This window comes from Sinohyriopsis cumingii, chromosome 8 (assembly GCF_028554795.1).
Source record: "Sinohyriopsis cumingii isolate HCF-2022 chromosome 8, ASM2855479v2, whole genome shotgun sequence".
NCBI classification, from domain to species: Eukaryota; Metazoa; Mollusca; class Bivalvia; order Unionida; family Unionidae; genus Sinohyriopsis; species Sinohyriopsis cumingii.
In genome coordinates this window covers 66,169,336-66,241,424 of record NC_142968.1, presented here as the reverse complement: position 1 = coordinate 66,241,424, position 72,089 = coordinate 66,169,336, and the positions used below count along the sequence as shown (strand labels likewise).

At 35.9% G+C, this 72,089-nt stretch overlaps 2 pseudogenes; both read right to left on the bottom strand.

The window, feature by feature from the left end:
* Nucleotides 1-16,147: 16,147 nt before the first annotated feature.
* Nucleotides 16,148-16,977, bottom strand: LOC149793721 (uncharacterized; annotated as a pseudogene).
* Nucleotides 16,978-29,863: 12,886 nt separating this feature from the next.
* On the bottom strand, nucleotides 29,864-31,991 carry LOC149793720 (microfibril-associated glycoprotein 4 pseudogene; annotated as a pseudogene).
* Between the last annotated feature and the right edge of the window lie 40,098 nt (nucleotides 31,992-72,089).

Below are 72,089 nucleotides of genomic sequence, written 5' to 3'. Positions count from 1 at the left end.
ATGAGCCGCGGCATTTTGTTTATCTACATGTGCATGAAACACATATTATTGATTCTGCACCAAATGAATCAGGTGCAACTTTTATTATTGTGTACTCCTGAGTCAAGCCTGTAAAAATACTAAAATCGCATCAGTAGAAATTTGTCTATATTTTTTTTAAATTACATAAAGGATAAGCTCTCAAAAAATATTTTTACTAAAATTTTAATTTTCATTATTTACCAATTATGGACCACCAAACCCGTAAATACTCTATTATTTGTTCACCCATTTCTAGACTGGTTCACAGTTCTTCCGTATAATTAGTACCGTGTGTCCTGAACGTGCAACACTATTATGGACCACCAAACCACTATTATGGACCGTGCAACACTATTATGAACCACCAAACCCGTAAAGACTCTATTATTTGTTCACCCATTTCTAGACTGGTTCACAGTTCTTCCGTATAATTAGTACTATGTGTCCTGAACGTGCAACACTAGACGTGACCATAAACACGACCTTCTTGTAATATATCATATCTTTACAAACTGACTATATACCCGAATATCGTGTATATAGCCACTTTGTACAAATAGGGTACACGACAGTCCGGTCGGAATTCGCCCCAAAATCGATATATACAAATGTGTCACAACATTTTCAACGATTTACTTAGTTATTATTCTATGTGATTGCACAATCTTGGTAAATAAATTGATTTTTTTTTATCTCGTAACAACTGTTTACGGCGTCTCTACTTCGTATTTTCGGTAATTACTAGAAGTTACGTTATCAAGTTGTAGAGATCTTTCACATATCCATAGCATGCATATTTTCAAACATAGGTATACATAAGTGTTAGACACCTTGATAAATGGTCATTCTAATTTGAAAAAAAAATTAAACATCGAAAGTTGTGTCGCAGAATAGGAACTGAGTGGGTTTTTGGACTAAATGAATAAGACCAACACAATGTGAGAAAGATGGAAATTTATGAAATGAATTAATAAAAAAATATATGATGTAAACATACAATGATTCTCTCACGCTCTCAACATACGATTGACACAGTTCACTCTACACAACATTCACAAATTGAAAATAAACCAAAATATTAAATCAATATGAAGTACAGATCTAAGAAAACCTCATGGACTGCAGATACGCTTCAGACAGTATTTTACACTACAAGAAAGATTCACATAATCTCGAATATGAACTCAACACAACGAAGATTCTAAATAATCTTAAGAACACAACTAAGATTCAAAATAATAATAGATAATACTTTAACCTCTAATAGTGATTTGTAATTCAAAGTTAAAATCTGCGTTGTAATAAATGCATTATTACGTGATAAGACATTACAAACTGAATAAGCTTCGCATATCAAATAAAAAATGTAAATTTAACACTTACCCCTATGGCTGGAGAACAATGGAGAGCGTACACTCCTTAACGTGATCCAAAACGACCAGTGTCGGTTTTAGAAATTGATCTTACTTAAATCCATAGGAGAATAAGCAAAAGTTAGGGTAAAATACCCTTGCATATCATGTTAGTAATGTTTCTTCGTCACAAGTAATTTCTGGCGAGGTACACGTTAATACAGTCGCTTACCTGGAAAAACATGTATTCACCCTAGATAACGTTGTATGCATGTACAACCAGAAATAGTTCTAAGGCAAAACCAAGTTTTTTCTTTGCCTAATTCTATGACAAGTTGCTGAATACTTCCATATATTTCCAATATGTTTAGACCATTAATTGTCAATGCTTTGTCAATGCTTTTTTTCACATTCTGATTTACCAGCTGTCAACACACTTAATATGTAGCAGCAAAGTGATGATCGGCTTTTACCCTTAACAAATAAACCTTATGTTTGCATCAAATTTGAAGTAAAATAGCTTTAGCCGTAGAACGTTATGAAAAATGTATAGTTTACTATTAGTCCATTCCGCATTTAAATTTGCATAACGAGTCGCTTCCATTTCGCACAATTTCCTTCCGTTTCGACACCAAACCCCCGTCAAAACAAAAATAATGGTTGCTTAAGATTGCCGGATGAAAACGTTTAAATGTCAAGCGTAAGATAAAACAATTTATTGACTAGCTGGTGCATAACACACATAGTGTGTGCAGTTTAATATTTTTGAAATGTCAACATGTTAGCATATCGCTATATATGAATCTGATTGATCCAAATATGCCCATGAAAGTCCGGCGCAGTATTTTCCTCAATGACTGGCTGCGATCGTGTAAAATTCGTTACCCGCCTATATTTTATTTTACTGTTATTATGAACATTCTGGCGAGCATTTTTAAAATCGATTTTCCAAGTGGCATTGGGTAAAAACATATCAAAAGCAAGACATTTATTTTTTTAAATGAAAAGTGTTAGTATCTTTCTCCACACCGCTCCGGTGGCCTAATGGTTAGAGCGTAGGACTCGGATACGGGAGGTCGTGGGTTCGATCCCAGGCCGAATCAAACCAAAGACTAATAAAAATGGTACTAACAGCTGCCTCACTTGGCGTTCATCATTAAAAGGCTAGTGTTAGGACTGGTCGGCCAGGTATCAGGATAATGTGACTGGGTGGGACATCATGCTACCTGTCTGCGGCATGATGTTCCAGTGATCGACATCACTATAAACTGCCACACTGCAGACATGGTAGCGATATGACTGAAAAATTGTTAAAGCTACCTTAAAAATTAAAAAGGTCACACACCAACACCACACCTCCATTTGTCTTTCTTTTTTTCTATGTTCCATCCTTCTTGACAAAGTTCGAAACCCACGGCATGACAATCGTAAAAAAAGCTTTTCCTAACATCTTATCGATATCTTATCGATATTTATATATAATTCGTACAGTATTATCCCAAAAACATGTCAGTGCACGTGCAGCTATAATGATGCGCGTGAGTACGGTCCTGGACCTGTGTGTCCATGTTATTATCCCAACTTGACAAAGTTCGAAACCCACGGCATGACAATCGTAAAAAAAGCTTTTCCTAACATCTCATCGATATTTATGTGGATGGACGGTAATTCAGAGAAGAGTAAACGGGGACGTGGATTTCTATCGCGATAGGACTCGGATACGGGAGGTCGTGGGTTCGATCCCCGGTATATGATCAAAGTAATACGTTTGTGATTTTGAAGTCTTTTTAATAGCGCCTACAAGTTCAGTTGCATCAATTGCAACTGCCTCAGTTAAAAAGTGAGTGCTTTAATTGTTACATCATTCAACTCATTTATGTATTCGTTAAGTTTAATTTCAGTATGATCATATAGAATCATGTTCAAGAAATGACATTTACGATACTAGGGTAGATTTAATTCATCAAGGGTCAAACAATTATCACAAGACTTGCATTTTCGGTCGACCATAGTCTAAAAATACTTGACTTTGTTCCCATCACTTGACACAATTAACTGGAGCAAAAGGGTCACTTTGAAATTTCTAAGATGGACAATTCAGGTCAAAGTTCATTTTATTACTTTAGAAAGGGTTTTGCTTTATAGATCGAGCGATAATAGCTAGGCGGATTCACAAAGATAAGGTCGTTTTTGAATATACACATTTTCTATTCCATATGTATATGCTTTGGCAATCTGATTAAAATTAGATCTCCACAGTTCGGACAGCGACCGATAAAAGTTCGTGATTTGATAGCCTTTCGAATTCCCGGTCCACTTATATTTAGTAGCCTATCAGATAAAGCATTACGAATTCGTGTTAGGGATAGTTATCGTTAGTAACAATATGTTCCGAATGGTGTGACTCACTTTCGAAACTTTGAAAATTGTTATTTCATTAGCGAATTACAAGGTCCTTGGGATCATTACGACTTCCACGTTGGAGTGTGAAGATCTGATTTTAGTCAGATTGAATCTTCAAAAAATGTTTTGTCAACCGGAAATTTGTCTGAGCTTAGGAAAGAAGTCAAAGATCTCAGATGAATTGGCACTCATTTAGAACATTTCTCCTTACCGAAGAAATACTGTATAAATGGTTATAATACATTTTAATATTGTAGGAGCAAGAACGCATGCTTTACGTGAATAATTGATAATTGGAAACAACCACGTTTTACACCCGTACCAAGGAGAACAGTCTCCTTGGCTAAGGATATCAACGCCCATGTGTTGCACTGCGAAGCATCATGGTGTCAGTCACTTCTCAAGACGTCAGTTACCTGCACTTGTTTTCGATTTTGCCTATTTCTTATCACACTTATTATGTTTGGTCAGCATTCAGATAAATGACTTCCTTGAATAGGTATTCTGCCATTTGATAATTACTCCAAGGAAGCTTTGGGAAAGCATATAACGTGGAGCAAACTTCAGCAGACTTAAACGCTTTGTTTTCAATCTAGGGGAAATTTCTGCAATATTTAGCTTTAGTTTTGTACATGCAGCAGTTTAGCCAGTGTTACATTCATTGGGAATGTCCACTGATTTGTTTCGGGGCTTTCTTCAGTAACATTTTAATAAATGTAACAGCAGCAGAGAGGGCGAACGGACTACTGTCTGGAAGGGTCCAAAATTGAAATAAATCCTTGTAAAAAACACGATTCAATAACGTAAATAACGCTAAAATTGAGCCTTCTAACCACGCGGATGATTCTCTAATTGAATTAATTCATTCTATTATTTTGCTTTTTTCCGAACTGAAAATATAAAATACGCAAATATATCACGAAATTGAACCAACTTGTGGTCGCACCCTTTCTGCTGCTATAAATGTGTGAGTAACTAAATCAATATCTCAACCAAATATTTTATCAAGACTTATACGATATCGTGTTCGATGATCATGAAAATTTATGGTTATCCATGTAGGGTTGACTGTGCTAGCGAAAAGAAGTTTTTAAAATTTCAATTATATCCATGTCGCCGCTACACTAAGTCTAGTGAATATTTCGCATCGTATGCATATAAACTTCATTAAATACAACTAAACTATTACAGTTGTCTCTGATCACTTTTGGTATTTGTGTGTATCGTTGAGTAACATAAATCACATCCGTGTTTTTGTGTCTGCCTCGAGAAATTATCCTAGCTGGATTTGATTGTTTGTCCAGGATCACATTATCGATACAACTAAAATTTTAATACATCCATCAAGGTCGTCTACGGATGGTGCTTCATCAATATCGGTGATCCAATTAATAATACCATCGCCATCTTGGTCCAATAATTTTGCATATTCATTAAAATTTTTAAACACTTCATAGCATTTCTGATCATCAACTGACGGAGCTACTAAAGACAATTTATCCCATTTGAGCCATCTCATTATCTAATTAAGTAATACTTGTGTCTTACCACTTCCGGATGGACTTATTATTATCATTCTGATAGAATTTGGTAGCGTTGGATGATGTTTGACTGGTTCTTGCTTTCGTGTCGCTGAGAAATAAATGACATCCATGTTATATAAATATAATAAATAATATGGAGCTATATTGTGATCGATGTAGAGCATTTACACGTACGAGAACGCTAGCAACAAAAATAACAAAAATAAAAAGCATGCACTCGCAGGAACATGTGTGCGATGTGGTACCAAAAAAATATGTATTTATTTATACCATTAATAAAATCGGTGGCGATATCGCTACTTCATTAGGAAAATTACCAGGAACTCCATGGGCAAAATACACTGGAGAGAAACACCTTCCTGGATATAATTATTGCGGTCCTAGTACCCGACGTGATATCCGACTTGACGAACAAGGTCAACCAAGACCTGGTGAATATCCAATAAACGCTATTGATAAAGCATGTCAGTGTTCATGATGTAGCTTATAAAAGTAATGATTTACAACAACGACATTTTGCAGATGTCAAGTTGATTCATGCATTAAGTTCCATAAAACATAAATCTTTAAAAGAATCATTATCTAATTGGTTCATAAGATCTGCGATAAAAGGTCAAGTATTATTCGGAGCTGGTAATTAATCAACCGATTATTATAAAATAATGAAATCGATTTATTATAGCCAAAGAGGATATTGGAAAGGTAGAGCAGAGATTAGTAAACTCGCCGATGCAGCAAATGTCACCCGTTCTGTTGCTGCAGTGTGGTTAGCACGACAGCCAATATAGCAAATTTAACTACCACCACCTAAACGAATTCAGTACGTACATTTTGATGTCAGCACTCCTAATGAAGTTCATCAAGATATTTTGTTTTTACCACACGATACTATCAAAATTGGTAGACGTCAATCAACGTACAAATACGCATTAACTCTCATTGATGTTACAAGTAGGTGTAAAGAAGCAGAACCACTATCAACTAAAACAGCTGCTGACGATGTATCTGCTTTTGAACGAATTTATCAACGAGGACCACAGTTACTACAGGCTGATCATAGTAAAGAATTTCTTGTTGCAGTATCGTCGCTGATGAAAAAACATAATGTCAAAATCGGACGAGGACTTCCTGCAATTCATCGTAATCAGGCAATTGTTGAACGATTTTATCGAACACATACTGAGCGGTTATTTGGATATCAATATGCGAAGGAAATAATTCAAGATACGAGATAACGCGATTCAAGATTCAAGATACGAGATAACGCGAATGGATTGCAAGATTACCAAGTGTAATAGCTGCATTAAATAATGAAATTAATCGAACAACTGCGTTGAATACTATATTACAAGTACAAAAATGCACATACCAATACAGCGACACGAATTTTCAAACCAACCAGTATTAGGTAATGTTACTGTAAGGTATTTATACGAACCCGGTGAACTTGAAGGTGGTAAAAAAAGAGCTACTGATCCTGTTTGGGGTATACGGCAGGTACAATTTCTAACGTGGTAAGATCCACGGGTAGACCTGCAATATACAGATTAGATTAAACTGCTCCTAAACGTAGATTTGTACATGAACAATTACAAGTATGTTCTGAAGATACACAATTACCACCGTATTCACTTTACCACCTCGACGTCGATTACATTCAAGACAGGTCAGCATTACATTTTCGTATGTATGACCAAGACTACTATTAATTCTATCTACGGTATATTGTCTTCGATTATTACGAATATTGTTCCACAACATTACCGTGTTACAGTTTGTACAATGATTATTCTGTTGTTGTTTTAACATCATGATAAATTTAACATCGAGATCAAAATTGCCTTTATTTCTTTTTATCACAGTGTTTATAACTAATTCTTTTCTTATTTTACCATCAACAGAAACGTCATTGTTGTCTTCGAAATTTTCTGTAAAATTTATGATAACCCTATGTAGCTGAGATATTCTCCTAACTCTAGAAATAGCAAGATAAACTAAATTTGACCATTCGTTACGGTCATCAATAATCCAAACATTTGTACCAGAGATGGTTACTCCTTGCGATGAATGAATCGTTATAGCATATCTTAGATTCCATGGAGATTTGTCCTTGAGTCTTGAGTTAACGCGCTCGCAACAACACTGACAGGAAATAAAACAGTATCATTGTGTACACGATTTTATTTTTCTGACGATCCTGATTTATCAACGTCGATATTTTGCCGTCGCGTATCTGCTGGGCGATAACACAATAGTACAGATAGATTTGAAAAAAATTATTTATGTAACAAAAAAAATTGTTTTTGAAGTGGATCACGAACTATCTTTCTACTTGCATCTATCAAATCATCTGGTCTCCACAGTTGCATAAAATCGTTAATAGGAGTTTCTAAAATTATTTTACGCATTATTTCACATAGAATTTTATTTGGTTGTAATCTGATTAATTTCTTAAACTCTCTTAATTCTGGATAAAGTGCTCAATGATTATCACTTATTTCTTCATAATGATCAACAGAATTCATTAACCATTCATGCGGAGACAATCCAACAGAGGGTCGTGTTTGACCATGATCACCACACATTATTAGTGCAGTATTCTTCAATATTTTTCCACTTCTGTTTCTTTGACCATAGTCAGCGATTGAAACATAGCTTGCTGGATGAGTTTATTAAACTTGTTTTCCTCCCTTATTGCTCGAAATTCATCCGACAAGCACACCCTCACACTCACTCACCACGTAGTGGGTGCCCTTTTGCACTCTCCCGGGATGATTTCGGGGGATGGTGTTCATGTGTTTGAACGTAGAGAAGTCCTGTACATGTATTGTGCAGTCTATATAAATTAAGTCAGTTAAAATTGTATGTTGTGCCGTCGAAAAAACTAAGTGTTGACCTCAATAGAATTAAGTTTGTGTTATGCTGTGATATAATTAAATCAAACAAATATGTTGTGCCGTCCTTAAGGTAACGTAATGTTGTGCTGTGATATAATTAAATGAAACAAATATCTTGTGCCGACCTTAAGAAAAGTTAAAGTTGTGCTTTGAAAGAATTAGATGAAACAAATGTGTTGTTTCGTCCTTACATATAAGCTTTTATATATTTCGTTCCCTCAGAACTTTCTAGAACGTCGTCTGCCAATCTAGGAGTTCACATGGAGGTTTTTTCGTCCTTAGATCTAAGGTTTACTGTATATATTTAGAACCCTCTGAACTTTCTAGAATGTCGTCTGGTAATCTAGGATTCCACATGTCGTTGTGTTGTGTAAACATTTTTTTATATAATGAATGAACTACGAAAATATTAATGTTATTATTTCTGAAATAAAAAAATTAACACATGCCGCAATAAAGATATCAGATGAACTTAATCCTGAAAATATTATTTTGATTTTGAATCATTACAACGTAAAGTTGAAGATAGATATACACTACTATCAGAATACAAGTTAATTAAACTCATCCAGCAAGCTATGTTTCAATCGTTGACAATGCGTGTAATATTTATTCAGATTTATTCTTGTTCTGATTATAATTTTTTACTGAATGTTAGTGAAATTTAGTCAAAGAAAATCAGTCAAATTGCAGATTTTCTTCGGGTCAAACCTCAAGCGATTCTCTAAACGATTTATCGATAAATCAATAAAATATAGTCTAAAGTAAATAAGGTTATACTGAATTATGATTTTGATTGGTTTTTTTAGCAGAAAAATGAGAATTTATGGATAAATCATTTAGATAATCGCTTGAGGTTTGACCCGATCAAATGATAAAATCTGACTGATTTTCATTATTATTTCTAAAATCTGAGCGAGAATCAGTAAAATAAATATTATGTCGTAATTTATTTAGATAATATACCCATTATTCTGAAGAATTGGACAATATTTTTTTAAACTGATCACATTTAATGAAGGAATGTACATCATTCATAATCTGATCTCTATCACATATGATCATAATAATATGTTCTCGCTGCAGTTTACTTAATTGTTCCTTCGTCAACATAAAGTCTTCGTTTCCGTATTCATCAATAATTATATTAACACTAAACTGTTCTGCATTAACTGGAGACTGTGTCATTATTATTCTGATAGCGTTTTCAAATACGTCTTTGTCGTGTATGAAAACTCTCACATGTCGGTACATTATATAATATCTCTTGATTAATTGTAAAAACACTGCATGATCCGAACAAAGTTACGAATCTAAGGACAATATTATTGTTATAATGATTTTTATTTGTTCTGAATTTTGTTATTTTTAATAAAAATTGGTCAAATTTCTTCTTTTTTTTCATCCATTTTAGTCATTTTCGACAAGAAAAATCGCTCAGATTTCCTAATTCTTGAGGGTAAAACTCCTTCGACTCTCCAATTGGTTTATCCATAAATTGATAAAATGCACCTAAAATGATGGTTTTAATGTATTTTTTATCACTTTTTTAATCGAAAAATGGTCAAAACCAATTAGAGAATCGCTTGGGTTTTCAAACTCAAGAAACAGGAAATCTGAGAGATTTTCTTTGACAAGTTTATATAAAAAAATAATAATCATCAGGATAAAATAAATCTGATTTCACGTTGAGGTTAAAATTTCCAAAAACCTACGAGTTTACGTAGAGATTTATATTAAGAAATTCTCCACGTAAATCAATTAAGCGTCTGGATTGGTCAGTAACTTTGTAATGTATCCTTGATTGTGACAGCGTAGATCAACAGGACTGATCGGTTCTTGTACAATCAAATATCTAGGAGTTACTTGCGGTGTAAATGTATATTAAATATATCCTTGTTGATCCTAATTTGATTTTTCAAGATCTATTTGGTGGTTACCATCAATTTCACAATAAACAAGATTGACTGCGATTGTTAAAGTTTAAAATTTCTGGTGAAATATGGCTGCCGCCTCCGTTTGGATCATTGTCATGTTTAAAAATTAATGATGGTGGGGCTATTTTTCTCCATGACTCGACAATTTTAGGAAAGTTTATATTGATAATATGATTGTGTGATTTATTTTGTCCGTCGATTTCAAATACTGGCAGTATAAATTTTAATAAATCTGCTTTAGCTGTTTTATAATGCTTGATATATGCTTGCCTAATTTTTTAATATTTTTTCACCTCCTATATCATAATTGCTAGCATTTATTACCTTAACAATAAATTCATTAGCAAACTCAAGGTCTGACACAATTTGGGGCCCCGAGTGGCCGAGTGGTCTAAAGGCTCTCCGTTACGGATCACTGCTATCTCACCTCTGTCTGTGTGGGTTCCAGTCTCGGATTCGGCTAATATGGGTATGTGAGAAAGCTTGCCAGTAGCTCCTTGTGTTTCGGTGGTTCTTCTGGGGTTTTCCGGTTTTTTCCTTCACCTTTAACACTGGCCGCCATGTATAGCCTATCGTAAGCTGAAAAATCTCGTTAAACCCTACAACAACAACAATTACAACATACATAATTTGATTTGAATGTTGTATTGTTTCAATGATTTTCTTTTTTACATCGTTATTAGGATACTCCAGAATATAATTCTTAAATAATTGCACCAACGTTGTGTATATAATTATGTGTTCGGTTTTAATTGTATCAGCCAGTGATCTGAAATTTGTTTCATAAACAATATGATCGAAAGTTTTTTCATTATAATAAATTATTGATATTGGTGTTATAAGAAATCTTTTACCATATTCAGTAGCATATTCATTCGTGTTAGTCCATGGATACCTATTTCGATATTTTGGAACAGTTATAAAATGGTTGTAAAATCAGCCCTTGATATTCTGGTGCTACTTCACGCCAACCTAAAAGAGATCTGGTTGATGATTGATAAATATCAAAGGCATAATCTTGCGAATATATTTAAATCGCGGATGATAAAGTTGGTTCATGGACAGTGATAGATTCTTTTCCAATTATTGATCTTTTGTCTGCGCTGGAATTTGTCATTGATTTGTTTCATTTGATAACTGCCTGTAGGTACGCAGACAACACTCCAGTTGGGAGCTCCGTCTGGTTTATTTTTATTTGCAAATACAAGCAAATTATTAACCAGTGATCCACCAAATGATTTTGATCCGATGTTTGGCCAAGTGTAATATTCTCGTAATTGAGCAGGAGCTATATCTTTTACTGGAATTGCAGTAGGAAAGTTGACGTTAGACTCAGGATTAGTTAAACTTGCTGATATCATCGTGGTTTTTAACGGAGCTGTGTTCGTTACAATTTGTTGTAGTAGTTCGCCTGATAATGTCATTATTATCATTATTATTATTATTATTATTATTATTATTATTATTATTATTATTATTATTATTATTATTATTATCCCAATTATCATTTGGGAAATCAGACACATTTGTACATCTAATGGCAACGCCATTATGGTAAGGTTTAATCATTTCTGAAAACTCGGTATCTCATATTATTCCATCAGTTAGGCCTGAAGATATTAACAATCTTTAGAATACGCCACTGTTGATGTATAAAGTTTTATTATGTATTCATGTAATTTTGTATTTATGCACCTGGATATTATTTTTTGGGAAATAATATTGAGAATTTCAGCAATTATTGTTGCTGACGAAACACAGATTCTTGCAATCATTGCAATTGCTGGCAATGGTGCTGTTGTTGATAGCAATACGCCAGTTCGAGCGATAACTGCAGACGCTGAATATACAATTATGTCTATAGCAATTATGCGTGTATTGTATTTTTTTATACTTGTATTGTATATTCATCAATGATATTTTTTAATTTTGTTTGCCATAAACATACTTGCTTCTATATATAATGTTGTAACATGTTGAAGGTTCATTATTTAATTAGGTGGGAATTTAGCTACTAATTCAAAGTACTAATAATAAAGCAAGCCGAAGTTTTTTTCTTCCGGTTCTACAGTAAATGTTTCCTCGTCGTTTTGATCAAACATCACCAACATATATCCACCTGACGAATAACGCCGTGACATTGCAGTAGATATTGTAAATGTTTAATGGTTTTATTAAGTGGTGACCATGATGCTTGGTCAGATGCTACTGTATATACCATATTGATAATCCGCTTGTGAGGAATTTTAATCAGATTAAATTTTTTTAACGATATCAGGAATTCCACTTATAACATCTTCTAGTTTTTTCTAATATCATCGATATTACTCTACACTGTCGTGATTAACTCTAAAACTGTTTTAGGATATCCGAAAACACCCAATCTTTTATTAATCGTTTCAGTATCTGATATAGCTGTTTTAATATCGCCGAGTTTTATGTTACTATCAACGAGTTTCACGTCAACAGTCAACGGATCTCCAAACAATTATTCTGTGATTTCATTTATTTTTCTAAAATTTCTACGAAGACTTAACATCATATTTGCGTGAACATTGTACTCAGCTCGTAGCGTGGTTAATGTAGTAACGACGTTATTGTAGTTATTATCTACATATTGTTTGTTGCTGCATCTTCATCACATGTTGAGTCTATTAAAACAACAATTTTATTTCCATTCGTGCTAAGTTCACTTGTCAATGTATCACTGGTAGATCGTAAACGATTAGCAACACTTTTTACAATTTCATTTCTAATAGTTGCGATTGATATATTTGTGTCCTTGATTTTACCGCTTTCAGTAAATACTTGAATATTATCCGTAGTAGCTCCGAGAACTCGTCTAAATATGTCATTCCATTTGATATTACTCGTCTTAAAAACACCATGTTTATCTTAAAAAATAGCAACCTCATTCGGATCAACTCAATAAAGATTCATAATATCGACAAGTTCATCTTTAGTCGCGTTATTCGACAGATCGATATCATCTTTTTTCTTGCCCTTATTGGTACCACTAAGAGAAGATCTTCCGTAATGATCTACCATTATACTAAAACATTTATTTAAATCGCATATTGCCAGATATGTTGGCATTGTGTTGGTAATGTTCAATACTAGAAAGGAGTTTTCAACGCCCTCACTTACTGAGTTTTTATTGTATTTACGTAATTTATAAATTAGTTTGGTGGAGCCAACCCATACGAGTCAAAATGAAGAATTCCACGTGGATCACTTGCGTATGCAACCCAATGATTACCGCGGCGACAACTTCATCAAGATTAATGATACCGGTTAGAATATTATTTGGTTTGAAAGGTAACTCTAAAATGTTTGATATTTAATATTTTACCAGCATCAAGTAAATCAAAATTTGACATCGGGGAAAAACTCATTTTATGCTATCGAATTATTTCTGGAAGTCTCAGGCCACACCCGTATCTTGTTCCTGGTAATATTAGTCCTTTCCCTCTTTTTTTAATCCTTTTCTTGTTACTTTCTTTAATGCCATTGCAGCAGCGGTTCCAACAGCACCAAGTGCATCTGCTTTTCCAACAGCTGGAGCTGCAGTGGCAATTAACGCTGGTATAGCTGCAAGAAGTGGAAATATACCACCTGTTTTAATTGAGTCTTTAATCGCACCCGCAGAGAGACTAAGTTTTTGATTGTTTGGCGCTATTGAAATGTTTACGTTTACTTTCTGATAATGATAATTTATTTGACCACCTATGAAATGATCTCGTTTTAGTGATATTTTCATTCCTCAATTCTTTGCTGAATTTTGATTGAATTTTTTAAATCTGACCAGGAGTCAGACTGACACTAACAAGATCATATGACATTATAATATCATAAGTCATCTAATTACACATCATTAAAACGATGTTACGCATCATTTTTAGACGATGTTACATATTTTCAACTGGGGCATCAATGACTCTCTTTCGTCCACCAACACCTTCAAGTAACATTGATTAGTCTCTGAGTATAACAGCAACTGCTCTGTAATTAGGAACAGCTCCAGCGTCTCTATTTACTTGAGCTCGAAAGTGAATTTCAACGACAGATTGTCTAGATAAATAAAGATGTTCCAGCGAAAAGTAATACATCGGATACAGATTTGTAAAATCTAGTTGCGATATTTGCAAACCAGTATCTATATTTTGATCACGTCTCATACATGTCATTAACCGATGATATGCACGTGCTACATTATTTAATTCAAAATTTAATAATATATCTTCTGCTGTTTCTTGATGTCCATTTATCCTCAGTGAAACTTCGGAAGTCCCAAGTTTGTCAAATATCATTAGAATTTCTTCTTGCGAGTTTACTCGTTCAGTATTTTGAAAAACAATGAAAGTATGCCTTGGCGCAGAAACACCTTGCTGAGATGTTATATGCCACGTAAATAAACCATTAACAGTATTTTGAACACTGTCTGTAGTTGTTGTTAACCATGATAATAATGATTTAACCTCTGAATCCATAAGAGAGAGTAATTTTTGTTCTTCGGCAATCGTTGGGATTATTACCGGCATCCACATTGAAAGTTTTGTTAGTAATACTTAACCAGCTTCAAACAGCAACACATTCTCGCCAGCTAGCATCATCGTCAGTAGCCTATCTTACAAGTACAACTGTATGCCTGGCTTCAAAAGAAACCTTTCTAACATTTCTGCAAATTCCAAAAATATGTGACAGTGGTATTGCGCATGAAAATCTTCTATTATCTCTTAACATTGATCGACGTCTTGTAAAATCTAAGTTGAAGCGTGTATCATTACGTGTTGTGAATCAACATCAGCAGTGTTGGTAGCGTTTCTTGGTCGTCCTATATTACATATATATCTTTAGCAAACTTCATGGACGGGCTGATGCTCTTGTATAATCATCAGAATATGTTGATAGAGCTATTATTCTTGCAGCAACATCGACGTCTTTTTGAATATTTTCAATATGTTTTCCATCAATCGTGTATGTAGCACTGTCAAACAACGCCATGATGTCGTTATTAACGAAACTAATTATATCATTGGCGTTATATTATATATTATCATTTTTCAAAAGTTCCCCTGCTACTTCAATACATTCTTCAGCGGGTAATAATCATCAGTAATTTCATCGATGAGAGATCGATAAACATTAATGTCCATGATACCTCCAGTAAACAATCGTCGACAAATATCAGATATTTCATTAATGATTTCTGAAAAATTATTTCCTGCACCTTTTCCTCCAATCATAATTTCTAATATATCTAAGTCAGAAAGAACATTGTTATGACAAGCGCCAAAACCACTTCCACCTGATAAACCACTTCCAGTTGCTCCTTTTTCCTCACTTGTTGTTTTATATGCTTTTTTCTTCCATACTCTTGAGATTGATTTTCTTCTTGCTTTTGCTTCTTGAAGTTGGTATTTTATTCTTTCTTCTTTTAGTATCCTTCCTTGCTTTTCTTGTTCAGTGTACTCATATACTGCATCGTTAAAGATGTCAAAATTATTAATATCTTGCTCAGATCTGATTTGCGGAGTATCAGTAGCGATGCGATATATATCTCTAATCAAATCGGCAGATCTCATTGCTTTAACATTTTCTGGTTTTACATATTGTTCTCTTTCATAATATTCAAACGCGAAAATACTAATTTATTGGTCTGGGTCTTTGATAGCGGCAATACTTTCGGGCGTGAATTTATCCATGATGCTGTCTCTAGCTCTTGCCAGTTGTGATACTTCAGGTTGTCGTTCTGGAGGTTGGTGGAGTGGTGGAAGACGGCCAGCAATATCAGTAGGTAATATCCTTAGAGTTTTTTTTAATTGCCTTGGCTGCTGTAACAATTTTCGTGGTTGGTTCGACAATTGATTTAAATAATTGTTCTGAACCTTCTGCAAATTCAACTTGAGTTCTTGTGATTCTTGTAATTTCCGTCTAAAAACTGAGAATTTAACAATGAATTAAAATAAAGGATTGGATGTCATGCAATTAATTTACAACAAATCTTTTCTTCGCTAACTTTCCCATATGAACCTATACTGATAGGTAGGTCTGTGCGTTCGTTGAAGGAGCTCTTGAATTTTACAATGCCTTCCTAGTGGGTCCTTGAGTCCTTTCAATGTGGAGTGGGTAGCAAACTGGATATTCTTGATGTAATTTATTAAATTTGTGGATAGGAATGTTTCAAGGACTTCATATTCACAGCCATCACAGGTTGTCGTCAATAAATCAACATCACAAATTCCAACTGCAAGATTCATCAGAAATTTAGTAGCACTGGTAATGTTCAAAGGTGTTTTGCCATTGTTGACGCCCTCAATGTTCACCATTGCAACCTCATTCTTGATTCCGAGTCCAACATTTACCGCTGTAGTTCTAGAATTGTTTTTGAACTTTACTTTTAGAATGTTAAAATAATTCTCCAATAATATAGCGCGGGTTTTAAAGCTTGACGAATTCGGTTGCATCGTCTCCTCCTGTTACAATCACAACTATGTCTTTGTTCTTCAGATATGTGTGGTGAGTTGTTCGTATATGCTCCTCTTTGCCCCAGAAACGAGACCCATTTTTGTCCTTATCATTTACTGCATTTTCTAAAACACGTGGCTGCCCTGTTTTGTTCTTCTGGTGCAAGATCTGTATTCCGAGGGTGGATGCTGACAAATGAAACCGGTCCGTATCTCTCTGACAAAAGCTGTAACAACGCATCTTTGTCTACACCGGAAGTTGTGTTGCTTTTTGTATTCACAAACTGAAGAGTATCTGCTAAGGCCGGAAGACCATTCACTGTAAATAAGTTATCGCGTATCTCTATTGTTCTCATCTCAACCCTTTCTGTCGAGAAAGTATACAGGAATAAAAATACACATAAAATTAATGCTGCAGAAATAAAGGCCAATTTATGTAGACTGCGCCTCTTTGAAGTTATTTTCACCTCTCAATTATAGGTTTACTGTAAAAGAAAGAGATAAAAAATGTTACCATAAAATCTTAACTTTTAAGCTGCCAAGATTTAAGAAGCTCGTATGTATGTATGTATGTATGTATGTATGTATGTATGTATGTATGTATGTATGTATGTGTATGTGTATGTGCGTGCGTCATTGGAACACACTTCTGGCTATATAGTTCGGAGTAACCATACGAACAATGATTACAAAACAAAGCAAATATTAATTCACAAAAGTGGTAAAATCTCTAAATAAAATCAAATCTTGTAACACTATTTAAGGCAATGATATCTTAATATTAAGGTCCTTTATCAATGCGAAGAGAGTATGAACATTTAACAATACCCTTGTCAGAAGAGGAGCGTAAGTAATTTGCTGGTGTATTCACATGGGTGAGGTCGGATAGGTATGTTGGACTAGAGTCCGACAGTGAAAAGTAGAACAGATAACAAATTTTGAGTCTGATTCTGGATCGATAGCCAGTGTAAGGTACAGAGCAGTGGGGAGGTGTGCTCTGATCGTGGTACTCTAAGTATGATCCGAGCAGCTGTATTTTGAACTTTTTGAAGTATCTGGAGCAGATATTAAGATGAACCAGACAGAACTGAGTTATGATAGTCTAGTCTTGAAAGTAGTAATGTACACACAATTGTTTTAGTGGCATCAACTGAATGATATTTGCGAATTAAGCTGTGCGTCTCAGCTCAAGATATGCAGCCTTGCATATGTTCATGACATGTTGGTGCAATGTGAAAGTACTGTCCAGAGTAACATCTAGGTTTCGTACTGATTGTGTGAATTGAATGATGGTGGTGCTGATATTTATTGTTTGAGGTAAAGGATGTGAATGAGAAAGTCTTTGTGTTGTGATCAGAATGGCCTCATTTTTATCATTATTCATCTGCAGCTTGTTACATGTCATCCATGATTTCACTTCAGAAATGCACCTCTCAACACCTTGGATGGTAGCATCAACTTCAATTTGTATATTTGGGTGTAATCAGCGTACAATTGGTGAGACACTGGATGATGATCTATGACACTTGAGAGCGACTTAGTGTATAGAATATTTAGTCTAAAATGACCAATCTCTGAACTGAACTTTGGCGCTAAACTATTACATTCTGACATGTAGTTTGAAGTATTTGTTTCAAGTCTTAAATATGTCAGAAATGGACGAATGTCGTCCCTTGTACTATATATTCGGTACATTTCATGAAACGATACAAGCCCCTGTGAGAATTCTCATTACAGATTTGAGGACTTGTTTAATGCATTACAACTGGGCATATCTTAATTTTATAGAAAATTTAATCCTTGTTTATCCAATAGCATATAATTTTGAAGGTCTTTTTGTCAAAATTTAAATCAACCCTTTTGTAATTAGGATATTTTTAATGATGGAATTTTAAGCAACTCGTCCTTCGGAGCTATGGTTGTTTGAAAAATCTTGTTAGTTTTGGGTTTTATTGGCACAGTATAATTCAGGGTTTAAACATTCTACGTTAGAAAAGATTCTAATACCTTGCATTTCTTTGTATTGTCTGCTTTATATAACATGCATATAGATTGCTATCTTGATGTACAACTGATTTGTATTCTGATTTCCTTTGAATTGAAGTTTTGAAAGAAAACGCAATTCATTTAAGTTCGTTACATTATTGGTTCCTCTTACCAATATAATGCAGTTCAGCAAAGTTAAGTTAGAATTTTTATTCTATAAATTTAAATGACTTTCCATGGCAATTTATATGATTATACAGGAGTCAAACATGTTTATTGTGATACATTTTGTGGATTAGTGCATGATAATTTATGTTACTCAGATGTTTTGGGAGAGTCTTGAAATAAAAACATCTTTTGATTTTAAAAATGCATGTTTTATAAGCTAAAATATTCTTTAATTCCATTTATTAATGGTCGTTTGTGAATCTTAAAAAAGTAAATTTCATCCTGGAAAATGCAGGAAATTACCTGTAAATTTATCTTTAGCAATGTGTCACTGACTTAATACAGTCAACATAAACATATATATATATATATATATATATATATATATATATATATATATATATATATATATATATATATATATATATATATATATATATATATATATATATATATATATATATATATATATATATATATATATATATATATATATATATATAAGGTGAGCGCATCAATCGCTAATATAGATTTCTGTTATATTGACATGGTAGGGAAGAGTGCTTTATGTGTTCTTTAGCCAGCGTGGTTAACTTTATGTACGGTATTTTATGTGTAAGAGTGTTGTCTTGGTCATTAGGGCTAGAGCCTTCGTTACGATGTTGATCCCGATATTTAAGGTTTGAATCACAGTCACGATGAACATGTTTTCTTTAATAACTGAGGAGACTGTCGAGCTCAGGCTGGTTGTACACGATATGAAAGTCGATTGGCACCCTGAAGTTGCAAATTCATACTGCTGTAATTAACACTGAAGACGTGTCTGTCAACGGTAAGAAATATGTGCAACTTCAAACATTTTGTGTAAAATAGCAAAAAGATGAATATTAGTAATTTTAAAGGATATACTGGACCCGGATCTCATCTGAGAAGAGATATCAAACAACGATGTGACAGTTATAAATTGTCTGGTTCACAGAGATGCCTGCTGACGCAGTACGTAATCACAAATTTATCAAAATGCGCTATGTTGTAGGGTACAAACGTGATCCGGTAAAATCCACACTTTGTATTTATAACTAACCTCACAAATAGAAAGTTCTCCACCCTCACATGAATTCATTTCAAGGAAACAAAAGGAGCACAGGGACAACACTTCGTACTTTTCTAACATACGAAGATGTTGCAAAGGGACACTTGTTTTAAAGAAACAACGAGCATACGTCTAAACACGAGAAGGACGATCGAAAGTAACAGTTCTTAGCTGAAAGAAACAAGAAACACATTTTTTAACTTTAGAAACACATCAAGTACATTTTATTTCTTGATTGAACAGTTTGTGTACAGCGCAAAAGTGTTCAAAGGGAGAACAATCTTATTGTGTTGTTTATGCTATTTTTTTACGAGTTACTCGTAACTAAACTTACGAAAGTAAAGCGAGAAAATTACAAAAGTAAAAAGAAAGATACAGAATTTAACATTGCTTGATTTTTCATTTTTATAACGAAAGTCTTAGCGAGTTTGTGCACTTTAAGAGAGCGACTATACACTTCAACGGATTTTTAGAAAAACTTTTTATTTATATAACATCTTCGAAAATCTAAAGTAAACATCGGGACTTCGAGTACTTGTCTGCCGTTGTTTAATTCTCTGTTGGCTTGTGTGTGTGTGTCTGTGTGTGTGTGTGTGTGTGTGTGTGTGTGTGTGTGTGTGTGTGTAAGCAGAAGTTTGCTGCCGCTACTCCTCTTAACGACTTGAGAGATTCATGAAACTTTGCACACACATTCATCCAAAGGTCTAGTTGCTACTAGTTATAAATGAAATTTTGTTATCACTACTCACCGTATGGTCATATCAGCATGGGGTTTATACAAAAAGACTTCCTATCATGTAAAATTGGTCCTTAATGAAAATTGTGCCGATCCAAAATCCTAAAGCGGCCATCTTTAGATTCATGGGGTTTTATTTTTCCTAAATGGATCGTCACATCAACGTGGCGGTTTCAGTAAAAGACTTTATAAAAGACTTTATATGATGTGTTGTTTGCCCTGGTTTAAAATGGTTTTAATCTGATGTTCCCGATCACAAACACCGTATGATAAAACTACAGATGATTATGTATTTGATCATTATCATATAAAAACAATGGATATCGCTGCGATAAATAGCAGGTGTTAAAATACAGATTTGAACCTGATAAAATCTACGAAGTAAAGGACTATATGTATCCACTGAAGAGAGGATCAGTAACTATACCCCTCCCCTGCCCCCGTAAGAGCCTCACATGAACAATCGTAACAATACACTAATCAGCAAATAACTCCTTGGTTTGCCGCTTGTTAAATGGCAAACACGTTAGCTCAACAAAGACGTCTCCGCGAGGGATAACATTTGTTAACAGGATTTCCACCACAGATGCTCAACGCAAGCTTATGTTGGGGGGAGCAATAACCTGAAGGAAAAGAAAAATATAGCGAGTGTCAAAATTACATCACATTACCCAGATGGAAATTAAAATAATGACAGAAGAAAATATTCTAAACCTCATGCAAAGACACAGATGAAAACAATTTCATACGAGATAATAAACTAACGGAACAACGATGAGAATAGCAAGCTATCATAAGACAAACCGTACACATAGAGCAAGGAGAATATTGCACAATCAAATGATGGAGTCAAGGTCATAAGGAAGGCTTAGTCATCAAGAGACCCCCAATTTCGACACCCCTCGATAGACGCAAGATGCGGGCACGGTCAAAACCCATGACTGCAACAGATACATTTCTGAACCAAGATAGGTAGACATAAAAGCACACATCGGCAACCAAGCTATGACCGGAAACCAACAGATGCATTATGGAAACTACCACTAAAGAGAATTACGCTGTCATTTGAGAAGCAATATTATATACTGTTACGAGTCTATGGTCTTTAAATAACAAAAAGAGCAAATAGCAACAAGTTTTGTGGTTCAACGAATATTTTATTTCCCCAAAGTAGAAAGTGAAAAATTAAAAATAATTTACGGTATGCTGAATGAAATCTTAAACTCGTAAAGTTCTATAGCAAGTCCAAAAGTATCGAGTATTCCAAAATGAGTTCCAGTGGAATTCTGAATGACGTTCCATCAATTGAGCTAATTTGTCAATAGTCTTGATATGTCATTAAATAAATTAACAGTACTTCTAAAACAGCTGTTTAGTCCTAAAACATGGGCATTTTGTAATTCCGTTGAATAAATGAAATAAATTAATTAAATCCTCTGAACACAAACAAACGATTTCCCTAAAACCGATGTTTATGTTAGGAATAATGAATCAAAAGTCAACATACCTTATATTCTTTTAAAAACTAAGACACAATAACAGAATATTCATTTCATTCTAACTTTGTCAACAGGGTCAGGTACTTTAGCAGCTACCCAGTTAAGAATAAGGTCGACTTGGTTTTCCAACGGAAAAACCCATGAGCTGAACTCAAATCACATCTAATTTATCAACAGTATTTCTTCAACACCTTTCAAGGTCAAAAAGGACAGATCAATATGTTTCCTGCAATTAAAAGTTCAACTCACTATCTTGAAGCCTTGTGATGTGTTTAGCTGACTTATCTTAAAGTACAAACCAACAGTCATAAGGAAATTTAGTATTTAATATGCTGTATACTAAATGACCCTTGCATTTTATAACACACATAATATAGATATAAATAACAATGCTAATTACTAATGTTTTACTTCACATCCGAGCAATATATAGTTTCAATCCGTCAAGCAGCTTTAAAACATACAATATCATAACGCGTTTTCAATTACATCTGTGTAAAATATAATAAATGTACTTTATTTTTACAACAGGCTCACAACACTTGAAATGAAATTGCCTCTTTACATTAAATTAAAATATGTTAAAACTAACAAAAAATATAAATTGAAAACCCAAAACAATGATAATATACCATAACAAAATAATATATGCGAAGACACTACGATGACTAACGCAGACCACTTTTTAAGACTCCACATTCTGTGGACCTCTCTTTATTAGGAAAATAAATTATTTGTTGAATTTTACTATATTTGTTGGTTTCACTCGTTTCTGTTCCTTTGTTTAGGATCAAAGAATCGTAACGCCATAAACGCTTGGATGTATATTTTTTTTATTATACTCAAATTGTCTTAAACATTTTAAATGTAAACAAATACTTTGATTTAATATTGAAATTCTTAAACCTTTTACCAAAGCATACAGTTATTATGGTAACAGTTCAAAAATGCATAGGTAATATTAAGATATTAAAGCCAAGTTTCTGCCATATCTCCTAAAATAAGAATGTCTATTTTAAAATTACTAACTAGTTCAAAGAAATCTGAAGAATGACAAACATTTCATACAAATCATGAAGATAAGCGTAATATAGTCCGTTGTATGCATATTTATTCACAAATATACATATGCATATACATATGTACTGCATTATTTTGATCAGGAGACAAGGAATTAAGCTCATTGACCCATGATGATGAACCAAGCTCTTGTGTCCAAAGATCAGATTTTTATCCAAACATTACTGAGAAGATATGACTTCCTTGTTTTTGCAAACTTTAAATAAGTGGGAATTATTGCATGTATCCATGGATTTATTGTCTTGCATCATGGATACAAACAAATGTATGATAAATGTCCCAAAGGTAACACAAATCTAAATTCATTGAAATATCTCTTTAAATCTACTGTTTATCTTTCACAAATGTTTAAATGATGTACATCAAGCTTTCAAATCTATAAATGTTGACAATGTACATCAAGCCATCAACTCTACAAATGTTGACATGATGTACATCAAACCATCAACTCTGCAAAAGAAATGTCCTATTTATTCGAAAATACTTTATGTATGAAATTCCATTGGGATCTTTCTGTATACATTATGTGATATGCTTGCTGTCTTGTAACAATTTTTTTATTTAGGAAGCATTTGTCAGAAAGCATTACAGCCAAAGTTCTAAAATCCTGTATTAGTGATCAGCATATGAATTTATACATTGGCAGATTTAATGCAATGTGTATTAAATGTTTGAACTTAAAAATGTTTTTGGTATAATTTAACTTCGTACAAATATGGTACTTTTGGCAACGACTGACTTATGAAGACTTTTCTAGTAGATATGAACATACCATTACAAAGTTTTTCTGTAGTTGTCTTGGAAGCACATGATATTAACATTAATACATTGGAAAACATCAGAAAATAAGTAGTAATGTACCCTTTTAACTTTAGGATTTTAAAAAAAACAACAAACAACAGTTGCCAAAAGTTGCAAAAGAAAGAACAAACTTGGCTTGCATCAGCATCTGCAATAAGTATTTTCATTTCAATATCTGAGAGCTGTTTCAATATATATATATATATATATATATATATATATATATATATATATATATATATATATATATATATATATATATATATATATATATATATATATATATATATATATATATATATATATACATGAAAATAAAATTACCGAGAGATACACCTTTTACAACAAGTGAAGCCAATTTTGGTAAAGGGGCAATTTTTGAGCCCAGCAAAATGGGCATACTGATATAAATATTTTTCAACCAAAGAACACACTTTTGGTCAGAATACTTAGGATGTCCTTTCGGAATTAAGAACAAGCAAGCCTCCACTCATCCAAGTCCTCTGCATCAAGCAAAACATAATAATGCTACATAACACATATGTAAGGACTATTTTAGTCATCTTGACATTGAGGAAGGTTTCTAGAAAGGACTTGGCATTAAAGGAAAATGTGGCTGTAGAATCAGATTATTTTGTTTGAGTACAAAGTGTCAAAAATGACAAATCTTCAAGGGATTCTTGAAAAATATGATGAACTGGTGTATAAAGATTTGATTATACAAAATGTATTCATAAGCCATGACATATTCCAAAAGATCAATGACTGAATCACACTACTCAAAAGTAATGGACGGAACAAATATTAAGTTTATCTTTCATTCACAATCAGGATATTTAATTATCACATGATTAATCTGGCACATCAGGCGTAATGCTTATTGGGAATCAATACACATTTTATTATCAGGTTTGCTGCTTATTGGGAATCTATACGCATTTTGTTATCAGGTGTGCTGCTTATTGGGATTCAATACACATTTTGATAGGTGTGTTGTCTGTTGGGAATCAATATACATTTTGTTTCCTGGTATGTTGCCTATTGGGAATCAATACACATTTTGTTATCTGGTGTGATGCTTATTGGGAATCAATACACATTTCATTTTCAGGTGTGTTGCTTATTAGAAACAAATACACATTTTATTATCAGGTGTGCTGCTAATTTGTAATCAATACACAATCTATTATCAGGTGTTTTGCTTACTGGGAATCATTACATATTTCATTATCAGGAGTTTTGCTTATTGGGAATCAATACACATTTTATTATCAGGTGTGTTGCTTATTGGGATCAATACAAATTTCATTAACATATAAATTCAGAGGATGAATATTATCATTACTGATATATGTGTTGCTTATTGGGAATCGATACACATTTCATTTTCAGTTGTGTTGCTTATTGGGATCAATACACATTTTATTATCAGATGTGCTGCTTATTCGGAGTCAATACACATTTCATTATCAGGTTTGTTGCTTATTGGCATCAATACATATTTCGTTATCAGGTGTGTTTCTTATTGGAAATCAATACACATTTTATTATCAGATGTGTTGCTTATTGGGAATCAATAAATATTTCATTATCAGAGAATAGTAAAGAGGATGAATATCAGCATTACTTATATATATATATATATATATATATATATATATATATATATATATATATATATATATATATATATATATATATATATATATATATATATATATATATATATATATATATATATATATATATATATATATATATATATATATATATATAAAGTAATGCTGATATTCATCCTCTTTACTATATATATATATATATATATATATATATATATATATATATATATATATATATATATATATATATATATATATATATATATATATATACATATATATATATATATACATATATACATATATATATATATATATATACATATATATATATATACATATATACATATATATATACATATATACATATATATATATATACATATATACATATATATATATATACATATATACATATATATATATATACATATATATATATATATATATACATATATATACATATATATATACATACATATATATATATATATATACATATATATACATATATATATACATATATATATATATATATACATATATATATATATATATATATATATATATATATATATATATATATATATATATATATATATATATATATATATATATATATATATATATATATATATATATATATATATATATATATATATATATATATATATATATATATATATATATATATATATATATATATATATATATATCAGTAAATAATTTTCAATCAAGATATACATTAAGAGGAAAAATGTCTTAAATGGAGACAATTAATTGTACTGGATATATAGAATCTATCTTGGGGTTTGGACCGAGACAAGAAAATCCCAGTCAAGGGGTTATATTATTTGTCTCCACACAACGCTTTCTCGATTGGGAAGACATCTAATATAGACCTGCGACTGCGATTTCCTTGTCTCGATCCAAACCCCAACGTAGATTATTTTTCTCACCCAATATTTTCCTTTAAAGTAAAAATAATTCTTCACTAGTGTTCACGTCCAATGTTTACATGCGGTGCATGAATATAAATATGTTAATGAGGGGTGTGGTGTGACCGTTGCGTCTGAAGTACACAGTTTATACGCATGAGCAAAGGAAAAGAACAACATAAAACGCTACATAATAATGAGGTATTATCACATTTAATATGGATGTTATATGAAATTGACAATAAATAATTCATCAGTTCCAATTTTGAAAAGTTACATTGTAAATAATAAAACGATATTGGCTACTCAGCTCTACTGTAGTTATACTTAGTACAAGCTGTAACGAAGAGCAACATCTTTAGATTATTCATGGGTAATTAGAGATCTGTTTCACTATCGTATATAACTATGCTTTTCTTTGCAGGAGGTGAAACTGTGTGTGACATATTTGTGTTGTCTTTAAAATTGATTGTAAAATTACCAACGTGTATAACAGACCCTCCGAAAACGGACTCTAGCATATAACCATGTGCTGAACTTTCAAGATTCTTTGAACATTTATTTTTCTGTCCTGGAAATATGGCAGTGCTACAGTGAAATTTGCTTATGGATTAATTTGTTGACAGATAAATGAAGACTGGTAAATGCATTATTTGTCATTAAATAGTGTAAGCATATTTTTGATTCGGCCGGGGCACAATGGTGACGCTTAACAAAATTAGAATAAAGCATGTTTTATATAACACTTTTATGGCTTTTACTACGTTTTCTGTAGTTGTTAAGAGTGTTGGAAGCCTATGAAGTGTATAGGTCTATAATCTATGTGCATGGATCAGTGTTTTCTGTTATAGTTCATTTCACACAGTATTGAGAATTTTATCCTAACTGTAGCACAGTCATTTTTCAGGTCTGTCTCAGTAAATGTAGCTTACAGTATATAATTTGTTTCACACAAAGTATTTAAAACTAGTCAGGTAGATTTAGCTACATTTAATGACGCTGACCTGAAAAATGTACTGAGCTAGGCCTGCATATAAATAAAATTGACCATGATGTGTGGAACGAAATAGCATAATACCAAAAGGTTCGACATCGTATGCATCTGTGTCTTTGTCTCTCTCGAAATGTTTTTGATGGTGTGTTCTCAAAGATGGATTTACCTTAAGTTACTATGTTTTTGTTATAGATTTGTTGATGTTCTTGTTGTTGTTTGATTTTAGTACAACTACGTCAGGCAGAGCAGAAGACAACAAGGGTTTCTTTTTTTAAAAAGTATTTCTGAGCGCGTGGACACCGTGACTGAGACGACTGGTCTGAGATGACTAGACTGAGATAAGAAAAGTAAGGTTAGCAAAACAGCTAGATTTCTCTGTCGCATGGGTGAGATATGTACATCTAAGAAATCTCTATGGCCAAAGAAATGTATGGAACATAACTACTATAAGAGCCATAAGAAATGCAATCTGTTTGAAAGTGTGTCACTTTATTGTCAACATAATAACATAAATTTAATTCTTTAAACAAGCGTATAACTAAACATAAAATAGTATTAGCTATATTATATTTCACAGTCATCAGACTTACATATATAAAAATTACTGGAAATTCTATGAAGTAAGGCTTGAATAAACAGGACATGATAGTGTGACATGCATTTGTAAATAAACATGAAAAATAACATTAAGAAATGAACCCATACAATCAGTGAATATATTATTTTGCAAGCCTTCACCTTATCAAATGGTTACTTTCTTAGTATGTGCTCATGTAACAGGTACAAAATCTTCAGTTAATGTCCTCCTTTCACTAAAATCAGGACTTACTAATCAAATTATTTTATGGCTGCTGATGAAAAGATATATCTTAATTGCATAAATGAGTATAGTGTCTAATTCCCTAGCATTCCTAATTGGAACTTTTAACTATGTATTATATTCTGTGTTACACCTACCTACCTACCTACTTACCTACGTACCTACATACATACAGGGCCTGATGATACATATCCTCCTTGTAGTAGGTAATTCTAAAACCAGACACTTTTTCTGTCAAGCTAAACTACATGATAAATTGAGAGCCCTGAGTTGCCTAAAGCATTTAACTTCACCAATCACTTCAATCTCACCCCTCTCCATGTGAGTTCAAGTCTCTGGCCTGACCAATGTGGGAGTGAGAATGCTTGCCAGTACTTTCCCCTGAATAGTTGGTTCTTACAGGTGTTTTCCTGGGCTTTTCCTCAACTAATTATACTGACTGGCATATATATCCAATCATGTGCTGAAAGAGGCATTAAACCTACAACATGATAAAGTGTCATATATACCTCGCTATTTTTATATCTATGTAGTATGATTGGTGTTGTTGTTATTCAGGGACCAATATCGAATTAATTTCTCTCTTATCTGTATCCCTTATTAATGAAAAATCACAATGTTAGCAAAGTTTTATCCTTTTGTGAATTTTCCATACCAGAAAAGGTTGTTGAATTATCGAAATCGTAACACTTGAAAACCATCCTAATATCTGATTACCAATTCAAATGCAACATGTGTTCTTTGCATCAATAATTAAAAAATACAACTGATTAAAAAAATGATTTAGCTTATCATTGCCAAGGGAGTGGTCAAGTCTGGCATGAAATCAGTACTGATGTGCAATATATACCATATTTGACCATTTTAATGGTTTTAAATGTGAAGCACTTGATTCCCTAAGGGACCCGTTATTGCGCATCAGCTTTCTTGTCAAATTCAACAAATTATGAACCATAATTAATTTAAAATGATATGTGACATTAAATAAATATTTAATTGTACTGAAAAACAGTTGTATAAGAACAAATCTTAAATTTTACACAAATGAACTACTCTTGATTAATGGAGTTGAGTAGAACTTGCTGTGCCATATGACCAATAGTCTTTCCTTGTTTTGAAAAATATATGAGCTTTTGATAACCTTTTTTTAAAACAAAATATTGTGCTGATCATTAATAATTAGTGAGTCAGTACTTTTTGGCAATCAAGCATTATGTTTCTGAGAATTTTTATTCTTGACCATATCCTTTTGCTGGATATAAACTTACGCAGTGAACTAGAATAACAATAATTTATTCAGTAATATAGGCAACTGGCTCAAATTATATATATATATATATATATATATATATATATATATATATATATATATATATATATATATATATATATATATATATATATATATATATATATATATATATATATATATATATATATATATATATATATATATATATATATATATATATATATATATCCGATTACAGATTTCTTAATGCGAAAAAGCCAAGTTTGCCACATCTTTTTGAAATCCACACTGCAGACGTTGAATGTAGGAGCTTAATTTCTTCATTTGCATATATTATGATATAACAACTATGGTTGGCGGCCAGCGTAGATGATGAACGATTACTTAGGATGAAAAAAATGAAGGGTGTACTACTAAACTCATTACTCAAAAAAGGAAAAAGAATAAGAAGAAAGAAAAGACAAAATATGTACATATAAATTTCTCAAGATGATAACTCCCCACCCCCCACAATGACATAAAAGCCATACAAATCAAAGTTTTATGCGATTAAGAATTTTATTGATATAGAAAGTAGGCATTATCAGGAATTGAGTAGCATATAAGTTATGACAAGATATCACAAATCCTCAAGGAGTTTTCAATGATAATCATTGATACATCAAAGAACACAATCTCTCTTATGTTAGAAAATGCGTTAAACAGCTACTAATTTAAGACATAAGATATATAATCCTGTAAGACATATTCACTTGTGGATACAAAGACATTAACAGGTGAATTAGAAGAAAAAAGAAGCTGCTTGTGCATAAATTTTATATAAATTCAAAATTCAACTCTCGTTGATGAAACACAAATACAATAGCCTTATATGAGAAATATGTATCAAACATCAGCTGAATTTGCGATCAAAATTTTTTAACTTTCTTCAACTGCAAAAATTAAATTATCTTTGAACATAACATTCGGAGTTTTGTTTATTAAAAAAAAAACAACTAAGGTATACGCGAGAAAATGTTCCATTTTACTTGACTCCCATAGAAATAGCTAAGTTGAATTATGCAGTAAATGTAGTTAAACTGAATTACTGACTGTGGAAATTAGAAAACTGAAAACAATTTTCTCAACAAGTTATGCCATGTTTGTGTTTTACTTTTTGCTATACCAAAGTATGCATTGAATGTTCGTCCTAAATCTATTCTGATAATAGATAAGTTTAACTTTGACAAAACGTGATAAATGTGTAAAAACTCCGTTAAGAAAATGTAGATGCAAGACAGTGTAAATAGATTGACATTTACAAAGTGTGAAACCATAGCAGTATATAATCTGGAAACTAATGATACCTCGTCGTGTTTTCAATAGAATTGTTTCAGTTTGGTCCAGGCGAGTATTTGAATGTTGTATTTACTGCTTCCGCACTTTCATATCGGCATACACAAACGACGTGGAATATCCGGAAAATGAAAGCCAATTTATTCCTTGCCCATATGCATTGGACCCATAAATACCATTCAAATTTGACAGATGACATCCTTTGTACCACCATCCACCTTTGTAAAGTTCAGCGCAATTTAATCCAGAGATGTCGTTGTCCTGATCCTTGGTGGTAAACTTATACCCTGACTGATGACTAAAAGAATCCCCCGCAGTTCCGCTATATCCTCCCAAAGTGAGGAAGTATCCGCTATTCTCGTCTCCTACTTTGAAAGAACTGTACGTAGCGTATGTCTTGTTTGAGTCTGAAACAGACAAATCTATACGCAGTTGGTAGTTGCCCTGTGCCGTGAGAGCATGGATGTTATCATTTCCAACCCAGAAGTTTCCATTCAAGTCACCAAAGCCCTGCTTGTAATCTGACCAACTGCGATAGAAATCCACGTCCCCGCTGACTCTTCTTTGAATGACCGTCCAACCACCACCGGCCGTATCCATGTCACAGCGTACATAGATTCCTTGTTGAAGCCCGTCTGGATAAATTACATACACTCCGGTTCTAGTGTACCCTTTTTTGTACAAATCCTGACAGTCTTGTGATCTTTCCAAAGACCAGCTATCACAGTTGGAATAGTAACTTGGACAAATAGGTCTGAGGCCATAATCCCTTGCAGGCTGACTGTTACAGTTGCACGTACAATGACAAGAACCAGGACTACTTCGGTCAGTATCAAGTTCACGCAGCTGGTTCTGGCTCCTCTGATCAACAGGGTGAAAGGAGTTTTGAAGACGTTCAAAAACTTCGGGAAAAATTTCCTTTTTGTTATGGAAATTTGTCTTTTCTACGGCAGATGTCCAAGCAAAAAAGGAAATAAGAAAGGTAAGAATGAAAAAAGTAACACCTCCCATGGCAACGTCTGAATAAAGATTTCAGCTCAGAGCCCTATGATTTCAGTAGACTCAACTAGATTTTGTTAAGGGAACTTATTTATATATCCTGCGTAAAATACACACCTGTCATCCAGGTGAAAATAACTGAAGCAAGCCATCAACATCAAATCTCATTGGTTGGAAACGCAGTTGGTAGTCTTCAACTCTTACCTATAGGTAATTACTGGAGTTTCGTGTCTATGGCATGATCATCATCAGAATACTGGCATCAAGCCAATATATTCCAACAAGTAATCACATCATGATAGGAACATATTGTTCTAAGCATTTTGTCTAAGTGGTCTAGAAAGTCAGTGCATCTTTTGATAGTGTATGAAAATTCCCACGGATATGTTTGCGAATACTTATATCGATTACTGAGCAGAATGTGGAAACAATTCGTATCCAGGCCTGTATTAATGCGTGTCTTCATCATGAGTTCATTCTTAAGCTGATGTATTGTTTTTGTTTTTTTTGGTTTACATTATGTTTTATAAATCTCCGTGGTAAAAGGATACATTTATCACTGAACTGTGTATGAGTTATGTCAATATGTATGTTGTCAAGAATGTACTCGGGCTTCCTTGCCGCGTACAGCGTCACCGGAGGGTATTATATTTTTTCGGCTCTAGTTATTTCGAAATACTGAGCGATACTAAGACCATGCTGCACGTGCAAATTGCCTGCAGCGGAATACCTAAGTACCTAGCTGCGCATTTCTGTCACAGCTAGTATACATATAGAGCAAATTCTCTATAACCAAATTACATTACGACGAGTCTTGTCAGGAAGCTTACCTCTTTACAGGAGCAAATCTCCAGCTGTAGAGCTGCCTTATACATTGTTTGATGTGGAGTCACAGAACTCTGTGCATAGGTCTAATGCCCATGTAATGCATACAACCTTCAAATCCAAACAAATGGTAACTTTAAAGAGACCGTCAAGTAAATAGTCACGGAACCATCAAGAGGACATATAAGCCTAAATAGAAGGTCAAATAACAAAGAACCCACATACAGAAAAACACAAAACTATGGGATGGGAAATAATGACCAATACTAATGTACAATGTTAAAAATGCGTGCGGATGCAACAGAATATATGAAAGTCTAACTAACCCTAAGGGGCACACCTTCCTACTTCGATTAAAAGACTACGTTTCTAGCCGAAGGACAACTTTGATATGACCATTGTCAATGCAAAATTAGTAGTCTAAACATATAGAGGTTATACAACTTCTATCGGCATATCAGAGAAGAAAACAAATATTCACATTAATCCGTACAAACTACATAGACTAACCCAATATGATAATTATCGAATTATCTTTAAGTCAGGTTTTGACGTTAAATACCATATTTCCTGTGCTATATATACCAACTGATTAATTTCATAAGATTAATAAAATTAATAAAATTAATAGATACAAATCTATCCACGACAATATAATTTTAATCATATCCTATTTCCACTTAAAGTATTGCTCAACAAATTAATATAATGAAGATCTTTACAAACAATCTATGCTAAGAAAGTGTTGAGTGTCATTTACCAACATCACCGTTTCATTTTGCTGCAATAGATCCGTGATTGCCTAATGACATAATAGGAATAATCTTGCGATCTTAAAGTTTGGTGTGTTGGAATAAATTGGAATAGTCACTATAAATTGTAAATGTCTCCATAGTCATTTCATCAGCAAAACCGTATAAAACAAACTTGAACCAAGTACATGTCAAAATATGTCATAAGATATAAACTATGTGTCTTTACGTTTTTCTTTGTCCACGTTCTCATTAGCATTGACAAAAAAATGTTAGCAGTCACTAATAGCGAAGTCTTGTCAGAGGAATTCTTTATTTACACTCTTTTCTCGTTGCCTTTAGCATAGGTTCTAGTTCAATGGTATTGAAATACATCTGGTTGTATTGGTTCGAGACTGTGCCCGGGTCCTTTACAATTACTCGTGTCCTATTACGACTGAATTAGTACGTATAACAAAGGAAAATGAAAAAGGCCCCCTTTTTTGTCACATTTCAAATAATCAATTATTTATGTTTCTATTCTATGTTTATACCATCAATCCTGTATCCTGTATCAATATCATCATCCACATTTCATGCAAATATTGAATTCCTTATTTCAATGTTTACAGTATTGCTATGTATAATGCTAATTGTGGCATAGGTCCAGTAGAGAACTTTACACCCAGATTTATCTAGAAATTATTATTTTGTGATGTAAGATCTTTTGGCAACATCATTTGTATTTGCTGTTTTCAGTATTTGATTTGGGTTAAATTATTTACTCAAATTATTTTTCACTGGAAATGCACAGTGCTATTGAATATTATTCACGGACAGATATATTAACAGGGAATTATAATGAATTGAAACAAAGGCATCTTGGATGATACTATTGTGTTTCATGAAAAGTATGTTGTCACATCATCAGTGCACAGCTACAACAAGCACATCAACACTTTCAGCATTGGACCTTATTTAAAACACTTCTGGAATTTCATTAAACTTTATCCATTGAGACTGGTGATATAACTTTTGGGACTTTTGTGGGATTTAATTCGCATTAGTGTAAGTTCTTTTGAAATTTTCACTTTGTATTATAAGGGAATAAATTATGTTTTGAATTTTAAAAAACTTGTTGGTTTTCGATCTTTTCTATTACTTAGCTTGAGACCATAGAGAGTCATTATAGTACACGTCTGTGTGTGGGTTTACAAATGGGGCACGCCATACGATTGGAAACCATGTTAACTAAAAAGAAACAATTTTAATGAGATTTGAGGAATTAATACAAAGACTAAATTCCTTTTCATTTACATTTTATCAAGCAAGTGATTCAAGCATCGTGTCTTTCATAAAATAATGGAAAACTACTACACTTAGTATAACAGGTTATATGTAAAACCTGCTTTATGCAAGGTTAATAAAAATTGAATATATGATAGTTCCTTCGTGAACAGGAATCAGACGTTTTGCCAATATTAAAGGACAAAAAGTTCCGACAACACGTAATAATCATATTGTTATGGCATATTTCGTATGGGGTTATGAAACGTGTCAATGGGAGTAACACTGTATGGCCACAGGGACAATACCACCTTTATCTTCACAGTGGCGATATCACCTTTGAAACAAATTTCTTTTCCCATCCAGAAATATATCTGCCATTATGTATTATTCAAACATATATTCCCATATTTAAGCCTAATTCAATTGTTCTTGCTCTACTCCTCTTTCCTATGTCCTTTTCCATATCGGCAGTAACATATCTTAAAACGTATGAATATGTCATGACTGTAGATGAACTGGAATATTTGAGAAGTTTCACGTGTAAATTGTTGGAACGCCTTCTTGATGCCAATTATGAAGCAAATCAGTGCGAAATCCCAAATAATCAGGAATGGTAGGCATTAACTTGACTAGAAAGTACACAAGTGGCATTATAATAAGCTTAATTTAGCCATGGTCTTCCTAACTGTTTGGCCAACCCTTCAAAATGTGGATTATTCTTGGATTATTTTTGGATTACTCTTAGATTAGTTGTGGATTTGTTTCTTGAAACCGTAAGTCCTTCTCCTTTTTTTATTTTTACAAATTTTTTCTAGGGAAATAAATTATTTGTTAAATTTTGAAAAAGCTTTTGTTTTCACTCTTTCTATGTTATTGTTTATTCTAGCCTAAACACGTAACATAGAAACTGGGCGCTCGTCCATGGATTTTTGTATTTTGGCTAAAATATTTCAGAACACATTGCTTTTCGAAATTTAAATTGCCCTATTTTTTAATATTTAGTGACATCTTAAGCTTGTTTCTAAAATATCATCAAAGGTAGAGTATTTTTAAAATATTTACTCAGGAGTGGTTGGATATTTTGAAAATGGAAGTACAGCTGGAATTAGAGATAAGACAGGTTAAGTTTCAAATAGAAAAGAAATGAATGGAAAGATAGACGAAAGTAAGATGAATGCAGTTGCAAAAAGAGAGTAAGGAGAGAGAAAGACATGCAGCTACAAGAAAAACAAATGCAGCTGCAATTTTGAGGAAAAGAAAGAACAAATGCATTTACAAATTCAGAAGGAGATAGAAGTTAGAGAAATGGAATTTCAAATTAAAGTAAAAGAATTAGAGCTGGCAAAGGGCAAACACTCCCCTACGTTTGATGTTTTAACAAATATCAAGTTAGTGCCTCCTTTTCTGGAAGAAGAAGTAGACATATATTTTCTTCTTTTTGAAAGAATTGCTGCGAGTTTTAAGTGGCCAAGAAAGTACTGGACTCTGTTACTACAATGTGTACTCACTGGTAAGGCTAGTGATATTTACAATTCACTATCACTGGAACAGAATGCTTACGATGATATAGTTAAGAACTATATCTTGATGGGTTATGAGTTAGTCCCTTAGGTTTATCGGCAAATATTTAGAAACTATAAAAAAGAATCTTACCAGACCTATGTCGAATTTGGATGGGAAAAGCAAGAGTCTCAGAAAAATGATATTGGTTGAATAGTCCATAGTGACATTAGGATGTATCTTTATGAGCATAAGATCGAAACCTTTGAAAATGATGCTCGAGCTGATGACGAGTATGCTTTATCTCATAACGTTTATTTTGTAAACAAGACTACTACTCAAGAGTCTTCTTGCAGAAAAGTATTTCAGCCTAATACAAGCCCTTCTAAAACTCAAAATGGCACAACTTCTAAACACCAAACTTCAGAGAAGCTTCATTCAAGATGCTTGTCTCTTCCAACGTGCACCTAGTGCAAGAAAAAAGGACACGTTATTTCTGCTTGCTACAAGTTGAAAAATAGGCATCTGAATAAATACATATCTATTCAAAATGCTCTTATTTCTAAGAGGTCAAGGTCACGGTCATGCATCGAAAGCAATACATTTACTGGGTTTAATAAACCCCAGTTTGATTTTATTATGGAGAATTATGAACCATTCATATCGAAGGGTTCTATATCACTCTTGTGTGATTTGGGGTATCCCACCCCTATTAAAATTGTAAGGGACAAATGAACTTCTCAGAGTCTTTTATTGTCAGGTACTTGCCTTTTTCTAAGAAGTCTTCTTCTAATGAAAATATTTTTTGTTCAGGGAGTAGAGTGCGGCTTTGTTAATGTTCCTCTCCGTTGTGTAAATTTGTCATCAGACTTAGTCTCAGGACCCGTGACAGTCACAACAGTCTCTGTTCTACCCGTTGAGGGCATTCATTTATTTCTAGGCAACGACCTAGCTGGAAACAAGGTTGTGGTTAATCCACTTGTAACTGACAAGCTTTGCTTGGATGAAAAAGAATTCCCTGATGTATTTCCAGCTTGTGCAGTTACCAGAGCTATGTCAAGGAAAGCTCTTGAGAATGATGTTGATAAGGAACTTATTCCTTTAGCTGACACATGTACTGGTCAGTTTGTTCATGAGGTCACTTTCATTCCTTGTTGGGATCAATCAGAAGGTATTGATCTCTGTGATCCTCTTTTGACTACTCAATCTGGGGCCCAGAGTAGCCTAGTGGTCTAAAGTGCTCTCCGTTACGGATCATTGTCATCTCACCTCTGTCTGCATGGGTTCAAGTCTCGGATTCGGCCAATGTGGTTATGTGAGAAAGCTTGCTACTAGCTTCTGGTGGGTCGGTGGTTCTGGGTTTTCCCGGGTTCTTCCTCCACCATTAATACTGGCTGCCATGTATAGCCTATCGTGTGATGAAAAATGGCGTTAAAACCCATAACAACAACATCTACTCTTTATTCTAATCAGGGTGACAAACGACAATAACTTGTCGTCGAACAGGATAAAGATCCCGAGATCTCCTGTTTGTTTCAGAAGGCCATTAGTGAAACTGTAGCTAATGAACTTCATATCTGTTATTTCATTAAAAATGGAATTTGTATGAGAAAATGGAGACCTTCCGAGGTACCTGCTGGTGAGGAATTGTCAGTGCCTTACAGACAGGAAATACTTAGTTTGGCCCATAAAACTCCTCTGGCTGGTTATTTAGGGATTAACAAAACTTATCACAAGATCTTAACTCACATATATTGGCCAAAATCAAAGGTGATGTTAAATGCTGTATATTTTGTTATACCTGTCAAATGCTAGGAAAACCAAATCAGAAAACTTTCCAAGGCTCATCTACAACCTATTACTGCCTTTGACGAACCATTCAGTAGAATCATGGTAGATTGTGATGGTCCCTTACCTAAGACCAAGTCAGGTAACCAATACCTGTTGACCGTTATGTGTGCGTCAACTAGGTTTCCAGAGGCAATACCTTTAAAGAATATTAAAACTTTGATAAAGTTGTTTACTCAATTTGGCCTTCCCAAATCTTTCCAATCGGGTCAATGGTCAACCTTTAGGTCTGGAACATTCCAGCCTATTATGCTTGAATATTTCATTCAGCAGTTCAAGTCAGAAGTGACGTTATGGTTTGACAGATCTGAAATGGGGAGAACTTTTGGGCTTTGTAATAATGGAGTTCTGTCTCTCCTGCTCATTCTTCAAATTGTTATTCGGATTAGATATTACGACCCTTACAAAGTTAAGAAGAAAATGAATGAGTTAAATAATAATATTAGTGTTCCTCAGATCTAAATAAATAATAGGAGTACCAGTCTATTGAAAGAGATAGCCAGGTTAAACATGCAATTAATTTAGTTGTACGTGTCCAACTCAGTGAAGATGTAATTGAAGGAATATTATCAGATTATACTGACATTGGAGTGACAAATCTTCATTATTCAAAAATTAAGAAAGATCTGGACCAGCCACTTTCACATTTGCAAGTGCAAGAAAGAAATGAACTCAAATAGTTATTATTTGAATACGAGCACTTATTTCCAGATGTAAATTTTCCATGACGATGAAATTGTAAATTCCAAACCTGTCAAACAACCCCTGTACAGGATGAACCCCCCTCTCAAACAGGAATACGTGAAAAAGGAAATTCAATATTTGCTGGCGAATGATTTTATAGAGCCTATTAAAAGTGACTGGAGTTCACCATGCATACTTGTTCCAAAACCAGATAAAACTTTCTGTATGTGCACTGATTATAGGAAGGTGAACAGAATGACAAAACAGATCCATTCCCATTGCCAAGAATCGATGTTTGTATTGATAAACTCGGGAATGCCAAGTATGTCACCAAATTTGACCTTCTGAAAAGATTTTGACAAATTCCACTAACAGAAAGAGCAAAGGAAATTTCGGCAATCGTGACTCCAGATGGACTTTACCAATTTAATATAATGCCGTTTGGGATGAAAGGGTCGCCGAGTACATTTCAACGTCTCATGAATATGAACACCTCTGGTCTAGAAAATTGTGATGCTTATTCTTGTATCATTCTTGGATTATTTTTGCATTTGATTCTTGAAACCAAAAGTTCTTCTCCCTTTTACATTTTTCCAGATTTTTTCAGGGAAAGAAGTTATTTGTTAAATTTTAGAAAGCTTGTTGTTTTCACTCTTTCTGTGTTGCTGTATATTCGAGCCTAAACACGTAACATAGTTCATACAGACCTTCACACCACAACTGCAATACTGTAATTGGATTCCTCATCCCATGTAGACCATCCTATTCTGTCTAAAGCTTTGGGAGTTGATAATACGTGCATATATTTTGGCCATTCCTTTTGAAAGTCTAAACACATTTTATACTGTAGCTTAGTATTCATACGGTACCGTGTAGCGATCGGGAACTCGCACCAGTCTCTGCCTTATGAACTCTTCCACTTTTTCGAGGGCTGGACTGACAATGTCGTTATCATGCTAACTTGGGTAAGTGATGATTCAACCTGGTGACGCGAAAGTTATGATCTTTACCCCGCCTGTAACGGATACTTTAAGACTTCAGATTTCATGACTTCGTCCAATATCAGTCCCTTCATTGGATATGAAATTGTCTTCATTTATATCGGTACAGATAGAAATAATGGTTACGTTCAAAACTATGAAAATTCACTTTAATGTCCTCGGGATGTTCAATGATCCATGCTCCTAAACATTCGTCATGTATTAGTGGGTAGTAGTTTCCAGAACATTCGATGTAAACGCAACTATCAGCGTCAAATTTAAGGGTTCGAACTATTAAAGGCTCCAAAACAGAATACCATCTTAAACTTGTATTGGCTTTCACGTATGCAGCATTGATTGTATAGCTACTTCGGTCGGATCGTTGTTGTTTTTCACCTCCACCCAACCCCTTGGCGGTTTAGCGTATATCCTGTGGATTGTAACGACTTGGTGAATATCGTCCAGTACTTTGGCAGAAGTTCATTCTGTAGGTTCCCTAAACTCGATCTAGACAAGAGATTTCAAACTACCGTGAGGGATAGTCTAAGACAATGTTGACCCTGTGCTTGCGATAGTTGTTTCAAGTTCTTTAACATTTACTAAAATATTATGTCATGAAGACAGTTGACTCTCTGTTGGAACTTAATATTTAAGCTGTTTAAATTTGACTATGTAAGTGCAAGCTGTCGTTCTAGATTTTCTGGAAGTGAAAATTTGCACAGGCCGAATTTAAAAATAATCTTTAACGTTTACAGAACGACTTTCTTCATTGACTGACCCTGATTCTCCATGTGTTGTGATTGGTAGATCGTATTGGTTTAGACAAATTGAAAATCTCTAGTGTCAACGTCTGCCAACATTTCTTGGAGAGAGTTGGGTTACACAAAACGTTTGGCTTCCGGCTTCTCCTTGGACATGGATGATCGTTTATGGATAGTAGATCATTACAATTCAGTTTATTAGGGTTCACACTGCCTTCCTATGTATAGAACACTCCTCTACCTAAGACATGTAAAAATCACATTAGTTCACGCTTCTTGTCCGAGACACAAAGATAGTCTTTCGAACATAACTTTCAATAAAGCTTCTGACTATTTTTGTCAAAGCAACTTTTGGACACCATCCATGTCTGTCAAACAAAAGGCTCCAGAATTTCCACAACATCAAAAGAGAGGATAAAAGAAAGAAAAAGTAACGACACCTGTCATCAATGTCAGTAAATAGAACTTTGATCTTCAGTGTCCCAAGATAGATTAAGGAGGAAAACCGTTAATAAATAGATGAAGAAGTAATTTAAGCAAAGAAATCCAAAACCTTGAGACAAGTAGACAAATCCAGAAAAAAACGAACACATAACAGTGAAAAAATACAAAAAACGACAGTTAAAAAGGAACAAGCAAAAGAACTATTTTGATGTGTTTTGACATTCAACGTAATTCCTTTTTATTCCAAATTTAAAATTAGTTTGCATCTTTACACACGTGACTCGCGTTATTTGCATATAGAGGGAGAATGGATTGGGACTGTCTAGGGACAATGCAAATTTAACATGGGAGATTTATATAACACAGACAATATACAACAGACATAACACGGATACAACATTTATATATATAAAAAAAATTTGAAGGGATTAGGCAAGAAAGTCAATTTCTTTTCGAGATCAATGAGGGGCCTTGAAGAGGGCCTTTGGGTTTATGTTAACATACCATGCCGTTAACAGAGAGGGCATCTTATAGGTCTCCTTCTTTTCCTCAAACTTTGTCTCACTTCTGGTCCGTAAATTAAAACCCTCTTTAAACAGCCTTGCCTCTCCACGTAGATTCTTCTCTTCCAAATGCTTGTATCCGTCATCATGACAATGGTCCACGATGATCTAACATACATGGGTAAGTCCGTACGGAACAGGATTGAAGATACGAGAGTAGAGGATTCTACGTCAGTCCACATGTTGGTGACTAGAACAGGTGAAGGAATGCAGCGAACTGCGGTTATTTATAGGGGAAGGGTGTATCGAAATGGATTGACCAATCCAAACACGCGTTACAAAATTCAGTCACCATTCGTCCAATCCGAAGCGAGCAGTCTGTGACGTCACATTATCTATATAGAGGCGCAAGTTTCTGTGCGCAGTCAATCCATGCGACAGTTTTCAAACATGACGGAAACTCAGAAGACGATGAATAGGGGTGCACTGGCCGTGGAAACAAAAAGCGATGGAATAGCATCGACTACCCGAGTTAACCCGGACTTACTTCCAGAAGTAAGCAGCAAAGAAACAAGGGTGTGAAAGTCAAACGGTCACGATACTGTTAGACATTTTAGCGGAGTTAAGAAGTCTGAAACAAATGTATTAAACTTCTTTATTACGACCGAAAAGAAAAAGACCTTCCCGAGCTGAACAACCCAACCCTGTGACTACGCCTGCCATACCACCCTTAGTGATTTCTACCAAATCATCATCGACAGTACGCAGTCCAGAAGTAGGCCTTGGCCGTGGCAAAGGCTTAATGCAGTTAAAGTTGATTGCATCCTAAGTTTGTTGTTTAAATCAACAAATACCCAAAAGTCCCTTTTCAGGGCCACCCATTTTTCTCGAAAAGAGATAGTATTTCAATTTCAATTGCCAACATCAATTAAAACTCAAAAAAAAACCAAATTTTCACCCCTATGGTACATGTGAATGTATGAGTGCGTGAGTGTAGGTTCTTATTCTAAAAATCAAAACCAAGAGACACTTACGTTTTATGCCTGGTCTATTCTGGTACAAATTTTACAATCCAATTCACAACACAACATAGCACCTTAAAAAGTTCATAAGCTTCTCCTGCGTCTGTGTTCACTCTCTCTCTGTTTTTTAAATTTCTTCACCTTCACAGCTTTTTCCTCCTCTTCTTCCTCACTTTCTCCCCTTCTTTTTTTCTTCTCCTGTTTCTCTTTCTGCACATGTCTGGGTTCTTCCTTGGGAGAGGCTACCTCTTCTTCCTCTCCATAACCCCCCCCCCCCCTTCTTCTTTCTCCTGTTGTTTCTTAGGGCAATCTGGAGGCCAATGTCCTTTTTCTTGACGATGATAACAGGTATCTTGACTTTTGTCTCTTCTAACCCCTGTTTTGCTTTTTTGACGGTCTGGACACTCTGAAGACCAATGCCCTTTATTCTTACAGATATAGCAAGTATCTTGACTTTTATCTCGAAAGGAGGGTGAGCAGTCCGTCTGAAGAAAATTTTCTGATGACCCCTCGCAAAGCTCTGATGAAAATTTCGATCTATGTAGGCTCTTCCATCGTTCTGCTCGGTTTGAGAGTGAAATGAATAGTGGAAGGGCAAGACACACACCCTTTATTTATACACTGGTCTGCCATGGATATAAAGTGACCCATGGTATTTAACATGCAGTCATTTTTACAGTCAAGATGAAACGATCGAATCAATTCGAGAAGGAAGAAGAAGAAAATAAGAGGCAGAAACGTGATCTATCGCCTCGTACAGTAGCTGAAGTCTTGGCAGAAATTCATGCCAATGATTTTGAAGATGACATAAGTGAACCAGAATACAAACCCAGAGAGTCTTCATCTAACCAAAGTTCACCACCCTTAGTAAACCCTGAAAATTACTATCACATTCGAGAGACGGAAAAGAGCTCCTCTAGAAAATTACAGGGTGAAGTTTAAAGATTTCAAGTCCGACGTACCGTTAGAGAAAGCAGAAGGCTTCATCGCCGAGGTGTGGAATTCTTTGCTAACCACACTAAAGCGACAAAGTAAAGCTAAAGAAGACAATTGCTTGAGACTTTCCATACATCACGACGGTTTGAAAACCCTTTTTGGATCGAGTTTAGCAGTCCCGCAGAACTAACACCTTCCAAAGTCATGGACAAGATTCAACACGTGCAACAATCCAATGACAAGTTTGACATCACCGATGGAAAAGCGACACTGTCCATGACCCACTTCTCTCCTCCTCAAGGGACAGGACAACGCAAAAAGGTGTTATTGGTGGACTACCTTCGTAACACCAAAACAAGCCTCGTCCCAATTAACAACCCACAAGACCAGATGTGTTTAGCCCGAGCCATCGTGGTGGGGCGAACGTATGCCAACAAGAACGACACAGCAGAATGGAAAAAAGCCTTGGAGAACATTCGAAAATCGGACCGAGCCAAACAACGAAATGAAGCAGAACTCCTGTTACAACAAGTGGGCCTGCCCAAAGACACACCTTGTGGCATTCCTGAAATGCAAAAATTGCAAGATGTCCTAGCTCCACGATACACCTTGAAAGTGCACCCTCAAGAAGTTCGCGGCCCTCTGTTGTTTCGAGGCCAAGATTTTTAGGATGGAAAATGCATTCACGTCTATTATCACAATGAACATTTCGATACCATTACAGTATCAATGCATTCTTGGGATACAGTTATTACTGTGAGAAATGTGACTATGGCTATAACAATCGAGAGCAAAACAAGCATTGTGGATTGAAATGCTCAGGATGCTTGGCCTCTCAACCCTGTCTGGACAAAGGACAAGAACGAGTACATTGCCCTGCTTGTCTGTGCACATTTGTCAGCAGTGACTGTTACCAACAAGATTTGAAGACACAAGGTTCACAGCAGAAATGTGCTTGTCAACTCCTGAGATTGTGTCCTACGTGTGGACAAGTCATACTTACCAATAATGCCAAGGCACACGTATGTCCAGGAAAGAACCGATGTAACATTTGTCACCAAATCGTTGACTTGGAACATCAATGCTACTTTCAAAAATACCAACACCAAGAGGAAAATGATGACCACAAGAAGAAAGGGAATTACATCTTTTTCGATTTCGAATGCATGCAAGAGATCGGCATTCAAGAGCCTATCTTTAGTCATTGCCCTCACTGCAGCAAGATTCCTGGAAGACGTGAAAAATCTTTCGGGACCGAACACACTAGCCGAATTCGCTAAATAGATCTTAGACCCCATCGACGAAACATTTAGCCAAGAAGACATCGAACGTTACGGAGATTGTCATCGCCATGCCACAGTGATGGCTCACAATTTCTCCGGATACGATGGACAGTTTCTTTTGAGATAATATACGGAACAAGGCATCGAACTTTCTAAAGTCACTTTGAACGGAGCCAAAATCATTTCCATGCAAGTGGGACAAGTACAGTCTAAAGATTCAATGAGCTACTTGTCCATGCCTTTGAGTCGAATGCCTAAAACATTTGGAATGCCAGAAATGTCTAAAGGCTACTTCCCGCACTTTTTCAATACCGAAGCCAATCAACATGCTGTTCTACCTCATTTGCCTGAGGCTAAAGACAACGACCCCGACAACATGCGTACCGAACAACGAGAATCTTTCTACGCTCGCTACCAGGCCCATTCCTCAGACCCTTTCGACTTTCACGAAGAAATGTTAAAGTATTGTCGTTCCGACGTGGACATTTTACGGCGTTGCTGTGGAAAATTTCGAGAACTGTTCATGGAACACGGAGGGGTCGATCCTTTGAAAGAAGCTTGCACCATTGCCAAAGCGTGTTCCTTAGTGTACAGACAACGATTCATGCATGAAAATACCCTGGCTGTCATCAGCCCTCAAGCGACCAACTTTGTTAAACGTCAATACTCGGTCAAAGCCCTACGCTGGTTACATTAGTTGTGCGACAAGAAAGACAAACGGATTCAGCATGCCCGCAACGGATGGGGCGAAAAGACCATCGGAACTGGGACTTAGAAACCCCAAGATCGTGTACGAGTTTAACGGTTGCTTATTTCACGGATGTCCCGTCTTTTACCCTGAACGTAACACTAAAAATCAGTTTTTACAACGAACCATGAAAGACTTGTACCAGGACACTTGTTAGAACAGCAAGGAAACCAAGTAGTGGAAATGTCTGAACACGAGTACGATCACCGTTTGAAAACCGATCCCGAGTTTAAACGCATCGTGGAAAGTTACAAGTTGATGGACCCCACTGAACCCGAGGGATCGTTTGTACGGAGGACGGACAAATGCCACCTGTTTGTTGTACCACGTCGACGAAGAGAAAGGAGAAGAAATCAAATACTTGGACGTGTGTTCACTGTATCCTTACGTGTGCAAATATTGTCGCTTTCCTGCAGGGCACCCACAATTGCTGACGGAGCACATCGACCTGGACCACATTCTACAATACGAAGGCTTGATCAAGTGCAAAGTTTTGCCTCCCACGGACTTGTACCATCCTGTGTTACCTAACCATTGCCAAGGAAAACTGATGTTTCCCTTGTGCCGTACTTGTGCCGAAGCGTGTAACCAAGACCAGCTTTGTCAGCACACCCAGGAAGAACGCGCCTTGACAGGGACGTTTGTTAGCGTGGAATTTTTTAAAGCTCTGGACATGGAATACCAACTGTTAGAAGTGTACGAAATTTACCACTTTCCCATAACACAACAATACCACAAGGGTGACCCAACTCAGAAAGGCATTTTTGCAGACTACGTGGATGTCTTTTTAAAACTGAAACAAGAAGCCAATGGCTATCCTTCCTGGTGTCACATTCCCGAAGATGAAAAGACATTCAAAGAGAAATACTGGGAACAACAAGGTATCACTTTAGACCACATCAAGAAAAACGAAGGCAAGCGATCGTTTGCCAAAGTGGTGTTAAATTGTTTGTGGGGTAAAATGGAACAACGCCCGAAATGCCATCATTGCGGCTTACGTGACAGCCCATGCTCGCTTAAAATTGTACGAAGCTTTAGAACTGTTAGGAGATCGCGTCCTGTACTTTGACACAGACAGTTGCATTTACATCGATCGCCCGGGTGAACATCACCCTAACATCGAAGGAGACCGTTTAAGATCCTGTACAGACGAGCACCCCGACGAGAAAATTTTAAGTTTCCTAAAAATTACGGCTATGAATACCGGGACAAACAAGGAGAAGTGCACACGGAGTGCAAAGTGAAAGGATTGACTCTGAATTATCGCACCAGTCGAGTGGTAAACTTTGGCGTATTGAAAGAAGCCTTGCAGTCTGGAGAGGATGAAAACTTTAAAATGACCACCCGTGAACCGCATAAGATTGTACGTTTACCCACTCATCAAATCGTCAGTCGACCCTTGGAAAAAGTCTATCAAATCGTGTACCAGAAGCCAGTGCGTCTTCCCAATCACTTTACTTTGCCGTACGGTCACATCCATATTGGTCAGCATATAAAAAGGGACAATGTGCAAGATCGATAGTTCATTGTGACTACCAAGACCAAGCGAACAAGATGAATACTTTCAGAGAAACACAAAACAAGTTCAAACAGGCACAATTCAAGTTTGGGGCCTCTGAAGTGGAATGCGATGCTGAGCCTTGCGATGTGAGCGATGCTGTACGCTGTGACCTCAGTGATGCAGTAAAGCATCATGGGAAATTTGTTCTCACTACACCTATCATGGAAAGTGATGCTGTGCGTGTAAACCGGATGGATGCGAAAGCGATGCCACTGGTCATCGTGGACACTTTACTGGGCTTCATTGTAAATGTGGATGTCAATCCTCACGTCTACCACATTACGGATGTCATCCAGCCCTGAGCAAACTCCTGTCGATGTCACCGTACCCTCATCGAAACAAACCTGTGAAAGACGAATATTCGTTCCCTGTGCGTTTGACTGAATACTGCGACTTTGAAAAGCGTCTTCAATCATTCAAAGGAAAATGGCCTAAGTATCTGGGAGGACCAACCCCCGAAGAATTAGCCAGAGCCGGATTTTTCTACTTGGGCGAAGGGGATAAAGTCAAGTGCTTCAGTTGCGGTGTGTCACTACACCAGTGGGAACAACAAGATTCAGCCTACCTGGAACATGCTCGATGGTCTCCCAATTGTCACAACTAGCCGTTAGTGGGACCGAGTCATTGAAGTAACCTACCATGTCGTTGAAGAAGAAACCAGATTGGCTAGGAGTGAATTGTTGGACACCACTGAGACCAGTATTTAAACCCCAATTCAAAAATGATACCGAATCATTACCTAAAGAACTGCAAGAGAAGATCTACAAAGAAGTTTGGCATGGACTTGCCAGAGTGAAATCTCAATGGGTAACTGTAGAACTATTGTGTCGAGAAATTCACAAGAGGAAAGTGAAAGAAGTCAACAAATGTGTTAGATTTCTCTGGATCAAGGACGCGTTCATCCTATTATACCGCTTTAGACCGTTTACATTAGAAGATTTCATTGACATTCTTGGACGTTACCCTGAATGGCAGTGGCCAGAAATTACTCACTATGTTGATTACTTGTGCTCTAGGAGAAGATTGTAAATTCAATAATACTGACTGACCTATTCATTGATACTTTACAAGAGAACATTCGTGGTTTGCCTGTAGAATGGAGAGAACGCATTTCCCGAGAATTGGTCAAACTTCGAGTGAAACGTAAAGAACAGTTGCATCCGTTAGCTCACCGGTGTTTGAACCAATGGTACCTGAATGCTATAAGGGGACTGATTCATGAGAAAGTGTTCCACTGGTCAGACCTTGTTAAATGCTTCGAGGTCGCGAATGATCGACATGTGCATGATTTTGGCTACTTCGAGATTCACCTATGGCAGCGAATTGAGGAAGAAGAGTTGAAGGATTACAAAAATCCTTTACGCAACATCTGCTTAGTGGAACAGGAAACTTCTGAACGAACTCTGAACTGTAGGTTACAGTTTGGAAGATTTAGATTCCCAACTGGAGAACGAAGATCTCTGGGCAGAAAGTACATTTATTGCTTCCGAAAAAAAAGAAAGTATAAAAACAGGCTGCCATGCCAAGGCTTTTATCAACAGTGATTCAACAGATTCCGTGGAAGGAAGTCAATGATACTATTCAAACCGTGGATGATTACCATCTCTTATTACAAGAACTGTTTCCCTTTAATTTGGGTCCACGTGTGATGTGTGTCATAGTGACTTGTTTTCTGGGATTTCGTGTACCAGCCGATTCCTTGTGGAATCTTTACGAACAGTACTTACCACCCAATCAAACATGAAAGTGGTGCATTTAGATGCTCACGAGAGATTCATTTTGCTCAAAGCCTTGCGTTTTCATCTGGATACTTCTCGACCTCTACGGGAAAAAAAGATTTGTCAACATTTAGCTACTGAAGACGTGTATGACGATGTGTGTGTAGCTTGTGACTTACACCCCATTGGATAGATGTACGTGACTGGAAAAAATGAGGTTTTGAGGCTTGGACCCAAGAAGTGGGCCTGTATGCTCGAGAGTTGTGATCTTTCCCTTCAACGTCCAAAGAAAAACACTTGTGTTAGTGACAGTACCAGAAGAACCCGTCAAGGAGGACATGACTGTTATGGACATTCCTGAAAGACCCTTTCGGAAGGACACTTTTGTGACATTACCCCCTGTAGAACTTGTCAGAACATTACCCAAAACATGTTGTACAGAAACTTGTTCCTATTCCACTTTGATCGTTTTCATGTGCATTTTATCGTTGTACTTAAGCCTTTGGCTTTTATGTATTTTTGTCTTTCGTGTTCACTTTTAAAACATCAATAAACGTGTCCTGAAAAGTATAAAAACTCTTGTCTTGTCTGTTTTCGTGTCACAATTGACATTCCGGACATTATGGCTACCACTGCTGTCTCTACTCCCTCTTCCTCCACTTTCAAAGTCATCGACGAACACTTAGATCGTACCAGTTGGGAGGCTTTGTATCTTCGCCATCCCTTTAACATCCTCATTGCTGGACCTAGCGGTTCAGGCAAAACCGAAATTGTCAAACGTTTGATCGAACATAAACATCATTTGATCGATCGTCCACTTCAACGAATCGTGTGGTGTTAGAAAGAGTGGCAATCGGCGTACAGTCTCTTGCGAGAAAGTCAAGGCAATTCCATCGTATTTGTGGAAGGCATTCCTAAAGAAGACCACGGAATCGTGTCTGACCCTCGTCAAACCCATTTGGTCATTTTCGATGACATGTTAGGAGAAGACCAAGAAGAAATTAAACTGTGGTTTACGCGCAAAGGGCATCATCGTAATGCCAGTGCCATTTACATTACTCAAAATTTGTTTCAACAAAGTAAAGCCCATCACACCATCAGTCGCAATGCTCATTACGCGATCTTGTTTAAAAGCCCTCGAGATAAATCGCAAGTGCAAGTCTTAGCCAAACAGTTAGGAACGCCATGGCTCACTATGGCGCACGAAGATGCCACTCAAACTCCACATGCCTATCTACTCGTCGCTTTGAAACCCACTACCCATTCGTACCCATTTGTTTCACCACTGGTGTCAAGATGGACGACCTGTCCTGTACAAGTCTCCGTCCTCGGCTTAACCCCAAAAAATCTATAAAAACCTCGGAGACTTTTGCGTCTGTCTCACACAGCGTCAACATGAAGTCCCTTCAGTCTCATGTTCCCGTCAAATTGATTCGTGCCTTGTATAACATCAGTCGCGAGAAAAATCCACAAATACGTGCTAGTGTCTTAGAAGCCAGTCTCAAAGAAGACTTACGATGGTTCACGGTGACAGTACGTCAATTACTGCAAGGTATCCTTCAGATTTCTCATCAAACCAAACGCTTTTTTGATAGAAACAAACTAGCTTTGACACAACTGGCCGATCCACGCATCGACACTCAAACCAAAAACCAAATCATTTTGAAACCTGGAGGGAGCGGTACTCTAGGAGGTGTCATCATTCGCTCTCTCTTAAGATGGGATCCTAATGCTCTCAAAGTTCTCCCCAAGAAAAAAGCCACACGAAGCCATAAGAAGAAAAAGAACAACGGTGTCAAGACCATGTCACCACCCCGGAAAAAGAAAAGTTCTCAGAAAAAGAAAAGCCCACAGAAAACAGCTTCTACGCGCAAGAGAGGCACTTCAGCGAGGACGCATCCTTACATTCGCAATCCACGACCTGCAACGACGGTGACCGAACCTCCGGTAGCCTCAGGTTCATCCACTTCATCCACTGGTGCAAGCCTACAACCAATCTTACCATCGGAGCATTGGACGTGCCCCGCAAGAGGTGACTCCCGACAACAAAGTGCTGATTCTGATCACCTGTTTAGTACGATCCCGATACCACCCATTTACGACAACTTGAGTTTTGCGAAGTATTTTAATTCCCCAGTAGAACTGAACCAAGGACTGAATTTGATCTTTGTGTACTCCGATGTGGTGGAGTACAACGTGGTGGGACATACCTCCGTACCGTTACTGCCTGTCATTCCTTTCAAAGTGGATTCTGCCACGAACGCTGACGAGGAAGGTGGAAACACGTATCACGTACACCGCGAATTTGTACATCCTCATTATTTGCCCATCAGTAAGTCGTATTTGACTACTGTCAACATTGCTATAAAAGGAGATCTGGGACAAAATATTACATTCACCAAAGGAAAAGTCACGGTGAAACTCCATTTTCGAAAACGGTTCTCTAACGACTCGTAAGTCATGTATCCAGTGTACCGAAGCGTCGCTCGACAGCAAGGACACGGTTTAGTAGATATGCTAAAATCAGCCTTTCGTTCGGTGGCTCCAGTGTTGAAACCGATGGTGACACGAGGATTGCACGCCTTGAAAGATGCTGCACTGACACAAGGCAAAGAATTTCTCCAAAATGTCATCATTGACAAACAAAACCCTAAAGAATCATTCTTGAGAGCAAGCAAAAATGTCTTGTTGCAAACGGGCAAAGACATTTTGGGGAGACGGGAAACGCCTATAAATGCCCCGAACGCTACTGAGTCAGGCATTCCTGCTTACCTGACGAAACAGCAAGGACAAGGCAGTAAGAGACGACGAAGAAAACACCCTTTCACAAGACTTCACACTTCTAAAGCTAGAAAGACAAAGAAAAGAAGAACCGTTCGAGACTTAGACGTTTCTGATTATTAAATTATTGAGAAACAGAAAAAATGATGCTTTTGCCTGGGCCAAGTCGGAACTGGATATGTTTGCCATGCACCCCACCATGATGACGATGCAAGAATCCTAATGAATCGAATTTCATCCCGTCTCCTCTTTGACGGATTGGGCTCCTATCGAGTTTGAAATCAAAGGACAGCCCGAAGATTGCGTCGATCTGAATAGCAGTTATTTGTACTTGAAAGTCGAGGTGATAAAAGCGTACGGCAACACTCTAGGAGAAAATGACAAAGTAGCTCCCATCAACAATTTTATGCATTCCTTGTTCAGCTCATTGGATTTGTACTTGAATAACAAACTGGTCAGTAGCAGCATGGATACTTACCCTTACCGAGCGTACCTGGAAAATCTCTTGACGTACGGAAAGGAAGCCAAAAACACTCATATGGATGCTTGTGTGGTATGGAAACCTGACACAGCAGGTGCAAACACGTTTAACGACCTAACAATTGCAGCATAAGACGACAATTTATAGCTCGACGACTGAAAATCAAGCAAAGCCGTAGTTTAAAACTGATGGATCGTTTGAATTTGGACATGTGGTTGCAAGACAAGTATTTGCTGAACAGCGTGGATGTCCGCCTGAGACTGAATCGTAGCCGTGACACTGTCCATTTGATGGCTGAAGCTACCCATAAAACCATCATCCAAGATGCCAGACTCTACGTACGACGCGTGGAAGTATTACCTAAGGTGGGAAACGATATCAGTCACACATTGAGCAGAACGACAGCCAAGTATCCGATACGACGCGGGGAAGTGAAAACTTTCACCATTCCCGGGGGTCAGCGATCCATGATCGAAGATCATCTGTTACAATGTAGGTTACCCAAATGATTAATCATTGGTATGGTCAAGAATTCAGCTTTCAACGGAACCCACAACGAAAATCCTTTTGACTTTAAGCCTTACAAGGGGCCCCGAGTGGCCGAGTGGTCTAAAGCGCTCACCGTTCCGGATCACTGCCATCTCACCTCTGTCTGCGTGTGTTCGAGTCCAAGGCTCGGCTAGCGTGGGTACGTGGGAAAGCCTGCCAGTAGCTTCTCGTGTGTCGGTGGTTCTTCCCTGGGATTTCCAGGGTTCTTCCTCCACCAGTTATACTGGCCGCCATGTATAGCCTATCTTGTGCTGAAAAATGGCGTTAAACCCTAGAACAACAACAACATTAAGCCTTACAAAGTGTCCAAAATCGAAGTCAGTCACTATGGCAAAACCCTGTGTACCAGACCTTTCGAACCTAACTTTGACAAGAACAATTACTTGAGATCGTACTTGTCCCTGTACGAAGCCACCAGACAGTTAGTAACCAACACCAGTCACGGTGTTACGTACGAGGATTATGCAGGAGGTTACGCATTGTGGGGTTTTGATTTCACTCCAGACCAAGGCAAAGACGAGGGACATTTCCACCCTATAAAATCTGGCCAGATACGAGTGGAAATTCAGTTTACAAACCCACCTCCAGACCACACGGTGAACGTAATCCTGTATGACGAATTCGATAATACCATAGAAATCAACAGTTTGAGAGAAGTCATTCTAGATTATTAGAAGCCATGGAAGACTGTTATCCTTCTTTACCTAGTGGAGAATCTTTGGACATGGAATGTGAGGAGGCTGTGGAAGCAGACAAGACAAAGACGAAGAAGTCATAATGATGAATTCCAAATGGCACGAACAAGAAGCACATTTAATCTCCTGTTTTGCTACAGTCCTGGGAGATAAAATTAAGAACTGATCAAGAAAGATTGCTATGGATGTCAAAAAGATCATCCCAGTCAAATTCAACACGATAAATGTCTGTTGCTGAGTCAAGAAGAATAATTGGACGAGTATCTGGAAAAAGCTTCGAGTCTCATCTCGGAAGAATTCGTGTTGGATGAGTGGTATAAAGGCTTGCGTAAATATTCTTGTCCTTCATTAACGCCTCTGGAGATCCGTGGCATCGAAACTCTCTTGGATCAGGGTACGAAGTCGGAGCTAATACCCATTTACTTGTCAGACACTTTCCAAGAGAAAGTCAGGATCGAATTGATCACTTATTATCACCTGTGAAGAAAAAGAACACAAAAAACATGGATACCTGGGAACTTTATTATCTTTTAAACCACAGTTCGTACACTGCTTCTTGGAATCCTGTCGTCTGTGCTAAAGATGAACTCCCTCATCGCAAACCTCAAGACCATCAAGCTTATGTGATCAACACGGACGACAGTCATCTCCCAGGAACGCACTGGGTAGCCGTCTACTTTTCTCAAGAAGGATGTGTGGAAAATTTTGATTCTTATGGATTGCCCCCTTTGGAAGAAGATATCATTGACTTTATGAGAAGAAATGCTCAGACCACACGATTCAATAATGTGAAATTAAAAAGCACAGATTCATTGGTATCTGGACAATATTGTGTGTATTTTCTGCATCATCGCAGTTTGGGATATTCTTTAGAACATTTAGTGACTTATTTTGATCGTCATTCTTCAAGAAACGATGAAAAAGTAGATCGATGGTTTTGTGACCATTATGCTTATATTTTGTCTTGACCTAGGAAACGTAGTGTACATCAATGGCTCAATGACTTCCAACGTGAATTTGCATCGTGTCAGACAAAGTCTGATACCGAAGCCTGAAGAGATAGAGAATGTTAGAATGTTAAAAGTCACTGAAGACCTGATAGAAAAGCTCTTCAAAGAAGAAATTAACAGGGAGAAAGAAGAATGAACGGAAAAGTACAGACTTCAGAAACAGCAGAGAGAACAGAGAAAGCAGCAAAAACAGCAACAGCAGCAGGAACCTGACAGACGTTTTGTCGACTGTCTTGTTGACACTAAAGACTTCTCCTTCTCTTTCCGAAGAAGCAACCCTTATCGTGTGAGAAACCCTGTTGCCAGAGAAGGCCGCACTCTAAGAACCTAAAAGATTGCCATAGCATAGGGGAAAAAAAGAAGAAAGAAGAGGAGGAAAAGAAGGGATGGATTAGGTCTCACATAATGATGAGACCTAAGTGTGAGGTAAAGCCATTGGTACCTAAACAACCACTTCCAGTACCACAACCAGCAGCTGCACCACGGCCACAGACACAACCTCTTCCACCAGTACCAAGAGTTGCTGTCCCCCAAATGGAAAACTGGGAGGAGGAACTAGAGACAGCGGGAGCCACGGCAAGAGCAGCATCCTAGGGTCTGGCAGCGCAGAAGAAGACAGAGGGAACAACAACAAGAGTCCAGAATACCAGAAACTGAAGATTGGGGTACAGAGGCTAACCATCCAGCCTCTGCACTCCATCCAATAGAGTCAACTGTGAGAACGATTGGAGTAGCAGATGTGTGTGTGGTGCCAGACCTGGGAGATGCCAGCATTAGCCAAGTGCCTCTGGAGTTTAAAAAAAACAGCCCTTTTCAGGGCTAACCAAAACTCTAGAAAAGAAACTGTAATCAATTTGCCAATGTGAGAATGTGGAGTAGTGTGAAAACAAACACCCACTCCTTTCCTGGTGTGATTGTGTATGTGTTTATGTGTGTGTGTGTGTTTTGTGTTTGTAAGCGCTCACGTTCGTTTGTGTGGATGGTAGATTATTGATTTTTGTAAGCGCTCACGTACGTTAGTTTGGATAGTAGAGTATGTTGTTATTAAACATTCCCTTCTGTGTGGATGATATGTTTGGGTTTTTTTTTTGGCTGCTTCGCGTGTGTGGATAGTAGATTATGGTTTTGATTTTTTGCTGCTTCCCGTGTGTGGATGGTATATTTTTGTTGTTTTGTTTTTGCTGCTTCGTGTGTGTGGATGATAGATTTGGGTTAGATTTTGCTGCTTTCCGTGTGTGGATGGTATGTTTCGGTTTTGTTTTTGCTTTCTTTTGTGGCTCCTTTCGTGTGTGGATGGTAGCTTTGGGTTTGATTTTGCTGCTTCCCGTGTGTGGATGGTATGTTTGGTTTTTGTTATTTGCTCCATCGCGTGTGTGGATAGTATATAATGTGGATAGTTATTTGTCTCAACTTCACTATGTGGATAGTAGATAATATGTGAAGAGAAAAGTAGGTGATGTTTTCCTTCACGTCCGTGCTTTACATATAAGACTCACAGAGTTCGTCGTTCGCGCCATTCTACGGAATAAAGAAAACGAAGATGGTGGCTGCGACGGAGTTGTTGAATCATTTGATATGTATATATTACTGGATATTGGATGTTACCTATATAATGGGAAAGATAGAGAAAGAATGAAAGTTATAAAAGTGTCTGGACTATGCTAATAGTCTAAAGGGAGCCAAAGAGATAATACAAGGAATGATAGAAGAGAGGTTAAGAGGCTTGATTGACCCACACTATGTGAGAGTGGGATCATTGAAGGAGGCCATAGATCATCTCACAAGAGTCATGTGCTTCCTGGACGACATTTTGGCATGGAGTGAGTGGATTTCATAAAGTGGGGAGTAAGTCAGCTGAAGAAAGCAGAAGAACAGATGAAGAAAGTGATGAGAGAAGAAGTCAAGAAAATCAAAGACAACTGGACAAAGAGAGAAAAGAAAGAGAAAACAACAAGAAAAAGGAAGAGTTTGAGAGGCTCAATAACAACTGGATCAAAGTCCAGGAGAAGTTCCGAGCATTGGGCCATCCTGACTGGAAGCCAGAAAATGAAGTGAAGAAGCAGAAGAAAGGAATAGTGGGAAAGATAAGGAGATGGCTGAAGAAGTGGAGGAAATAGAAGAACAAACCCAAAAGCCCTTTTCAGGGCCTCTCATTGATCTGGTAAAGAAATTGACTTTCTTGCCTAACCCCATCAAAAGAAATGTTTTAAATGTTGTATCAGTGCTATGTCTGTTGTATATTGTCTGTGTTATATAAATATCCCATGTTAAATTTCCATTGTCCCTAGACAGTCCCACCATGTTAAATTTCCATTGTCCCTAGACAGTCCCAATCCATTGTCCCTCTATAGTCCCACCCATGTTAAAATTCCCCATGTTAAATTCTCATTGTCCCTAGACAGCCCAATCCATTGTCCCTAGACTGTCCCAATCCATTGTCCCTTTATAGTCCCACCCATGTTAAAATTCCCCATGTTAAATTCCCATTGTCCCCAGACAGTCCCAGGGTGGGGTCTGTAATGTATTTTCCCATTGTCCCTAGATCGTCCCACTTTACTACTTAGATAGGTAGGTAGGTAGGTAGGAAATTAGGTAGATAGATAGATAGATATGTGCTATGTAGGTAGGTAGGTAGATAGATAGGTAGATAGGTAGGTTGGTAGGTTGGTAGATAGATATATAGATAGATAGATAGATAGATAGACTTTAGTGGAATATTTGCAGAGGTCGATGATGACTCAAATCAACACTAAAGTAATTTCCTCTTAATATTGATGAAAGGTATTATGATTTTGGGATCTTATATATGATGCTGGTCGTGAAGGCAAACAATAATCTTTGTTAAGGAAGCAAATACTCCTTCATGTTAAATTACCACAACCACGGTGATTTGAGATCCCAGCACATGGTACATACTTAAAGGTTAACAAATACTGAATACGGTGGCTTATACATACCGGGTCTTATGTTGTACTATAATGTTTATTATAATATTGGTATTGCATTTGATAATGGAATAGTCATTTACTAGAGTCTTACTCGAGTTTCCCTTTCAATGTATCAAACATTGTTTGCTACCTACACCTTATAATTTGGCAGCTTTGGAAATATTAAGAGATTCAGAGTACAGTAGGACATGAAATTCTGGCAAAATCATATAAACTGGTCCGTATGGACGGTAAAATGTACTCGTGGGATTTCATACCGACACTAAACAAACAAAACTGTTGCAACTTTACGTGTACTTTCAAATAAGAAAACATATATAAATGTGTGCGAGGTACCTTTACAAGCCCACGAAGCTTTTAATCGTGTCGAAAAATAAATACGAAACAACAATTTAGCATCGTATGCGAAATTTTAACATTCGATCTATAAGCATTGGAGATATATCAATGGCAAAATTGAAAAGTTAAAGATGGTGATATATTAATAGAATTTAGGGGACCTAAATAACTATGATAAAAGTCATATTTCAGGCAAACTAAACACATGTCGACCTTAATGCTGTTAGTTTCAGAATTGTTCCACTATCTATCTAGTAAAGATAAACCAACAAACCGTAGATGCTTTTTGTACAAGATAGTAGCAGACTCAAAGAAAATGGTATTTCGAGATTAAGTCAAAGTTTGAAGGCTTATGTAATCTATATCTTAGGTGAACAGGTTGGGAACAAATTATCGTTTTTGAAACAGTCTGTTTCTTTCATTGTAAAATGACCATACAAAGAATTAATGGTTCTATTAATTTTAGTACAGCAAAGTCAAGACTCAGATGACAATGTTATGTCATCATTCTGAACTTTATATTAAACTCAAAGGTGAAATTAGACTACCCCGTTGCAAATAAAGGGGTCTTTACATTGCCGAGTGAATATGGATAGTACCGTTGGACACAATACCAATTTAAAGAAAGTGCTTGACTCAATTTAGCTTGTTTTAAACTCTAATATAAATACCAACATACATAAGAACACTATTCCAAAGGTTGATAAACCAGCTGTGACAGTAGAGCAAAAATTTTAACGAACAAAAAAAATTAAACCTTACTAAACTGTGTGAAGAGAACAAAGATGCTGGTGTTGATGATGATGATAATAATCCTAGAGTTATATCTGCCAAGGTAATTGAAGCTTAGGCAAACATGCAGAACACGATTATATACACAGAAGTTCGAATGGTACATACGTTTCAATACAACACAAATAATATTTGCCAGATTAATATCTACAAACCTTTTACCAACTTTGCAATAGTTAAAGAGGCAGATATTATTAACAAACATTTTGCAGTGGCTATGTCAGTTATTGTTTTATAACTTTTTATTTCAATCTTTAGCTAGTGATACTGCGTATCAAACGTTTGGATATATTGGTTTTACCTTTTACCTAAATCTCTCTCGAACTGTTCTGCTTCAAACAGTTCCGAAATGTTCGTGCAATACACCTTTTGTCCTTGAGTTTTTTCTTTTTCTATTCTCTAATATTTCGATCATTAATTTTGACAAAATATTTTATCGACATTGTTTCGGTCATGACAATATTTTATATAATTTAAACATATGAAATGACATCACCTATTAATTATCTTTCCTTTCGTTATGTGACGATGTGGAAGCTATGCACTTCAGATTCTTTAGTGGTAATCACATATTAAAGTCTTGGTTTCTCTTAGCTGTTCAAATACTGACACATTTGTATTTGCTTTCGAATTTCAATATTAACAGTTGTCTCTGTTTGTAATTTGGCATACTAATTGGTCATACTGTTTATGTAGGTTGTGTCCATGTCATCTATTTTACAGTCTCCGAAGGTGCAATGTGTTTAGTTTATGTCGCTAAGTCTTTTTAATATATTATAAAATATATTCCTTATGATTTAATTAGGAACGGTTTGTCTGCATTTTAATGCTCAGCATTTCATGCTGCCAAAATATAATTGATCCTAGGTTTACATTTTCTGATACATGCAACGTATTACCTTCAGGGATCCAAGATTGTCTCCGTTAGTACATTCTCCTGGAGTTTATTAACTGAATTTGCATTAGGATGGAAGTTGATGCTGTTGACAAGAATATGTCCATTGCCAATGGACACTGGCAGCATTTTATTTCGTCCTATATGTGCTGTGCATATTTTTGATCCGTATATAGGATGTCACTCTTAAATGATGGGTTTGATTTTAAGATGCTTGTTATCAGGGTGCCATTCCACGTATTATAACAAATATATTCAACTTGCCGATCTATATAATATTTGAAATCATTGTGTTGAATTTCCAACCTCGAAACGGACTATCACATGGCAACTTTTTCTACTTTATCAACCCTTTAGCCCTTAAAAAGAATCTGGCTAGATGGTCAACAATATAAAATATATTTTCCAGATTATATGACCAAATTCTGATTCTGCTCCATCTTGAATATGAACTCCGCGTTCAAATTTACAGTTTCGCAAGGTTGTCAGTGTAGAAATAGAATCCGAAATCTGTAATTTCTGCGTCAAAAAATGGTGTCTTGTACCCGGATTGAAATGGTTGTCATGTGACATTGTAATGACGGCTTAGGCCTTGCTTCCATTTTTCCAACCGCCTGTATATAGGGACGTATGGTGACAATATGGGACTCTGGTTTCATTAAACGTACACTGCGAAACGAGAGAATGTACGTTCTGAATCGGCAAAGACCAAATATTTTTTGACGGTTTCTTAACCACTCTGGTGTGATAAAAATGTAAATATTTGCAATATTTGCAACTTTCATTTTGCTGCTTCTGGGTGATTGCACATCTGTGGAATAAAATAAGTTTCTGAAAGTACAGCATTTGGTATGTTTGCCTCAGGAATTCCCCAAAGAATTCCCTATGTGCAAGATTAGTTGGACAGGCAGCGAGCGTCAGGTACTGAAACAAAATTATATGTAAGATGATGTGGCATGTACGTTTTGGCATGGCGCTTTTGGCAAAATCGTATAGTGTCCACATTAATATCATTGTAACCATAACAACCTCATGAGACCACACTCGTTATACTATGCTGTAAAATATTTTACAGTATACATAAAAGATGACCAAAGGAACAAGTAGTTAGAATTGGTGGCAAATAGTTTAATACAACCACTTAATTCATATTTTATCGTTACTCTTAGACATATACAAACCCTTTATATAGCGATAGACGTTTATTCAACATATATTTCTTATATACAAGCAAGAATACGAGTAACGTCAGAATTCGTTTGAAAGTAATACAATTTTGTTAATTATCGTAAATTTATAATATCCAAAGCTGAATCGTCCTTAGCGGGCTTCTGTCATTAAACCCTATGAACTGTGCGTTTGAACCTTATACACTATAATGCTATATAACCGAAAAACCCTCCTCCATGAGAGAAACACAAATAATAGTCCAGTGAAATTACACCCACATTATATTTTACAAATATATATATATGTTTATTGTATCATAAATTAGATAATTTTCTCATCTCTTATTCTAAATTGTACTCATGATTATTGCAACAATTATTAATGCATTTAAAAAGATTTCTGGTATTGGAAAAATGTCAATGCGTTTATTTACAACGTCTGTTTTCATCAAAAAGGTAGTTTGCTCACAGATTTACTACCCTATCCAAACAAGGACAGAAATGCTTGCATATTGTCTGTTGATAACGGACAGAATGTAGCTTTACAGTCTAAAGACAGATATGTTATGGTTAATTATTCTATGGACACTATAAAACAAAGACGGATAGGTATCGCATTGAACAACATCGCATGGACAACATTGAACTTACCAAAAAAAGCAACAATATACAAAGTGCATAATAGAATTTTTCAAGAGAGATAGCCTGAATGGTATGAAGATCGACTGACAGAAAAACTTTTCGAGGAGAGCACGTGTTATAAGACACATATCTGAAGATCTTAACCTTCCAACACTAACAGTGTTAAATAGTTATAACAGCTGTTGTGTCCTCTTATATCTTCAGAAGTAATCATGCATGCCATCAGAGACGAAATCGACCCATATCGCCTCATCTATGATAACAAGCGCTTAGGGGTTGTTTTGAAAGCTCATTAATCCTTGGTAAACACAGATGGCGCTATTGATTACATAAAGATCCTAAATTCCTCCAACAAAAAAAAGCAAAACAAAATTAGACAGAACAAATGAAATTTAAACCTGGGTTTTCAAGGTACATAGGCATAAATGCGGGTTTAACGTCACGTCAACACAAACTTGGCTACAACGTGCCGATTACAAGTTGTTATAAGAAATGCAAAAATACAAAAATTGCAAAATAAAATAAATAAATAAATTAGGTTAAAGACAACAAGTACGCGTAAACTATTTATCTACATAACTAAACGGAGAAACTCGGAAACAGAATAATCATTTTGCAGCTATTCTAATGAAATATGTCAATAGTTACAGATTCTTGAAAAATATTACAGACATGTTTCATTACAATAAACTTCTGCAATGGTCAGTGTACAGCATACTGATATATGTATTAGGATTTAAGGTACATCAGAACAATAGTGTCTATGGAGTACCGATTAATAGTAAATTTCTAAAATAAATTAGAGATAAAGAACTGCAAGAAAGTTTAGGAAGATAAGTGCTTTAAAATAATTTAAACATGAAGTATTACAAAACAGAAAGGTAAAAAGTTTAAATTCCGTAAAGGTATATAAAATAACATAAGATAAATTATATACATTTTTTAAATATATGGTTACATTTTGTTTTTATCATCCGTTTCCCTAACAACAATCCGAGATTTTCTCTAACAGTGCATGTCCACAATGTTCTTTAATTGAATTCACATCAAAACGCTTCTGTCTCACAGGATGGAATTCGACACGAATGTGGTCCACAGTCGGTAAACACTGGCAAGGTATGCATCTTGGTCGAGATTTAGTTTTCAGGTCGCAGGCAGGGTCAGGTTTCCCTCATATACGTAATCGACCCAATACCATCTTAACTCAGCGATTTGTTTTGTATGATGAATATCACTATCTAGTGCTGAGGGCTTGATTTTGTGATGTTTGCTTGTGGAGTTTATATGTATCATACCGCTTAAAAGGGGGATCCAAAACGACAATGAAGTATCGTTTCGGCGAGATTTCATTTCAGATCAAAGATTAAATATGGCTGTGCAGTAATTTTCTTAAGTAAAATTGTCAGTCTTATCTGGTACCCGGTACAAGAAGACGAAGTGTAGTGACCAGTCAGCGGAATGTGTCACGTAAAATTTGAAAAGTAAGTTTGTTATAAACTTCAGGTCAAACGCAAATGAATTTGGTTGTGAGCTTTAACAATGATATTTACAAGACATTTGCTCATGCCTACTTATTGACAAACAGACACAAGCGCATACCTTCCTACACCCACACACGTGCATACAAACATATTTAAAAGAGATAACAGGTGATTACTGTCACACATATATACAAATAATGACAAGTTTATTTACTATCCTTCACCCACTCCGCCCATCCCCCAGACACACATATACAAACTCATGTGAAAGGGATATATAGTATATGATGGTGAGTGACCTTTCTAACAAAGGAGCTGTGTTAGGCTGTGTTAGGACGGGACGATAATTACTGTTACAATCTAATAAAAATGTTCAAACAGAGTGGGAGGAACTGGCGATAGATGAGAGTAACTCATACCTACTAATGGACAAACATACACACAAACCCTTAGTATCCAGCACATACACACACACACACACACACACATTGGAAACGGGACAAATCCAGCGTGGAAAGTAGCACACATAACTACATATAACTACAGTTATTTGATATCCACCAACACACACAAATTCATATTCAGGGGGATACAGATTATACAGTCAGGTAGTACTATCCCATATAGTTACATTCCTAAATACGTGATTTGATATCCAACACCCGTACGCTTACAAACAAATCATTTGGAAGGAGGGTGTAAGCTATTTATTAGCTATAGATGACTAGCACTCCGTCATAATTTTCATCCAACATTCATCCTTGAAAATAAATACAATGGGATAGAAAATGCGTAGAAGTTATGATTACTAACAAACATTCGTGCATACATCAAATCTTACATGACCTAGAGAAAATGAGAGCGTTAACTAAACATATTTCACAAAGTCCAAAACCCTAAAATACGGAAAAAACCCGCTTTGCCACCCCAAAAATAAACTATGATCATCATCAGCTTCAACAACAACAATTACAACGACGATGACAGCAACAGTTCACGCAAATGAAGAATAAGTATAAGACAGTTGCAGTTGATAATGGAATAGCAATTACTTTTTTGTGGACTTCCTGGCAAACAAAATGCCTTCTTTCAGCACCAGCCATATATCTCAGAAAAGAGATCATACGCAATGGCTGCAAACTAGAAAAGAACGAACAAATTATTTATATAAAAAAACCATGTCTCTCCTTTTCATAAAACTCATTCGTCTTCTCTTTTCCCTCTGGACCTCTGCTACCCTTTCTTGTTGAAAAGGATTCCATTATTTGATGTTGTGGACATTCTAAGACTCAGATTTTATTTCTCATGATAGCTGTAACAGTTATAACCAATACAGATGTTGTGTTAAATGACACACAGAACAAAGGCCATGACATTATCTTCAAGTTTATTTAGTCTTGGTGGAACTAAAAATCTCACTCTCAAGAAAAGACATGCTCATTTTAAAGCATGTGTAAGTCTGACGTCGTCGAGGACAACACAGATGAAAACAAAGCTGTTCCCTCAGTAAATTCCTTTTAAAAGTGAATTCAGCACAAAGTTATATTTATAAAGAAGGAATGGCTTCTAACGGTCACCGAGGATTTTTGGATCCTGTCAATAAATCGTATCTTGACAGTGTAAATATTGATATAAAAGGAGATCAAAGAAAAAATAAAATATTCACAAAAGGAAAAGTCATCGTAAACCTACATTTTATTAAAATTCTTGATTGAGTTGCAACTCTTGTACCGAGGAGCAGTTCGAAAACGAAAACATGGTTTTGTGGTTGGCATTTGATTTCTTTGTTTGTTGTGGGGTTTAACGCCATTTTTCAGCACACGATAGGCTATGCATGGCGGCCAGTATTAATGGCGGAGGAAGAACCAGGGAAAACCTCAGGAAGCACCACCGACCCACGAGAAGCTAGTGGCAAGCTTTCTCACATTGGCCGAATCCTAGACTCGAACCCACGCAGACAGACGTGAGATGGCAGTGATCCGTAACGGAGAGCGCTTTAGACCACTCGACCACTTGGGCCCCCGGTTGGCATTTGACTTATTATTCATAACATAGATAAACACATACATACATACAGACAGAATATATATATATATATATATATATATATATATATATATATATATATATATATATATATATATATATATATATATATATATATATATATATATATATATATATATATATATATATATATATATATATATATATATATATATTAATCAAATTGCCAGTTTTATCTGTATATATACAGTTGTACACAAATAATAGCAGGTTCTTGTGTCAATCACATAACGAAACAGCCAATAATTTTCCAAATTGTGAACAAAGGACGGACACAAAGCGTGGCGAGAGATCGAGGCTAGAAAATATATCCCGGTAGAGTTATGCAAGGCGGTTTTGGAGGAAAGATATTAAGATACATGTGTGTCAGGATAATAATAATAATAATAATAACAGCAACAACTAAATAATAAAATATGTAATCAATTGCGTAGATAGGGCAAAATTTGTGTCGGGTGAGAAACTGATGACTGACTGTGATTTTAGCAAGGCTGCAATGGGAAGGTTAGATTTTTTATTTAAACAAATTACCCATGAGGTTTCAGCCGTAGTATCTAGTATCGTTCCTTACGTGTTTGCTATGCGTGTATACACACACACACACACACACACACACACATATATATATATATATATATATATATATATATATATATATATATATATATATATATATATATATATATATATATATATATATATATATATATATATATATATATATATATATATATATATATATATATATATATATATATAAATAATAATAATAATAAACTATCTTTAACGAGGATAACACATTTGGTCATGGCTGACCCATCTGCCATCTGGTCATCGGTTTTTGTAATAAAAAGATAAAAATAGAAGATCATGCACATAACCATGTATCGTCGCACACTCATTCGTACACATGTGACATGAATGACTATGTGTGACTATACTGGGAAACAGACAAATATATATATATATATATATATATATATATATATATATATATATATATATATATATATATATATATATATATATATATATATATATATATATATATATATATATATATGGATACGATTTTAAAATTTTCTATTCAGAGCTTTTAATATGTCATTCCAGCTGGTCTAGAAGAAATTTCTTTAATTATATTTTGAAAGAAGAAAGGGAAGTTGAAATACGTATCCTCATTGGTAAGGAATTCCATACAGTAGGTGCTGATACAGAAAATGAGCTTTTGTAATGATTGGTTTTCGACCAAGGAATCTGGAGATCGTTGTTAGTCGTCGATCGGAGATTACGCTCAGTATTCGATGATCTTAGTTCAGTTATGTTAGAGATATAATCTGGAGAAAGACCGTTTAAAAACTTGTATGTCATGATTCCTTTAAAATAAAGAATACGTTTTTTGTATAGGTAGCCATTTCAGACGTGAAAACAAAACATTTGAAGGAGTCACATAACAGGAAGTTTCAGTATTATTCGGGCTGCCCTTTTCTGGAGTCGGTCAATTCTGGACAGATTATAATTTGATGTGTTTCCCCATATGGTACAGCCGTGATCTATCAGTGGTAGTATATAACCCGAAAAATAAATTTCAAGTGATTGTGGAGGCAGAAATTTTGAAAGCAATTTTAATAGAGTTATTCTTTTGACTATCATTGCACATAAGTGATCGATATTCGCATTCCAGCTGAGGTGTTGATCAATGTAGATACCAAGAAGTTTTTGATTTTTGACAATAGATACGTCTAAGCCATTTTGAGTTGGAAGTAAATCCATGTTAGTAGATAGATGCTGCCTTGTTCCATTTGTCATACATTTCGTTTTAGAGATGTTAATATGCATTTTGTTTTGATGACACCAAACTGATATATTGTTGAGGTCGATTTGAAGTTTATTTTTAAAGGAGTCTAGAGATTTATCAGATAAATGCAATGTCGAATCGTCAGCGAAAAGATCTGTGTTAGCGTGCGCTGGATACAAAGCTAAGTCATTGATAAATAGTAGAAAAAGAAGAGGCCCTAATATAGATCCTTGAGGAACACCACTTAAGATATGACTTAGTTCGGATATCTGTTTACCCGTGCAAACAACTTGGTGTCTGTTTGTGAGATACAACGTGAACCAGGCAAATGAGTTTGGAGAAAACTTGTAGGCTGAAAGTTTTTTAATGAGCACCGAATGGTCAACCAAATCGAATGCTTTTTCAAAATCAATGAAGATTGCACCAGTAAGTTCACCTGATTCTACTGCTAATAGCCATTGGTCTATAAGTTTTGTCATTGCAGTCTGACATGAATGATTCTTTCGAAAACCTGACTGTGATCTATGGAGGAGTTGGTACCTGTCAAGATATCTGAAAATATGCTTGCTGACATGTTTTTTCCATAATTTTTGAAAGTACGGATAGAACAGATATGGGTCGATAGTTGGATGGGTCATTCTTTTCATTTCCCTTATAAATTGCGAATACTTTTGCTAACTTCAATGACTCCGGGAATTTATTGGAAGTGATACTACAGTTAATTATTTCTTTCAACGACTCTGAGATTGATAAAGCCGACATTTTCAGAGTTTTGGAGTGAATTCCATCTAGACCAGCGGATTTGTTTGTGTCAAGTTTATTTATAATATCAAAAGTGTCATTTATTGTTATTAAGGGAATGTTGAAACTAACATGATCGGGTACCCTTTCATTCACGAATTTAGTAAGTTTGTCTAAATTAGGCTCTGTATTATTAGACCTGTCAAGCGTTTGGGAGATATTAGTAAAAAAAATGGTTCAGCTGGTTTGCAATATCGAGCTCATTAGTATAATTAGCGCCATCAACTATAATTTCACATGGTGCTAGAGGACAGGTTTCGTTGAAGTTAGATTTCGTAAGTGATTCCAGATGGATCTGTTATCGGAGTTTGATGTGATGGCTTCTTTGAAAAAGGAGCGTTTGTGTTTTACAATGATTGATTTGACTTTGTTTCGCCATAAACGATAGTTTATGCAGTCTTTATGTTTATGGTAGTAGTTTCGTCTGCGTTGTGCCTCTGCGATTTCATTAGTATACCATTCTGGTTGTTTTTATCGTTTAATTCTCTTGATGCGTATGGGGGCGTGTTTATTTAGGATAGTAAGAAAACAGTGATTCCAGTTAGACAAGTCATAATCTGGGTCTGTGTTAGGGAAATATATTGCGTTAATGTTTTGTGATAGTTCGGAGAGAAATTCATTTTCAGAAAAGTTTTTGAAACATCTGTATTGCATGTAGGAGTGTATGTTGTTTTTCTTTGCGCTCTGTTGCTTACGAGTTGCACATATAGGATAGTGATCACTAATAGGGAAACATGGTACGTTTATCTCGTAGAGATTGGTTGGATGGGTAGTATAGATGTGGTCGATCAGAGTAGAAGTACAGGCTGTTACTCTTGTTGGAGCATATATTACCTGTGAAAGGTCGTGCAGGTGTATCATATTTAGCCATTTAGTGTTAGTATCAGAGATGAGGTCAATATTAAAGTCTCCCATGATAATTACTTCATTGTTGGAAGATAAAGCAGCCTCTAACTCGTGTTCAAATTGGTCAGTCCATGAGGAGAGGGAGTTTGGGGGTCGGTATGCTGAGCAGATATAGAGTGATTTACTAAAGAGGAAACTTAACTCGATCCATATTGATTCGATAGTAGAATTTTCAAAATCTGTTCTTCTCTTGTATGTTATTTGAAACGTACATGACTGTCCCTCCTCCTATGCCTTGTGGTCGATCTCGTCTTTCCAAAGAAAAGTTGCTAATAGAGATAATACTGTCAGGTACATTACAATCTAGAAACGTTTCGCATAGTCCAATTACTGCAAGGTTGGGTTCATTTTGTATCGTTAGTCTTAGTTCATCGATCTTTGGTAAGATGTGTCTTACATTGATATTGATAAGTTGCAAACCTTTCTTTTTCAGACCAAAGGATGTACAGTTTAAATTTTTCTCAGTCGTTATAGGAATGAAGACAGATTTATTAGTTATTCCCGAGTCCGTGGGAGAGACCTCATAACCTTGGCATGTACAATTAGAATTTGTACTTTGGACAGAGATGCAGTCGGAACAAATATCTCCAAAAACATGATTCTTATTATTGGTTGAGGTGTATGTAAAATAATCATTGTATCTAGATGGACATACCTAATGGTTATAATTATAGTTTGGTACGCCACGTCTGTCATGTGCGTATTATTGTATGATCGAAGTGTCACTTTTCCAAGGCCTTGTATAACGTTCGAGTCTGCCTCGATAACCATGCCATCTATTTTGTGTATTATGTTGATGATTCTGGTCCCACCCATTTCGGGCTTGCATTGCAAGTCTGTGGCTTTTCTGTTGCTTATGCTGGTATTGAGCAGTTGGGTAGTGCTTACTCACGTTGGTAGGTGTTGTTTTGAGTACAGGAGTAACACTATGTATATTTTTCAATAGGCTTGCTGTGCCCGCATCTTTCAGGTGGATCAGGTCACAGTGAAAGAAAGTAGATGGTAGCTAACCCGACGCTAGCAAAAAGCTGTCATGGTTTGATACGTATGGCAGGTTGAAGGATCTGCTAATATTTATGAGGATGTCATCATATTGCGTCATATGGACGTCACGTCTTGGAATAAGACCAGATATAACGACATTGTCTATCTGGGCTAGCAACTGGTTAATGAGGGACATGTATTTGACTTCAAATTGGTTTATTTCCAGATCTCTATCGGCGTCATTTTCACCTACTTGTACAATAATCGTATGGTAATTATTTTGGTCAAGTTTGTTCAGTTCTCTTTTGAGACTGTCAATGGTGGCACCAGGGTATGACTTCACATGTACCTCACGTGAAAGTCCTCTGGTGTTTATACCTTTCAGGAGAGCTGATCCTGTAATCAGTGTCTTTGATGGTTTTGGAAGAGAACGACTAAGTCGATTTTAATATGTTTTAGGGTGTTCGTATCTATCATTAGCTCGTGTTGGTTTATAAGTTTTTGGTTGACTCCTGTCGGTCTAGCTATTGGCCATTTCATTACCTGACTTTGGGTATTTTGTATTAGTTTCTAGCAATTCGATTGCATTTTGTATTTTGTTCAACAATAAAGCTGTATTCTTGTTTGTTTCAAGTTTGGCATCTAGTGTTTGCTGTTTGATTTCTTCAAGTTGTAGTGAGGTTGATTTGTCGTACACAGCCATGCGTTTTGTGATGCTGGATATTTGGTCGTTTATGTTTGCAAATTTTGATTCCATTCTGTTTGACAGAATTTGTATTTGGTTTAAAATGACCGTTGTACAAGCATGCATTTCATTTACCGAAGCCTGAATCGTTCTAAGGTCTTTAGGCATTTTTCTACATAGGGTACATAGCCAGAATCCTATTGGGTCTGTTCTGCTGATACCAGCACAAGTATCATGATACCAAGACATGCAAATGCTACACCTTGTCTTATATTTAAATTTTGTTTTTGACTTGCCTCTTGCTTTACAGTCAGAACTACACTTATAATCATTATCAGTCACAGTTTCTCTGTTTTTTTCGTGTGGAATCGTCGACACACTGCTTGAGGTTTTATGTGTCTGTTTCAAGTGTGTTATACTTTCGTCTCCAGTGCTTGGTTCGTTCTGTTCTTCGTTCAGGGTATCGCGATATGCAACAATGCTATTATCATCTGGTTCGTCGTCTTCCTGTTCTAAATTAGGGTCATCACTTTCTTTGAATGTGCAAGAAGGACTTTTGGCTGGGATTGATTCTTTTTCTTTCTGGCATATTGATTTTGTTGATTGTTGCCTCCGTTTTCGAGCTTTCAAACGCTGTACCTCTTTGTTGAGCATGTTACTGATGTAATGTACTGCGCTTTCAAGAAACGTCTTGTTATGATTGGGCAAATGAATACACATGTCGGCACAAATCTTATCTCTGTATTGAATTTTGTTGAAGCAGCATAATTCTTCAAGAGAGAGTTCACTGATCAAGGATGTGTATTTTCTCGTAATTCCGTGTCAACTTTTGCCAGATCATGATCCATTTTAACTGGTACAGAGTGAAGGTCGCAGATTCACTATTTAGGTTTTGTATTTAAGTTGCACTTGAATGCACTTAAAGAAGCTTTGCACAGAATAAACAATATAGACTATATAGACGAGTAGTTAGTAGCGTATATACAGTAATTTGCACTGTTCAAACTTGGCTACTTTGCACACAACGTAATCAAGGGTCGATAGACTGACCTAAATTCTTTGTTAACTGATGAGCTCTAAAATTAGATGACCTCATTAAGATGAGAATAGCCCAATGCTTCATCCGACTTTGATAAAACCAGTCTACATAAGAATTAATAAAGTGTCAAAACTTGAGTTTGATTTGAGCCGGCTATTCCAAGATGAAATAGCGCTTACCTTTACATTAACTTTCGCAGCAAAATTATTCCATTCCGTTACAAAAAAACTATCGTTTATCTGGCTTTTGTTGACTAAACATCACTCGCTGCTTCCACTGATGCCGTATCAAGGATCGCTTGATATATATATATGTGTGTGTGTGTGTGTGTGTGTGTGTGTGTGTGTGTGTGTGTGTGTTTCGTTCTGTTTTGGCAGTGACTGAGTAGTATCTTTCTTCTGGGAGAAAATGGTGACCCTGAAAAGTGTCGTTGCTTGGATAGATGTTACAATATCATGCGTCCATCATCACCTGTCTTCATCATATTACTCGTTTGGATCGAATGCCGCTGCTGATGGCGATGATGATGGTTTGGCTTTTTGAAGGAATGGCGGGTTTATTTCTTCCGGATGTGCTGTATAAAGGTCTTTTCTGTTCAAAATCATCTCAGATCTAATTCATGTAACAATGTTTGCTCGCAAGTATCGTATACACCCATTTCTGTCTTCATTTCATTTGATTGTAAGGGTGTGTGTCATATAACTAAATTTTACTTCCGTTGGTATGTACGCGAATGGGTGTTGGAGAGGGGTAAATAACCTGTGTCTGATTGTAATAATTTGCAATAGTATACCTAAGTGGTTAGAGCGTCAGTCTCGGATGCGAGAGGTCGCGGGTTCGTACCCCCCGGCTGAGTGATGCCAAAAATGTTTAGAAATGGTAATTGCAGCTGCCTCGCAGGGCGCTCGGCATTCAAGAATTAGTTTTAGGACTGGTCGGCCTAGTGTCAGGATAATGCTACTGGGTGGGACATGATGCAACAAATGTGATAGCTACTGCATAACCTTTCTCCACTTTCAAATCAGTTGTCTGATGGTGTTCGATAATAATGGCGGATGTCTGTTTGTACATTAGTAGGTGACAGCGACCCCCACCTATCGGTAGTTCCCTCTCTTGTTTTGTTTGTAAGTATGTTTTTGATTGTAAGAAAGAGTCTCCATCATCCCGCCCTAACTTTGATTAAAACAAAAATGCTTTTCTTCTGCCGTGATCGTTAAGCGGCAGATACCTAACATCCACATTCCAATCACAC